At 43.3% G+C, this 72,089-nt stretch overlaps 1 protein-coding gene across 1 annotated transcript; it reads left to right on the top strand.

Annotated features, from left to right (window-relative positions):
* Positions 1 to 22,395: 22,395 nt before the first annotated feature.
* Positions 22,396 to 60,190, top strand: LOC311135575 (chondroitin sulfate N-acetylgalactosaminyltransferase 1-like; the record flags this gene model as incomplete). The annotated part of the gene is made up of 7 exons (XM_084169586.1): positions 22,396 to 23,146; positions 28,371 to 28,587; positions 33,022 to 33,123; positions 53,364 to 53,542; positions 53,707 to 53,801; positions 53,932 to 54,013; positions 59,895 to 60,190. Exons 1-7 carry the CDS (start codon positions 22,411 to 22,413, stop codon positions 60,188 to 60,190), a joined length of 1,707 nt encoding a protein of 568 aa, XP_084025712.1. The 5' UTR covers positions 22,396 to 22,410.
* Between the last annotated feature and the right edge of the window lie 11,899 nt (positions 60,191 to 72,089).

Below are 72,089 nucleotides of genomic sequence, written 5' to 3'. Positions count from 1 at the left end.
AAAAAGTTGGCCTAAAGTGCCTCACTGCTCAAATATTTGGCCATAATAGATCCAGTTGTTTTCTAAATCAGAAATTAATAAACTGGGATTGCTTGAAATGTGTTTTCTATGAATTATTTAGACATATATTGTAAGTATATTTTAAGCCAGTCAAAAATCTGTCATACTATTTTCCTTATAAAAAGCAGCGTCAGACCCTACGCTGTAACAGTGAAATGACTATTCACTAGCCAAACATATGTGCACCACTTGGTGCCAAGTATCCTTTCTGTTTAGGGGGATATGGTTTCCCTTAGTGAGACGTTCACTACAACAATACATTATGTGTCTGTGTGTGAGTCCAATGTCCATCTGTTAGATGTTCTTCTGTTTCCCTGTGTGGAATATTCACTAGTTAATCCTCTGCTGGCCTGCTGGTGGCTGGTGGTGCTAACGTGACATTTAGCTCGTGTTACACAGATCAGGTGTCAGTCATCCTCTCTCTGTCTGAAGTACAGTCGATCCAGAGACAAGGAGGTATGACTCTGAGTCCATCTAGCCATGGTCATTTTATCGCATGATGTGTTCATGATGATGATAAATGGCATATATTTTATTATATGTTATTATCATGTCTCAGTAGTAATGTGATCTCCACAGAGATATCTCTCCTTAATGACCAGACATCAGAGGATGAGTCATCCTTATCGATCGCAGCTCCACAAACACACACGCACACACACACTGATCACACAGCAGTCCTGGCCATTATTCCAACCCTACCTCTCAATGTATTACGTAGCCAGCAGTCCTGGCCATTATTCCAACCCTACCTCTCAATGTATTACGTAGCCAGCAGTCCTGGCCATATAAACCAACCTTACCTCTCAATGTATTACGTAGCCAGCAGTCCTGGCCATATAAACCAACCCTACCTCTCAATGTATTACGTAGCCAGCAGTCCTGGCCATATAAACCAACCCTACCTCTCAATGTATTACGTAGCCAGCAGTCCTGGCCATATAAACCAACCTTACCTCTCAATGTATTACGTAGCCAGCAGTCCTGGCCATATAAACCAACCCTACCTCTCAATGTATTACGTAGCCAGCAGTCCTGGCCATATAAACCAACCCTACCTCTCAATGTATTACGTAGCCAGCAGTCCTGGCCATATAAACCAACCCTACCTCTCAATGTATTACGTAGCCAGCAGTCCTGGCCATATAAACCAACCTTACCTCTCAATGTATTACGTAGCCAGCAGTCCTGGCCATATAAACCAACCCTACCTCTCAATGTATTACGTAGCCAGCAGTCCTGGCCATATAAACCAACCCTACCTCTCAATGTATTACGTAGCCAGCAGTCCTGGCCATATAAACCAACCCTACCTCTCAATGTATTACGTAGCCAGCAGTCCTGGCCATATAAACCAACCCTACCTCTCAATGTATTACGTAGTCAGCAGTCCTAGCTACCAGTCATGTCCACATGCATACAAACTGGCTCCATTCACTGATCCCATTTCAAAAACAGTACCCCTTCTAGTCTCCAGTGTGAGCCCACTGGTCTGTTGGATAGAGGGCTCCATTCTGTTGGACATCACACAGGAGGACAGAGGGCTCCAGTGTGTGGATCTAATAGGAGGCTGGTGCTGCTGGCCAAAGTCTTACACCATTTGTTGGACAAGGTCGCTGGATTGTGCACTCTAATTCGCCAGAAATCCGGTACATCATGTTTCTCACGGGAAGCCAGAAAACAGGGAAAGTGGTGTGTGTGCATGCCTGTGTGTGTGTGTGTGTGTGTGTGTGTGTTTGTGTGTGTATGGTGTGTGTGTGTGTGTATGGTGTGTGTGTGTGTGTGTGTGTGTGTGTGCGTGCGTGCATGCCAGTGTGTGTGTATGCAACCTTTGCGTGCGTGTCTGTATGTGTCACCCAGCCATGCCGTCCGTGCAGATGAGATGTAACCTGAGGCTAGAAGGTCATGCTGGATTAGTTCATGTGTTATCTGGCAGTCTTCAGACATGGTGGTGATACCAGGGCACTGAGGGCAGAACACACACTCTGTATATAAGCTCCTTCATCAGCAAGTGAAGCCCAAATGAGGGCACACTTAGTACTGATGTACTAATGGATTCATTATCAAAAGTCACTGAAGACTGCAGGAGTGGGATTGACATTGGGATTGTATAATATCTAATCTAGGTAAAGGGAATCCATAATCAAGATTATCCTGCTACACTAAGAACAAAACACTAACACTTTCCTAACACCTCTACAAGGTGCCGAAAGCATTCCACAGGGATGCTGGCCCATATCATGGAAAGAGCAGGTGTTCATAATGTTTTGTACCCTCAGTGTACTTGTCTGCACTCTTAGAAAAAAGGGTTCCAAAAGGGTTCTTTGGCTGTCCCCATAGGAGAACCCTTTTTGGTTCCAGGTAGAATGCTTTTTGGTTCCAGGTAGAACCCTCTTGGGTTTCATGTAAAACACTCTGTAGAAAGGGTTCTACATGGAACCCAAAATGGTTCTACCCACAACCAAAAAGGGTTCTTCAAAGGGTTGTCCTATGGGGACAGCCGAAGAACCCTTTAAGGTTCTAGATAGCTAATTTTTTCTAGGGGTTTGGATGATGGACGTAGGACGGATGTAAAGACATTTTAAGACACTAGTTTAACAAGAAACTATATAGATGAAGACAGCAGGATGTGGGGATTGTTTGAGGCCCAGAGATAACTAAATCAGGTCCAGCTATCCCTTACATTTACATTTACATTTTAGTCATTTAGCAGACGCTCTTATCCAGAGCGACTTACAGGAGCAATTAGGGTTAAGTGCCTTGCTCAAGGGCACATTAACGTCATTTAGCAGACGCTCTTAGCCAGAGCGACTCGCAAATTGATGCGTTCACCCTATAGCCAGTGGGATAACCACTTTACAATTTGGGGGGGGGGGGGGGGTTAGAAGGAACACTTTATCCTATCCCAGGTATTCCTTAAAGAGGTGGGGTTTCAAATGTCCCCGGAAGGTGGTGAGTGACTCCGCTGTCCTGGCGTCGTGAGGGAGCTTGTTCCACCATTGGGGTGCCAGAGCAGCGAACAGTTTTGACTGGGCTGAGCGGGAGCTATGCTTCCGCAGAGGAAGGGGAGCCAGCAGGCCAGAGGTGGATGAACGCAATGCCCTCGTTTGGGTGTAGGGACTGATCAGAGCCTGAAGGTACAGAGGTGCCGTTCCCCTCACTGCTCCATAGGCAAGCACCATGGTCTTGTAGCGGATGCGAGCTTCAACTGGAAGCCAGTGGAGTGTGCGGAGGAGGGGGGTGACGTGAGAGAACTTGGGAAGGTTGAACACCAGACGGGCTGCGGCATTCTGGATGAGTTGTAGGGGTTTAATGGCACAGGCAGGGAGGCCAGCCAACAGCGAGTTGCAGTAGTCCAGACGGGAGATGACAAGTGCCTGGATTAGGACCTGTGCCGCTTCCTGTGTAAGGCAGGGTCGTACTCTCCGAATGTTGTAGAGCATGAACCTGCAGGAGCGGGTCACCGCCTTGATGTTGGCGGAGAACGACAGGGTGTTGTCCAGGGTCACGCCTAGGCTCTTCGCACTCTGGGAGGAGGACACAGCGGAGTTGTCAACCGTGATGGCGAGATCATGGAACGGGCAGTCCTTCCCCGGGAGGAAGAGCAGCTCCGTCTTGCCAGGGTTCAGCTTGAGGTGGTGATCCGTCATCCATACTGATATGTCTGCCAGACATGCAGAGATGCGATTCGCCACCTGGTTATCAGAAGGGGGAAAGGAGAAGATTAGTTGTGTATCGTCAGCGTAGCAATGATAGGAAAGGCCATGTGAGGATATGACAGAGCCAAGTGACTTGGTGTATAGGGAGAAAAGGAGAGGGCCTAGAACTGAGCCCTGGGGGACACCAGTGATGAGAGCACGTGGTGCGGAGACAGCTTCTCGCCACGCCACTTGGTAGGAGCGACCGGTCAGGTAGGACGCAATCCAGGAGTGAGCCGCGCCGGAGATGCCCAGCTCGGAGAGGGTGGAGAGGAGGATCTGATGGTTCACAGTATCAAAGGCAGCAGACAGGTCTAGAAGGACAAGAGCAGAGCAGAGCCCTTCTCACCCACAGTTGTAATTATAGGGATGGATTGTATTGAAAGCATAGTGGCTTTCTATGTATTGTTTTAGGAAGAACACTTTCATTATAGTTCTGTAAGTTGTGTTTACTATAAGGTATAGGGCTACCTTTTGATACTTTGTGGCTTTGTGGTAAGTATGTCAATGTGACACTGTGTGCTTTTGTGTATAGATGAAGTGTTTAGTGTGTAGCAGAACAGAGGGTGTTTATAGGAACAGAAGTGTTTAGTGTGTAGCAGAACAGAGCGGGCCAGATGGCGGGTAGGGTAGGGTAGGGTAGTACCAGGCTCGGGCCTGGGACCGAGGAAAGTAGCTCAGAGGAACCCTAATTAAGAGGAGGGAGAATCACCTGAGGGCCAGAGAGACATCAAAGAGCCCTTTCTCTAACCCTCCCCCCCCCCCCCCCTCTCTCTCTCTCTCTCTCTCTCTCTCTCTCTCTCTCTCTCTCTCTCTCTCTTGCTCTCTCTCTCTCTCTCTCTCTCTCTCTCTCACTGTTGCTCTCTCTTCTTTCTCTCTCTATCCTTCGCTCTCTCTCTCTCTCTCTCTCTCTCTCTCTCTCTCTCTCTCTCTCTCTCTCTCTCTCTCTCTCTCTCTCTCTCTCTCTCTCTCTCTCTCTCTCTCTCTCTCTCTCTCTCTCTCTCTCTCTCTCTCTCTCTCTCTCTCTCTCTCTCTCTCTCTCTCTCTCTCTCTCTCTCTCTCTCTCTCTCTCTCTCTCTCTCCCCCATCTCTCCTTTTCCCTCTCTCTCTAAAGGACTGCTCTCCAGTAACACCTGGGACTGGTTTTGTGTTCTCTCCCCCTCTCCTCCTCCCTCTCAGGGATGGACCTGATGGTGGGGTTAGGGTTAGGGTTAGGCAGTGAAACCAGGGGGTCGACCCCACCTGGAGCTTTTATGTCACATTAGAACTTCCCCTTTTACAGATTCGCTGTAAAAGAAAATGACATGTCAGTGACCCAGACTAAACTGGAGGAATAACTGATATATAGAGATCACTGAGTTTGTCATAGGGTTAGTAGGGTCAGAACTGTGGCGTGTATTTATATGGTTTCATTATTACATTTACATTATCTTGTTTTTAGTCATTACAGACCGACCACTGCTTAGCGTGCATGAATGTAACCACTGCACCTTGCTCAGTGATCAGTATGGGAAATAGTTGTACATTCTAGCTTCATGCACAGCATGAAGCTTCTAGCTTCACAGACAGCATGGAGTAGCCTACAGACAACATGGAGTAGCCTACAGACAGCATGGAGTAGCCTACAGACAGCATGGAGTAGCCTACAGACAACATGAAGTAGCCTACAGACAACATGGAGTAGCCTACAGACAGCATGGAGTAGCCTACAGACAGCATGGAGTAGCCTACAGACAGCATGGAGTAGCCTACAGACAACATGGAGTAGCCTACAGACACATCTTAGCACACCAACAACACCTCAGAGCCACAGGTGAGACTGCCACAGAATCATACCTCAAATACTTCACACTTCACAAAGATACTCTCTTCTGCAGAGGAGAACATTAAGGTTGTCAGAAGCCCCCTCCCCCCCCCCACCCTACCCTCCCCACCCTCCCAACTCTCCCCACCCTCCCCACCCTCCACACCCACCCCACCCTCCCCACCCTCCCAACCCTCCACACCTTCCCAACCCTCCCCACCCTCCCCACCCTCCACACCCTCCCAACTCTCCCCACCCTCCCCACCCTCCACACCCTCCCCACCCTCCCCACCCTCCCAACCCTCCACACCTTCCCAACCCTCCCCACCCTCTACACCCTCTACACCCTCCACACCCTCCCCACCCTCCACACCCTCCCCACCTCCCCAACCTGTTCCTTCCCCTCTCATCTCTTTTGAGAAGGACATGTTATTTCTCCTGCATAACTGTGACTGCTGTCTGGGAATGGGCCAGAAATGCGTCAGTATTTAGAATAAATGGTACCCTGCGAACCCTCTGGAAGGCTTTCTAACAGGGGTAGTCGTTTCCGTGTCACAACCAGATGCTGCTCAGAGATTAACACAAGAGGTGTCCCCCTCTGATTATCGCCCGCCCGGCTCACCACCTCACCTCTCTCTCTTTTCTGTCGCTCCCTCTTCGCTCTTCGCTCTCTCGCTCTCTCGCTCTCTCTCGCTCTCTGGCTCTCTCTCTCTCTCTGTCTATCTGTCTCTCTATCTGTGGACCTCTGTTTCTGTCTTGCAGAGTGAATGCAAGTCCTCTGAAAGAAAAAGTACATCACTTATCTATCATAGCTCAGTCAGATCAGAATATGTTATAGCCGGTCGGTGCCCTTCTGGTCCTTTTTTTCGACATTTGTATACAAGCGTTTATAAACACTATTTGCGTAATGATCACGTAATGATTCCTATTTAGCAAATGCGTAAACAAAGATTCTGAAAAGAAATTTGAAAGGTAGGATGGATTAAATCCACCTCTACTGCTTCAAAGGAACAAACTAATCCCTCTTATAGTTATACGAACACAGGAAGAAAGTCAGAAACATTAGCCGAAGTAACAGCAGTAACTGCAAGACAGAACCCACCGTGGTACGTAACTATTTGTACACAACACCATTAATCAGAGGCGATAGGAACATGGCTAAACTCCTCTAAACTGTATCACCACAGTTTAATACTTCCCTCTGTATTGGACAGGTTATGACATCACTGCTGAGATGAGACCTGGCAGAAAGTAAAAAGGCACATCATTTCCTGACAGCAATACAATGCCAGTTTGTTTTACATCAGACAGAAAATTAAGACAAGACTTGAAGGTTAGCTCAGTTGCCAAGTTACCAGTTGCCAGGGCCCTTATTCATAAAGCGTCTCAGAGTAGGAGTGCTGATCTAGGGTCAGTTTTTCCCTTAAATTCATAATGAATAAGAGTGCATGGATAATGGGGAACTGATCCTAGGTCAGCAATCCTACGCTGAGACGCTTTATGAATATGGGCCCTGGTTTCAGAAGTAGGAATATATGTTATCTTAACATGTTACATTTTGTAATGTACTTTTCATTCAGTTTCACATCAGGGTTATATTGGGATCTGTGTACAGTACTAAATGTAGATAGAATCAGTATGATGAAGGTGCAATTTAATAATTAATCATAATGTAATTATGTATGTTAGAGAAGAACACATCATCCCATAATGTTTTGTAGAGGTTTTTTATATTGCGGTATGACAGCCCTCTCAGTTCCCCTGGGGAGTAAAATGGCAACTAGTGAATCAATCTATTGATACAGTCAGTGAGAGTCAGTGGTTTGGCTGTGAATCACCATTCATTCAGTCTCTCCTCCCAACCCCAGTCCCTGGCTCTGGCTCTGTGTGGAAGGGATCTCTGCTGCTGGGAGAAGGCCTGGTAGTTACAGGCTGTGGACTCATAGGGTACATCTAAATAGCGTAAAAGTGGCATCCTCTCCTTGTTTCCTATCCACTGCACTACCACATAAAAAAGAAAAGAAAAAAAAGAATATATGTACAGTGCATTCAGAAAGTATTCAGACTCCTTCCCTTTTACCACATTTTGTTACGTTACAGCCTTATTCTAAAATGGCTGTAACGTAACAATACCCCATAATGACAATAATGACAAAGCAAAAATAGTTTTGTAGAAATGTTTACTAATTTATTACAAATGAAAAACAGAAATATCTTATTTACATAAGTATTCAGACCCTTTGCTATGAGACTTGAAATTGAGCTCTGGTGCATCCTGTTTCCATTGATCATCCTTGAGATGTTTCTACAACTTGGAGTCCACCTGTGGTAAATTCAATTAATTGGACATGATTTGGAAAGTATTCAGACCCCTTGACTTTTTCCACATTTTGTTACGTTACAGACTTATTCTAAATTGGATTAAATAAATAAAAATCCTCAGCAATCAACACACAATACCCCATAATGACAAAGCGAAAACAGGTTTTTAGGAATTTTTGCAAAATGTACGTAAGTATTCAGACCTTTTGCTATGAGACTCAAAATTTAGCTAAAGTGCATCCTGTTTCCATTGATCATCCTTGAGATGTTTCTACAACTTGATTGGAGTCCACCTGTGGTAAATGCAATTGATTGGACCTGATTTGGTAAGGCACACACCTGTCTATATATGGTCCCACAGTTGACAGTACATGTCAGAGCAAAAACCAAACCATGGGGTCGAAGGAATTGTCTGTAGAGCTCCGAGACCGGATTGTGTCGAGGCACAGATCTGGGGATGGGTACCAAAAACCTTCTGCAGCATTGAAGGTCCCCAAGAACACAGTGGCATCCATCATTCTTAAATGGAAGAAGTTTGGAACCACTAAGACTCTTCCTAGAGCTTGCCAAACTGAGCAATCGGGAGAAGGGCCTTGGTCAGGGAGGTGACCAAGAACCCGATGGTCACTCTGACAGAGTTCCAGAGTTCCTCTGTGGAGATGGGAGAACCTTCCAGAAGGACAACCATCTCTGCAGCACTCCACCAATCAGGCCTTTATGGTAGAGTGGCCAGACGGAAGCCACTCCTCAGTAAAATGCACATGACAGCCCGCTTGGAGTTTGCCAAAAGGCACCTAAAGGACTCTCAGACCATGAGAAACAAGATTCTCTGGTCTGATGAAACCAAGATTGAACTCTTTGGTCTGAATGCCAAGCGTCACGTGTGGAGGAAACATGGCACCATTCCTACGGTGAAGCATGGTGGTGGCAGCATCATGCTGTGGGGATGGATTTCAGCAGCAGGGACTGGGAGACTAGTCAGGATCGAGGGAAAGATGAATGGAGCAAAGTACAGAGAGATCCTTGATGAAAACCTGCTCCAGAGTGCTCAGGACCTCAGACTGGGACGAAGGTTCACCTTCCAACAGGACAACGATCCTAAGCAGGAGTGGCTTCGGGACAAGTTTCTGATTGTCCTTGAGTGGCCCAGCCAGAGCCCGGACTTTAACCCGATCAAACATCTCTGGAGATACCTGAAAATAGCTGTGCAGCGACACTCCCCATCCAACCTGACAGAGTTTGAGAGGATATGCAGAGAAGAATGGGAGAAACTCCCCAAATACATTTGTGCCAAGCTTGTAGCGTCATACCCAAGAAGACTTGAGGCTGTAATCGCTGCCAAGGTGCTTCAACAAAATGTACTGAGTAAAGGGTCTGAAAACTTATGTAAATGTGATATTTTTTTATATATTATTTTTATAAATGTGCAAACATTTCTAAAAATCTGTTTTTGCTTTGTCATTATGGGGTTTTGTGTGTAGATTGAGGGGGATAAAAACAATTTAATCAATTTTAGAATAAGGCAGTAACATAACAAAATGTGGAAAAAGTCAAGGGGTTTGAATACTTTCCGAATGCACAGTATACAGTACCAGTCCAAAGTTTGGACAGACCTACTCATTCCAGGGTTTTTCTTTATTTTTACTATTTTCTACATTGTAGAATAATAGTGAAGACATCAAAACTATGAAATAACACATATGGAATCATGTAGTAACCAAAAAAGTGTTAAACAAATCAAAATATATTTTATATTTGAGAATCTTCAAAGTAGCCACCCTTTGCCTTGATCACAGCTTTGCACACTCTTGGCATTCTCTCAACCAGCTTCACCTGGAATGCTTTTCCAACAGTCTTGAAGGAGTTCCCACATATGCTGAGCACTTGTTGGCTGTTTTTCCTTCACTCTGTGGTCCAACTCATCCCAAACCATCTCAATTGGGTAGAGGTTAGGTGATTGTGGAGGCCAGGTCATCTGAGGCAGCACTCCATCACTCTCCTCCTTCATGCTTTTAGAAATTTCAGCAAATTTATTGAAAATGTGGTACAGAAAAATCTCATTTAAATAGGTATTCACACCCCTGAGTCAATAATTTGTAGGAACACCTTTGTGAGTCTTTCTGGGTAAGTCTCTAAGAGGTTTCCACACCTTGATTGTACAACATTTGCCCATTATTCTTTTCAAAGTTCTTCAAGCTCTGTCAAATTGGTTGTTGATCATTTCTAGATAACCATTTTCAGGTCTTGCCATATATTTTCAAGTAGATTTAAGTCAAAACTGTAACTCGGCCACTCAGGAACATTCACTGTCTTCTGGATTTGGCCTTGTGTTTTAGGTAATTGTCCTGCTAAAAGGTGAATTCATCTCCCTGTGGAAAGCAGACTGAACCAGGTTTTCCTCTAGGATTTTGCCTGTGCTTAGCTCCATTCCATTTATTTTTGATCCTGACAAACTCCCCATTCTTTAACAATTACAAGCATACCCATAACATGATGCATCCATCACTATACTTGAAAATATAGAGAGTGGTGCTCAGTGATGTGTTGTGTTGTATTTGCCCCAAACATAACCCTTTGTATTCAGGACATAAAGTTAATTTCATTGCCACATTTTTTGCAGTTTTACTTTAGTGCCTTATTGCAAACAGGATGCATGTTTTGGAATAGTTTTATTATGTACAGGCTTCCTTCTTTTCACTCTGTCATTTAGGTTAGTATTGTGGAGTAACTTTACTGAACAAAAATGTAAACGCAGCATGCAACAATTTCAAAGATTTTATTGAGTTACAGTTCATATAAGGAAATCAGTCAATTGAAATGAATTAATTAGGCACTAATCTATGGTTTTCAAATGACTGGGAATACAGAAATGCATATGTTGGTCCCAGATACTTTTTTTTAAAAGGTAGGGGCGTGGATCCGAAAACCAGACAGTATCTGGTGTAACCACCATTTGCCTCATGCAGTGCGACACATCTCCTTTACATAGAGTTGATCAGGCTGTTGATTGTGGCCTGTGGAATGTTGTCCCACTCCTCTTCAATGGCTAAGCGAAGTTGCTGGATTTTGGCAGAAACTGGAACACGCTGTCGAACACGTCGATCCAGAGCATCCCAAACATGCTCAATGGGTGACATGTCTGGAGAGTATGCAGGCCATGGAAGAACTGGGAAATGTTCAGCTTCCAGGAATTGTGTACAGATCCTTGCGACATGGGGCCGTGCATTATCATGCTGAAACATGAGGTGATGGCGGCGGATGAATGGCACGACAATAAGCCTCAGGATCTCATCATGGTATCTCTGTGCTTTCAAATTGCCATCAATAAAATGCAATTGTGTTCGTTGTCCGTAGCTTATGCTTTCCCATACCATAACCCCACCGCCACCATGGAGCACTCTGTTCACAATGTTGACATCAACAAACCGCTCGCCCACACGATGCCATACACACTGTCTGCCAACTACCCGGTACAGTTTTAACCGGGATTCATCCATGAAGAGCACACTTCTCTAGCGTGCCAGTGGCCATCAAAGGTGAGCATTTGCCCACTGAAGTCGGTTGCGATGCCAAACTGCAGTCAGGTCAAGACCCTGGTTAGGACGACGAGCATGCAGATGAGCTTCCCTGAGACGGTTTTTGACAGTTTGTGCAGAAGTTCTTAGGTTGTGCAAACCCACAGTTTCATCAGCTGTCCGGGTGGCTGGTCTCAGACGATGCCGCAGGTGAAGAAGCCAGATGTGGAGGTCCTGGGCTGGCATGGTTACACGTGGTCTGCGGTTGTGAGGCCGGTTGGACGTACTAACAAATTCTCTAAAACGACATTGGAATCGGCTTATGGTAGAGTTAACTTTCAATTCCCTGGTGGGCATTCCTGCAGTCAGCATGCCAATTACATGCTCCCTCAAAACGTAAGACATCTGTGCCATTGTGTTGTGTGACAAAACTGCACATTTTAGAGTGGCCTTTTATTGTCCACAGTACAAGTTGCACCTGTGTAATGATCATGCTGTTTAATAAGATTCTTGATATGCCACACCTGTCAGGTGGATGTATTATCTTGGCAAAGGAGAAATGCTCACTAACAGTGATGTAAAATGTTTTTTGTTTTAGTTTTTTTAAAAGAAATAAGCTTTGCATGCATATGGAACATTTCTGGGGGGGGGGGGGGTTCAGCTCATGAAACATACGACCAACACTTTACACGTTGCGTTTATATTTTTGTTCAGTGTACAATGTTGTTGATCCATCCTCAGTTTTCTATTATCACAGCCATTAAACTCTGTAACTGTTTTAAAGTCACCATTGTCCCCGTGGTGAAATCCCTGAGTCGGTTTCCTTCCTCTCTGGCAACTGAGTTAGGAAGCATGCCTGTATCTTTGAAGTGACTGGGAGTATTGATACACCATCCAAAGTGTAATTAATAACTTCACCATGCTCAAAGGTATATTCAATAGTCTGCTTTTTTAAATGTTTACCCATCTGCCAATAGGGGCCCTTCTTTGTGAGGCATTGGAAACCTCCCTGGTCTTTGTAGTTGAATCTGTGTTTGAAATTCACTTCTTGACTGAGGGGAAAACAAATCATGTTAAACACTATTATTGCACACAGAGTGAGTCCATACAACTTATTATGTGACTTGTTAAGCACATTTTTACTCCTGAATTTATTTAGGCTTGCCATAACAAAGGGGTTGAATACTTATTGACTCAAAACATTTCAGCTTTTCATTTGTAATTAATATATACAGTGCCTTCGGAAAGTATTCAGACCCCTTGACCTTTTCCACATTTTGTTACGTTACAGCTTTATTCTAAAATTGATTAAATGTTTTTTTTCCTCATCAATCTCCACACAATATCCCATAATGACAAAGCAAAAACAGCTTTTTAGAAATGTTTGTTAATTTATATATTTTAAAAAAATCATATTTACATAAGTATTCAGACCTTTTACTCAGTACTTTGTTGAAGCACCTTTAGCAGCGATTACAGCATCGAGTCTTCTTGGGTATGACGCTACAAGCTTGGCACACCTGTATTTGGGGAGTTTCTCCCATTATTCTCAGCAGATCCTCTCAAGCTCTGTCAGGTTGGATGGGGAGCGTTGCTGCACAGCTATTTTCAGGTCTCTCCAGAGATGTTCGATTGGGTTCGAGTGGCTGGGCCACTCAAGGACATTCAGAGACTTGTCCCGAAGCCACTCCTCCGTTGTCTGTGTGCTTAGGGTCGTTGTCCTGTTGGAAGGTGAACCTTCGCCCCAGTCTGAGGTCCTGAGCGCTCTGGAGCAGGTTTTCATCAAGGATCTCTCTGTACTTTGCTCCGTTCATCTTTTCCTTGATCCTGACTAGTCTCCCAGTCCCTGCCACTGAAAAACATCCCCACAGCATGATGCTGCCACCACTATGTTTCACCGTAGGGATGGTGCCAGGTTTCCTCCAGACGTGATGCTTGGCATTCAGGCCAATGTGTTCAATCTTGGTTTCATCAGACCAGAGAATCTGGTTTTTCATGGTCTGAGAGTCTTTAGGTAAATTTTGGCAAACTCCAAGCGGGCTGTCATCTGCCTTTTACTGAGGAGTGGCTTCTGTCTGGCCATTCTACCATAAAGGCCTGATTGGTGGAATGCTGCAAAGATGGTTGTCCTTCTGGAAGGTTCTCCCATCTCCACAGAGGAACTCTAGAGCTCTGTCAGAGTGACCATCAGGTTCTTGGTCACCTCCCTGACCAAGGCCCTTCTCCAGCGATTGCTTAGTTTGGCCGGGCGGCCAGCTCTAGGAAGGGTGTTGGTGGTTCCAAACTTCTTCAATTTAAGAGTGATGGAGGCCACTGTGTTCTTGGGGACCTTCAATGCTGCAGACATTTTTTGGTACCCTTCCCTAGATCTGTGCCTTGACATAATCCTGTCTCTGAGATCTACGGACAATTCCTTCAACCTCCTGGCTTGGTTTTTGCTCTGACATGCACTGTCAACTTTGGGATAGACAGGTGTGTGCCTTTTCAAATCATGTCCAATCAGTTGAATTTACCACAGGTAGACTCCAATCAAGTTGTAGAAACATCTCAAGGATGATCAATGGAAACAGGATGCACCTGAGCTCAATTTCGAGTCTCATAGCAAAAGGGTCTGAATACTTATGTAAATAAGGTATTTCTGTTTTTAATATTTAATACATTTGCAAAAAAAACAAAAACTGGTTTTGCTTTGTCATTATGGGGTATTGTGTGTAGATTGCTGAGGAAATATATATATCTATTTTTTTTTGTATATATATATATATTTTTTAACATAATTCCACTTCGACATTATTGGGTATTGGGTGTAGGCCAGTGACACATAATCTCAATTTAATCCATTTAAAATTCAGGCTGTAACCCAACAAAATGTGGAAAAAGTCAAGGGGTGTGTATACTTTCTGAAGGCACTGTATATAGTAGCCAAGTTATTGTTACTCATTGTGTATTTATTCATTGTTTTATTAGTTTTCTATTTATACCTCGTGTTCTTATTTTTATATTCTTTGCACTATTTCTAGTTTTTTGTCTCTGCGTTGTTGGTAATGGCCCGTAAGTAAGCATTTCCCTGTTAGTCCACACATGTTGTTTACGAAGCATGTGACAAATACAATTTGATTTGATTCGAAATGTGTTGCTTTACAGGGTCAGCCATAGAAGTATGACGCCCCTGGAGCAAATTAGGGTTAAGTGTCTTGCCAGGCAGGTGAAAGCTCATTCCTGTCCAGGCTCCCCCACATTGTTTTCATCTGTCCATCCAGTCAGTCTCAGACCATCAAAGATGAAGGATAGGAGACAAGAGGAGTTAGCCACTTTAGATTATTGAGATGCAGCCAATGGTTGTTACCGGAAGGCCAAAGTCGTCTAAAACTCTGAGTAATGATGATCTGATCAGACAGGAGCCTTTCCCTCCATAGGCTGTGACCTCATCATGTGTCTATTTAGTGATCACCTGCAGGGCATGGCCCCTCAGTTAACACTGGTAATAATGTATTTAAGGGTAGTTACGTAAGGACTACATACCACATTCATAATCCTTACATAATGCATTCATAATCAGTACATAATCATTTCGGAAACGCTTACGTGAACATCTGCAAGGGATCTTGTCATCATATTGACACATACTGTACATCTCTTGGAATAGTCATATACAGTATATAATAGTCATGTACAGTCTATAGTAGTCATGTACAGTATGTAAAAGTAATGTACAGTATATAGTAGTCATGTACTTATTGAGATCGAGATGTAGTTGTCCCTGATTGCACTGACTTTGCTCACAGCTGCTTGTTTGAAGAAGTGTACTTACTGTGATCAAGATGTGGTTGTCCCATTGGCTATCCTAAGTTGAATGCACCAATTTGTAAGTCGCTCTGGAAAAGAGCGCCTGCTAAATTACTTACATTTAAATGTACAGTATATAATAGTCAGATAAAGAATATAATAGTCATATAGTAGTCATGTACAGTATATAATAGTAATGTACAGTAAATAGTAGTAATGTACAGTATACAATAGTAATGTACAGTATATCATAGTCATATAGTAGCCATGTACAGTATACAATAGTCATGTACATTATGTAATAGTCATATAGTAGTCATGCACATTATACAATAGTCATTAACTGTGTATAATAGTCATTCATTTATATAATAGTCATCTGGTGGTCATGCACAGTATGTAATAGTCATGCACATTATATAATAGCCATATAGTAGTCATGCACAGTATATAATAGCCATGCACAGTATATAATAGTAATGTACATTATATAATAGTCGTATATTAGTCATGTAAGTATATATTAGTCATGCACAGTATATAACAGTCATGTACGGTATATAATAGTCCTATAGTAGTCATGTCCAGTATATGGTAGCCATGTACAGTATATAATAGCCATGTACAGTATGTAATAGTCATGTACTGTATGTAATATTCATGTACTAGTCACGAACTGTATATAATAGTCATGCACTGTATGTAATAGTCATGTACGGTATATAATGGTCATGAACTGTATCTAATAATAATATGATAGTTGTGAACAGTATATAATAATCATGTAAAGTATATAATAGTCAAAGTAGTCATGTACAGTATATAATAGTAATGTATGGTATATAATAGTCATATAATAGTCATGACCGGTATATAATAGTCGTGTGCTGTTTATAATAGTAATGTACGGTATATAATAGTTATATACGGTATATAATAGCCATGTACAGCAAATAATAGTCATATAGTAGTCATGTACAGTATATAATAGTCATATAAGGTATAAAATAGTCATATTGTAGTCATGAACCGTATATAATAGTCATGTGCAGTATATAATAGTTAGGCGCAGTATATAATAGCCATGTACAGTACATAATAGTCATATGGTAGTCATGAAACGTATATAATAGTCATGCACAGTATATAATAGTAATGTACTGTATATAATAGTAATGCACGGTATATAATAGTCATGCACGTATATAATAGTCGTATGTTTGTCATGAACCGTATATAATGACAATGCACAGTATATAATAGTCATGTACGTATATAATAGTCATAAAGTAGTCATGCACTGTATATAATAGTCATGTGCTGTATATAATATTCATATAATAGTCATGTCCGGTATATAATTGTCATGCACAGTATATAATAGTCATGTACAGTATATAATAGCCACATACAGTATATAATAGCCATGTACAGTATTTAATAGTCATATAGTATTCATGTGCAGTATATAATAGCCAGGTTCAGTATATAATAGTCATATAGTAGTCATGAACGGTATATAATAGACATGTACAGTATATAATAGTTGTGTACAGTATATAAGTCATGTATTGTATATAATAGTAATATAGTAGTCATGTACAGGGTATAATAGTCATGTGCAGCATATAATAGCCATTTACATTATATGTGGTCCTCTGTAGCTCAGCTGGTAGAGCACGGCGCTTGTAACGCCAAGGTAGTGGGTTCGATCCCCGGGACCACCCATACACTAAAATGTATGCACGCATGACTGTAAGTCGCTTTGGATAAAAGCGTCTGCTAAATGGCATATTATTATTATTATTACATTTACATTTACATTTTAGTCATTTAGCAGACACTCTTATCCAGAGCGACTTACAGTTAGCGCATACATTATTTTTATCGAACCCACAACCCTGGCGTTGCAAACGCCATGCTCTACCAACTGAGCTACATCCCCTGCCGGCCATTCCCTCCCCTACCCTGGACGACGCTGGGCCAATTGTGCGCCGCCCCATGGGTCTCCCGGTCGCGGCCGGCTACGACAGAGCCTGGATTCGAACCAGGGTCTCATTTACAGTATATAATAGTCATATAGTAGTCATGAACAGTATATAATAGTCATGTACGGTATAGAATAGTCATGTACGGTGTATAATTTAATTTACAGTATATAATAGCTGTATAGTAGTCATGTACAGTATATAATAGTCATATAAGGTATAAAATAGTCATATTGTAGTCATGAACCGTATATAATAGTCATGTGCAGTATATAATAGTTAGGCGCAGTATATAATAGCCATGTACAGTATATAATAGTCATATGGTAGTCATGAAACGTATATAATAGTCATGCACAGTATATAATAGTAATGTACTGTATATAATAGTAATGCACGGTATATAATAGTCATGCACGTATATAATAGTCGTATGTTTGTCACGAACCGTATATAATGACAATGCACAGTATATAATAGTCATAAAGTAGTCATGCACTGTATACAATAGTCATGTGCTGTATATAATATTCATATAATAGTCATGTCCGGTATATAATTGTCATGCACAGTATATAATAGTCATGTACAATATATAATAGCCACATACAGTATATAATAGCCATGTACAGTATTTAATAGTCATATAGTATTCATGTGCAGTATATAATAGCCAGGTTCAGTATATAATAGTCATATAGTAGTCATGAACGGTATATAATAGACATGTACAGTATATAATAGTTGTGTACAGTATATAAGTCATGTATTGTATATAATAGTAATATAGTAGTCATGTACAGGGTATAATAGTCATGTGCAGCATATAATAGCCATTTACATTTACATTTACATTTTAGTAATTTAGCAGACACTCTTATCCAGAGCGACTTACAGTTAGCGCATACATTATTTTTATCGAACCCACAACCCTGGCGTTGCAAACGCCATGCTCTACCAACTGAGCTACATCCCCTGCCGGCCATTCCCTCCCCTACCCTGGACGACGCTGGGCCAATTGTGCGCCGCCCCATGGGTCTCCCGGTCGCGGCCGGCTACGACAGAGCCTGGATTCGAACCAGGGTCTCATTTACAGTATATAATAGTCATATAGTAGTCATGAACAGTATATAATAGTCATGTACGGTATAGAATAGTCATGTACGGTGTATAATTTAATGTACAGTATATAATAGCTGTATAGTAGTAATGCACAGTATATAATAGTCCTGAATGGTCATACAATAGTCATATAATAGTCATGCACGGTTTATAATAGTAATACACTGTATATAATAGTAATGTATGGTATATAATAGTGATATAGTAATCATATTTTTTTTTTCACCTTTATTTAACCAGGTAAGCCAGTTGAGAACAAGTTCTCATTTACAACTGCGACCTGGCCAAGATAAAGCAAAGCAGTGCGATAAAAACAACAACACAGAGTTACATATGGGGTAAAAAAAACATAAAGTCAAAAAATACAACAGAAAATATATATACAGTGTGTGCAAATGTAGCAAGTTATGGAGGTAAGGCAATAAATAGGCTATAGTGCAAAATAATTACAATTAGTATTAACACTGGAATGCTAGATGTGCAAGAGATTATGTGCAAATAGAGATACTGGGGTGCAAAAGAGCAAAATAAATAACAATATAGGGATGAGGTAGTTGGGTGGGCTAATTTCAGATGGGCTGTGTACATGTGCAGTGATCGGTAAGGTGCTCTGACAACTGATGCTTAAAGTTAGTGAGGGAGATAAGAGTCTCCAGCTTCAGAGATTTTTGCAATTCGTTCCAGTCATTGGCAGCAGAGAACTGAAAGGAATGGCGGCCAAAGGAGGTGTTGGCTTTGGGAATGACCAGTGAGATATACCTGCTGGAGCGCAGACTACGGGTGGGTGCTGCTATGGTGACCAATGAGCTAAGATAAGGCGGGGATTTGCCTAGCAGTGATTTATAGATGGCCTGGAGCCAGTGGGTTTGACGACGAACATGTAGTGAGGACCAGCCAACAAGAGCGTACAGGTCACAGTGGTGGGTAGTGTATGGGGCTTTGGAGACAAAACGGATGGCACTGTGATAGACTACATCCAATTTGCTGAGTAGAGTGTTGGAGGCTATTTTGTAAATGACATTGCCGAAGTCAAGGATCTGTAGGATAGTCAGTTTTACGAGGGCATGTTTGGCAGCATGAGTGAAGGTACAGTATGTAATAGTTTTGTACGGTATATAACAGTCATCTAGTAGTCATGAAAAGTATATAATAGTAATGTGCTGTACATAATAGTCATGCACGGTATATAATAGCCATGCACAGTATATAATAGTCATATAGTAGATAATAGTCATATTGTAGTAATGTACAGTATATAATAATCATGCACAGTATAAAATAGTCGTGTGTTGTATATAATAGTAATGAACGGTATAAAATAGTAATGTACGGTATATAATAGTCATATAGTAGTCATGAACAGTATATAATAATCATGTACAGTATGTAATAGTCATATACGGTATATAATAGTCATATAGTAGTCATGTACGTATATGATAGTCATGTACGGTATATAATAATCATATAATAGTCATGTCCAGTATATAATAGTCATGCACAGTATATAATAGTCATGTATAGTATATAATAGTCATATGCAGTATATAACAGCCATGTACAGTATATAATAGTTATATAGTATTCATGTACAGTATATAATAGTCATGTACAATATATAATAGTCATGTACAGTATATAATAGCCATGTACAGTATATAATAGTCATATATCAGTCATGAACGGTATATAATAGTCATGTACAGTATATAATAGTCATGTACAATATATAATAGTCATGTACAGTATATAATAGTCATGCACAGTATATAATAGTCATGTATGGTATATAATAGTCCTATAGTAGTCATGCACAGTATATAATAGTCACATATGGCATATAATAGTCATATAGCAGTCATGAACAGTATATAATAGTAATGTACTGTGTATAATAGTCATGTGTGATATATAAATGTCATGTACAGTGTATATAATAGTCATATAGTAGTCATGTACAGTATATAACAGTCATGTATATTATATAATGGTCATATAATAGTCAGGTACAGTACATAATAGTCGTATATGGTATTTAATAGTCATGTAGTAGTCATGTACAGTATATAATAGTAATGTACAGTATACAATCTCACATGTGAGAAACATACTAAAAGCATATGGTACAACCTCGCAGGTAAATCTTGTACGTATCAAAGTCCCCAAATAAGGTATAACTGCCCTTTTTTGATTCCAGCCGTACATGCTTGTCTTTCCTCAGAGGTTGGTTTGAGCTAGCAGAGCAGCACAGCTCCTAAATACAGTCCAGTATTCAGTGCTCACAGAACTGATCCTTTCATTAGGAGCAGGCTGCACCAAGCCTATAAAAGAGCTAATTGTGTGGTGAGTTAACAGAGAGACACACATACAGACACACTAGCTAACACACTAACTACATGTACAAACACACGTGGATACTAGCGTCCATCGTGCACATCACACACAGGCATGGAAACATAGGCCTACAGACAAGCAGTCTTTTTCTGTCTCTATCCATACAGTCTTAATCTGATTAAGGAAATGTGCTTGTGAATGAGAAAGGGAGAGAACAGAAAGATCGGAGGGAGGAGAGTTTGTGTGGGTGAGTAAATACCCTATTTTCTTGCTTTTCTTGTTTTTGGTTTCTACTTCCACTGATCCTGTTCTTCCACAGTGCGAGGACAGGACAGACAGACATGTCCACAAACAGCTTCAAACCTTACTGTTTCCAGAATAGCCCCCATAGTGTCACACTGTCACCACTGACAACAATGTTCGAGAGGATCAAAACCGCAATGTATCGTAGGTAAATTGTGAGTGGCTGACTGATCTACAAATAATAATGAGTGGTTATTTATGATGCAAGGTGATTTGTAGATCAGTCAGTCGGCAGTCGTTTTGATGCTCTGGAACATGGCTGTTGTTATTCAGCAGTTAAAGGGGCTGGGAAATGCTTTGCTTGGCAATGTCGTCAGGTAGAAACCCACACTTTCAGCTCATATCAAAATAAACATTTGAAAATTGTGTGGCATGTTTTCTAATCTGAGTTAGATATTGAAACTATTTTCCTTCCCTATATCCTCATGCAATAGACTTCAGGTTTTATCCCTCCTCGTGCCCTCGCAGGTTCGGAAAACGTTTATCCTCTGTGCAAATAAGACCTCACAGATTTATACTACAGCAGGATGGAGAGATTTACCACAAAGTGAAGCTCTTCAGGCTATCTCACATACCAAGGCAAATATGTCTAGAGGAAAGAGATTGAGGAAATGTATAATGATGACTATGGGATGTAATTGATGGTGATATACTCAAAAACCTTTAACACCAACTGAGTTATAACTCTCTCTCTCTCCATCTCTCTCTCTCTTTCCCTTCTACTCTCCCCCCCCCCCCCCCTCTCTCTCGCTCTTTCCCTCCTACTCTCTCTCTCTCTCTCTCTCTCTCTCTCTCTCTCTCTCTCTCTCTCTCTCTCTCTCTCTCTCTCTCTCCAGAAGGTGACTCATGGAAGAAGTACACATCTAGAAAGAACTGCCAGTGAACATAGTTGTGAATTCACCTTATTCTAGAGAATGTGGTTTCCCCTCTCTGCAGTTTACTCAATTCCGACCATGACAAATCATGTGTAATCATCTCTAAACATGAGACCAGTGGAACATAAGACAATTCACAGACAGACAGACATTCTCTCAGGAGTCTGTAATGGAACCTCAGCATCAGACAGGAAGGAAAGAACAGGGTGAACAGAGAAAGTAGTGGGACCACGTGTGATGTGAGTCACTGATGAATGGCGTCTGCTACCAATGACTGGATCAGAAATAGAAATAGGCAGGTTCTGGACCTCATTGAGCATTCCTGGGCCCCATCCAGGGGAGAAGGAGGCATGGCCAATGGGCCTCACCCTTGACCACAGACATACGGATGAAGAACCCAGACGTTGGTATGAGCAATGTACAATGAGCCAAATAATGACCCAAATGATCATTCAGGCTGATCTTCTCTGGTTAGTCAGGCATTAATAACAATCACACATACAATCACATTCTAGTGGACGGTGAGACTGTATTCACCGCCGGAGGGTAAGGTGTGTCCAGGTGTGTGTGTGTGTATCCCTGGATCCTCTGGGTGATAGCGGGATGCTGCGGAGGGGTCTGCTGGCCTGGGTGTCCCGTGTGGGCGTTCTGCTGGTCCTAGTGTGCTGCTCTCTGTCCCTCCTCTATGTCATGACCTGCAGCCCCCACTCCGAGGACAACCTGGTGAGCCACGCCCTGCCACGCCCCGGGGTGGGGGTCGGGGTAGGAGGGGCAGTAGGGGGCACGGGAGCAGCTCAGAGCGGACCCACTGGGCGGAATGGATACCAAGGCATGCTTGCAGAGCGCGAGGAGCAACACAAGCTCCACATCGCTAGTTTAAAGAAACAGATTGCCCAGCTGAAGGAGGCGCTACAGGAGCGCAGCGAGCAGCTGAAAGGAGTTCAAGACTCCATGGAGCGGGCGGCAGGGGGAGGCCGGGATGGCCAGTCCCCAGGAGGAGGTATCCTCGGGGAGGGAGGCCAAGGGCCAGGAGCCGACAGGAGCCACGCTGACCTTCAGGAGTTCCTCCGCAGTCAGCTGGGCCGTTCGGAGGTCCACCAGGGGACTAGACTACCCAGTGAGTACGCCGTGGTGCCCTTCGAGAGCTTCACCCTGCAGAGGGTGTACCAGCTGGAGATGGGCCTGACGAGACACCCTGAGGAGAAGCCCGTGAGGAAGGACCGACGGGACGAGCTGAGTGAAGCGCTGGAGACAGCCCTGCAGAGTCTCAACACCCCCCGCAACGGAGCAGACAAGGGCCACACCACCAAGGTCTACTCACCATCAGACTTCATAGAAGGTGAGTCACTAAGCTCCATACCAGAGCCAAACATAGTATGTATACAGCCATATGCTATGCATAAATGTATGTAATATCTTCATGGTTGAGTGCCTGTTGAACTATTGGAATATTGACATGGTTTTAATAAAAATGGAATCAAGTTGAACTCTAGAAAATAAACAAACAGCACAACAATGCCTCATTTCCAACACATTTCAAACAGAGAAACCCTGTTATTTCTATGATTTTGTTGTTTGGTGGCCATAATGACGAATGCTGAGAATCAGAGCAAAACAACAGAGGATCCTGCTGCTAGTGCTGAAGAGCCAAAGCCAGGATATCCGGCTAGTCTAGCATGATTTGGAGCAGGAAATGAGCACAGCTGCTTTCCATTCCGTGTGAAGCATCACTACAAGCTCAGAGAGAGGGGGGCTGTTTCCTTTTAAAGGTTAACATCTTTACTGGGGCCACGTCTGACTAATACCTACAGTGGGGAGAACAAGTATTTGATACACTGCCGATTTTGCAGGTTTTCCTACTTACAAAGCATGTAGAGGTCTGTAATTTTTATCGTAGGTACACTTCAACTGTGAGAGACGGAATCTAAAACAAAAATCCAGAAAATCACATTGTATGATTTTTAAGTAATTAATTTGCTTTTTATTGCATGACATAAGTATTTGATCACCTACCAACCAGTAAGAATTCCGGCTCTCACAGACCTGTTAGTTTTTCTTTAAGAAGCCCTCCTGTTCTCCACTCATTACCTGTATTAACTGCACCTGTTTGAACTCGTTACCTGTATAAAAGACACCTGTCCACACACTCAATCAAACAGACTCCAACCTCTCCACAATGGCCAAGACCAGAGAGCTGTGTAAGGACATCAGGGATAAAATTGTAGACCTGCACAAGGCTGGGATGGGCTACAGGACAATAGGCAAGCAGCTTGGTGAGAAGGCAACAACTGTTGGCGCAATTATTAGAAAATGAAAGAAGTTCAAGATGACGGTCAATCACCCTCGGTCTGGGGCTCCATGCAAGATCTCACCTCGTGGGGCATCAATGATCAAGAGGAAGGTGAGGGATCAGCCCAGAACTACACGGCAGGACCTGGTCAATGACCTGAAGAGAGCTGGGACCACAGTCTCAAAGAAAACCATTAGTAACACACTGCGCCGTCATGGATTAAAATCCTGCAGCGCACACAAGGTCCCCCTGCTCAAGCCAACGCATGTCCAGGCCCGTCTGAAGTTGGCCAATGACCATCTGGATGATCAAGGGGAGGATTGGGAGAAGGTCACGTGGTCTGATGAGACAAAAATAGAGCTTTTTGATCTAAACTCCACTCGCCGTGTTTGGAGGAAGAAGAAGGATGAGTACAACCCCAAGAACACCATCCCAACCGTGAAGCATGGAGGTGGAAACATCATTCTTTGGGGATGCTTTTCTGCAAAGGGGACAGGACGACTGCACCGTATTGAGGGGAGGATGGATGGGGCCATGTATCGCGAGATCTTGGCCAACAACCTCCTTCCGTCAGTAAGAGCATTGAAGATGGGTCGTGGCTGGGTCTTCCAGCATGACAACGACCCAAAACACACAGCCAGGGCAAGTAAGGAGTGGCTCCGTAAGAAGCATCTCAAGGTCCTGGAGTGGCCTAGCCAGTCTCCAGACCTGAACCCAATAGAAAATCTTTGGAGGGAGCTGAAAGTCCGTATTGCCCAGCGACAGCCCCGAAACCTGAAGGATCTGGAGAAGGTCTGTATGGTGGAGTGGGCCAAAATCCCTGCTGCAGTGTGTGCAAACCTAGTCAAGACCTACAGGAAACTTATGATCTCTGTAATTGCAAACAAAGGTTTCTGTACCAAATATTAAGTTCTGCTTTTCTGATGTATCAAATACTTATGTCATGCAATAAAATGCAAATTAATTACTTAAAAATCATACAATGTGATTATCTGGATTTTTATTTTAGATTCCGTCTCTCACAGTTGAAGTGTACCTATGATAAAAATTACAGACCTCTACATGCTTTGTAAGTAGGAAAACCTGCAAAATCGGCAGTGTATCAAATACTTGTTCTCCCCACTGTATGTGTACCTGGGAGAGGGAAAGAGTTTGTTTGTGTGTGTGTGTGTGTGTGTGTGTGTGTGTGTGTGTGTGTGTGTGTGTGTGTGTGTGGCCTTACAGTCGACATGGGCATACCGAAAATATAGTGAAAACATCATGTCAGCCAGGAGTGTTTACGTAGCTCTTCCTTGAAAGACCTGTTCAGGTATCGCCTCTTAAAAACTCCCATAGGAAATATGCTTCCACCCTGTAGATAGCCAATTTGCTAATTAGTAATCCAAAAAGTGGTCTGTAGTTGGCTGTGTGTGTAGCAAGTAGCAAACAACGACTATTGTTCAACAACAAAGATGAAAGCGGCAGGTAGCTTAGTGGTTAAGGGCGTAGTGCCAGTAACCGAAATATTGCTGGTTCTAATCCCCGAGCCTACTAGGTGAAAAACCTTGAGCAAGGCACTTAACCCTAATTGCTCCTGTAAGTCACTCTGGATAAGAGCGTCTGCTAAATGACTAAAATGTAAAATGTAATGTAGGCTAGTTAATGAACCATGTAGGCTAGTTAATGAACCGTGTAGGCTAGTTAATTAACCATGTAGGCTAGTTAATGAGCCGTGCAGGCTAGTTAATTAACCATGTAGCCTAGTTAATGAGCCGTGCAGGCTAGTTAATGAACCGTGTAGGCTAGTTAATGAACCGTGTAGGCTAGTTAATGAACTGGCAACTGTCTTTAGCTCAGCAGTTCTACTTCACCTGTCTTTTTAACCTAATTGTACCAGTGGACAAGTACATTTTCATTCACTCAGACAACTTGAAGCTTGTTGAGATGCTAACGATTACAAAGGGAGCATTTTGAGCCCTGCCAATCCTCAGTTAGCGAGCCATGACTGAACACAATAAGTTAATACTGCCTGTTGGCTGTGCTGAATGGAGTTTTTCAGGAGCTGCTATGGGTGGATTTGCTCAGATGTCATACAGAAAGAATGAGAGCGGGGCAGCGAGACAACAAGGAATGAAAGAGAGAGAGCGAGAGATCAAGACAGGGAAATGAAGGAGAGAGAACGAGAGAGAGAGAGAGAGAGAGAGAGAGAGAGAGAGAGAGAGAGAGAGAGAGAGAGAGAGAGAGAGAGAGAGAGAGAGAGAGAGAGAGAGAGAGAGAGAGAGAGAGAGAGAGGATGAGAGTTAGAAAAAAACGATTGGTATGCTATGTGAGTGTGATAAACATGTTTATGTGGTACAGTGCATGGAGCTAGGCTGTGGAGCCTCAGCCCGCCCTGTCCCCAGAGTGAAGAGACGTGGAGCTAGGCTGTGGAGCCTCAGCCCGCCCTGTCCCCAGAGTGAAGAGACGTGGAGCTAGGCTGTGGAGCCTCAGCCCGCCCTGTCCCCAGAGTGAAGAGACGTGGAGCTAGGCTGTGGAGCCTCAGCCCACCTTGTCCCCAGAGTGAAGAGACGTGGAGCTAGGCTGTGGAGCCTCAGCCCACCTTGTCCCCAGAGTGAAGAGACGTGGAGCTAGGCTGTGGAGCCTCAGCCCGCCCTGTCCCCAGAGTGAAGAGACGTGGAGCTAGGCTGTGGAGCCTCAGCCCGCCCTGTCCCCAGAGTGAAGAGACGTGGAGCTAGGCTGTGGAGCCTCAGCCCACCTTGTCCCCAGAGTGAAGAGAAGAGGCTTCTATTTTATAAGGAAGTTAGTCTCACCACTATCAGACTGGGGATCACCAGCTATTCCTCTCTGCTTTTGCTGCTTCCTGTGTTTGTATCGATGTGGTTTGAGCAGGAGAGTACAGTAGCATACAGAATGAGGATTTTGATACTTTACTAGATTATACGGTTGTGTTGTTGCATGATTTCAAATATCCTGAGTTTATTCTTAAATGAAAAGTAGAATGTTTGAAATGGGAGCAAAGGACATAATTTTTCTTAGATAATTTTATTTTCATGATGATGAATCTCACACTTTAGTTTGTAGTTCTCTAGTCCAATAATGTCTGTTGAAACTTGTCTTTGGAACGTTTGATTTTGACTTCAGAAAACAAGACGTTTTGACTGACAGTGTGCAGCTGTGAAGTGGAGACCACAGGGACAACAGAGTCTAATGTATTGTTGTTTAGTGATATGTCTGGGTACATCTAACTACTATGAGAAGGTATAATCCAGTGTCAGTATGATCTCTATGCGTGACGGGTCTCCTTCAGCTGTCATAATGGCAGAGGGCCCAGGGCACTAGCCAGGAGCAGAGTGGGATGCGTGGGATGCTATCCCCTACAGAGACTTGAACTGCCCTGTCTGTCCTCTCTCCTTTGGCCTGAAATGCCCTGTCTGTCGCTTTCTCCCACGGCCACACAGCCAAGGCTATCCTTCTCTGTCAGAAAAAGCGTACAAATCCAGGCAGCAAAGTGGAGAAATGATTCTCCTGTTGACAGATTGTTGACAGTGCAAATGCAGTAGCGACGGACAGTCTGGCCGAGTTTGAGAGTGTTTGTGTACAAAGCAAGAAAGATTATCCCCACTGGACTACTGGATATCTATCCCATTATAACATTATTATTACAAACAAATAAACATATAGGCAAATAAACTGAATTGCAGTTCAACTGTGTCTACATGTATGTGTATTTACACTGAGTGGACAAAACATATTTCCATGACATAGACTGACCAGGTGAATTCAGGTGAAAGCTATGATCCCTTATTGATGTCACTTGTTAACTCCATTTCAATCAGTGTAGATGAAGGGGAGGAGACAGGTTAAAGAAGGATTTTAAAGCCTTGAGACAATTGAGACATGGATTGTGTATGTGTGCCATTCAGAGGGTGAATGGGAAAGACAAAAGATTGAAGTGCCTTTGAACGGGGTGTGGCAGTAGGTGCGAGGCGCAACGCTGCTGAGTGTTTCGCGCTCAACAGTTTCCCGTGTGTATCAAGAATGGTCCACCACCCAAAGGACATCCAGCCAACTTGACACAACTGTGGGAAGCATTGGAGTCAACATTGGCCAGCATCCTTGTGGAACGCTTTCGACACCTTGTAGAGTCCATGCCCCGACAAATTGAGGCTGTTCTGAGGGCAAAAGGGGGTGCAACTCAATATTAGGAAGGTGTGTGCATGCCTTTTCAAGTGTACGTGTGTGACACATGCCTACACGCATTTGTGGCCTAAACACACTCCTCTCCCTTCCCCAGGTATCACTCGGACAGAGAAAGACAAAGGTACTGTGTATGAGCTCACCTTCAAAGGGGACCAGAGACGTGAGTTCAGGAAGCTGGTTCTGTTCCGTCCCTTCGGGCCGCTGATGAAGGTGAAGAATGAGAGGGTGGACACGGCTAACGTCCCCATCAACATCATAGTGCCCCTCTCCCAACGGGCCGACAAGTTCAGACACTTCATGCACAACTTCAGGTACAGTGATAGCCACTCAGTTATTCATGCAGGTTATTGGCTCATTCGCCCCTCTCTCCTTCCTTGCAACTCTTCCCTGGGTTATTGCTGCAAATCAGTAGGTGTTCTCAGTCAACCATACTAAAGAATAAGGGTCAAACAAGGGTTAAGAAATAAAATGCATGTTCGATGTCCACTCGTATTAACTGTGATGCCATAACCGACAGCATATACTGTAGTTAACCATGTTTGACATGTCCAGTTTGTCACAGCAGCAAGGATTCAAACTAAAGGAAGTAATTGCTGTGTTTTTACTCTGATAGCGACAATATGTCTCTCTCTCTCTTTGCAAGAGACGTTGATGGACTTTTTAGTTCCTGTGATTTGTTACACTCCTGCACAGCTGCTTATCAAGGCTTTGAGGTTTTTTAATGGCAAATCCTGCTTAGTAGCAGTCTTAAAACCAGCACATAAAACTCAGCGGGAACCTGTGATATACTGCAGTGGTGCTGGTCATGCTGTCCAAAGGCTTCCTGAGTCGCTGAGCAAACGCTTTGGTCTCATCCATATTTAATGTAGAAGGAGGAGGAGGTGTGTGTGGGGGGTGGGGGGGGGGGGGGGGGGGGGGGTGTATGTGTGTGCAGTTTGTTCACGAAGAGAGGAGAGGAATGTTAGGAAGACTGACGTTCTTTCAGAAGCCGTGTGACACATTTACTGAGCACAGCGTATATAGGAATGACATGCACACAGATATGTGTACAGTGGGGAAAAAGTATTTAGTCAGCCACCAATTGTGCAAGTTCTCCCACTTAAAAAGATGAGAGAGGACTGTAATTTTCATCATAGGTACACGTCAACTATGACAGACAAAATGATTTTTTTTCTCCAGAAAATCACATTGTAGGATTTTTTATGAATGTATTTGCAAATTATGGTGGAAAATAAGTATTTGGTCAATAACAAACGTTTCTCAATACTTTGTTATATACCCTTTGTTGGCAATGACACAGGTCAAACGTTTTCTGTAAGTCTTCACAAGGTTTTCACACACTGTTGCTGGTATTTTGGCCCATTCCTCCATGCAGATCTCATCTAGAGCAGTGATGTTTTGGGGCTGTCACTGGGCAACACAGACTTTCAACTCCCTCCAAAGATTTTCTATGGGGTTGAGATCTGGAGACTGGCTAGGCCATTCCAGGACCTTGAAATGCTTCTTACGAAGCCACTCCTTCGTTGCCCGGGCGGTGTGTTTGGGATCATTGTCATGCTGAAAGACCCAGCCACGTTTAATCTTCAATGCCCTTGCTGATGGAAGGAGGTTTTCACTCAAAATCTCACGATTCATTCTTTCCTTTACACGGATCAGTCGTCCTGGTCCCTTTGCAGAAAAACAGCCCCAAAGCATGATGTTTCCACCCCCATGCTTCACAGTAGGTATGGTGTTCTTTGGATGCAACTCAGCATTCTTTGTCCTCCAAACACGACGAGTTGAGTTTTTACCAAAAAGTTATATTTTGGTTTCATCTGACCGTATGACATTCTCCCAATCCTCTTCTGGATCATCCAAATGCACTCTAGCAAACTTCAGACGGGCCTGGACATGTACTGGCTTAAGCAGGGGGACACGTCTGGCACTGCAGGATTTGAGTCTCTGGCGGCGTAGTGTGTTACTGATGGTAGGCTTTGTTACTTTGGTCCCAGCTCTCTGCAGGTCATTCACTAGGTCCCCCCGTGTGGTTCTGGGATTTTTGCTCACCGTTCTTGTGATAATTTTGACCCCACGGGGTGAGATCTTGCGTGGAGCCCCAGATCGAGGGAGATTATCAGTGGTCTTGTATGTCTTCCATTTCCTAATAATTGCTCCCACAGTTGATTTCTTCAAACCAAGCTGCTTACCTATTGCAGATTCAGTCTTCCCAGCCTGGTGCAGGTCTACAATTTTGTTTCTGGTGTCCTTTTGACAGCTCTTTGGTCTTGGCCATAGTGGAGTTTGGAGTGTGACTGTTTGAGGTTGTGGACAGGTGTCTTTTATACTGATAACAAGTTCAAACAGGTGCCATTAATACAGGTAACAAGTGGAGGACAGAGGAGCCTCTTAAAGAAGAAGTTACAGGTCTGTGAGAGACAGAAATCTTGCTTGTTTGTAGGTGACCAAATACTTATTTTCCACCATAATTTGCAAATAAATTCATTAAAAATCCCACAATGTGATTTTCTGGATTTTTTTTCTCAATTTGTCTGTCATAGTTGACGTGTACCTATGATGAAAATTACAGGCCTCTCTCATCTTTTTAAGTGGGAGAACTTGCACAATTGGTGGCTGACTAAATAATTTTTTTCCCCACTGTATGTCTACTGTATGCACATGCAAGCAAACACCACACACACACACACACACACACACACACACACACACACACACACACACACACACACAGACAGACATATTATGTATGACAGGCAATTAATCAAAGCTTCAATAGCTAAACTTTCCCAGCCATATATTCATAATAACTATTCATTTCAATATCAAGACCAGGCAACATACACTAAACAAAACAACAACACTTTATTCCAACAATCTCTGCATCTACTAACCTTCTTCTGTTTAAATGGCAAAGGAAGGCCAATCCGCAACATCTAAGACGACAAGGGTTGGTTTACATTATTCATGTCTGTCCAATATTGTCTGCTGCAGGTGTGATCAGATTAGACCTGGAGGGATTTAAGAGCAGTAATGGAGACAGGGAACTAACTACATGTAGTTCAACTAGTAATGTATTACATTTTGCTGTAGCTTGGTGGTAGTTGAACTACATTCAAATCTAGGTAGTTTTTAGCAGTTAATTCGTTATTTTGCCATGTTGTGGTGTAGCTAACTACTGGAACTACACACTACTTTTTTCCAAATAGAACTCGAAAAATAGTTTTTGTGATTAATAGGCTAAATTACACATTACGTTAACATCTGACTCTAGAGTGATCTATACTTGCAATTTGTAGTCTATGATATTTCAGATTTACATATGGTAATTTTTCACAAAGTAATTTGGATGTAGTGAACTACTTTTTCAAAGTAACTTTAGTTAAGTAAACTAGATGTTTATTCAGGGAAGCTTTAGTGTAGCTTAACTTCTTCCAGTGTGAAGTAATTGGTAGCTTGGTAAACTATATTTTCAGAGTAGCGTCCCCGAACACTGTTTGAGAGACTGAATGAGGATTAGTCTTCCTAATGTGTATGGTGAGAGGAGGTGAGGAGAGGAGAGGAGAGGAGGAGGAGAGGTGAGGAGGAGGAGACGAGGAGAGGTGAGGTGAGGAGAAGGAGAGGTGAGGAGGAGGAGGAGGAGGAAGAGGAGGAGATGAAGAGGTGAGGAGGAGAGATGAGGAGGAGGAGGAGGAGGAGGAGAGGTGAGGAGAGGAGGAGAGAGGAGAAGAGAGGAGAGGAGGAGGAGAGATGAAGTGAGGTCTGGAGAAGGAGATGAAAGGAAGAGGAGGAGGAGAGGTGAGGAGGAGGAGAGGAGGAGGAGAGGTGAGGCGGAGGAGGAGGAGGAGAGGAGGAGAGAGGAGGAGGAGGAGGAGAGGAGGAGGAGGAGAGGTGAGGAGGAGAAGGAGGAGGAGGACTAGGAGGAGGAAGAGAGGTGAGGAGAAGAGGTGAGGAGGAGGACTAGGAGGAGGAGAGGTGAGGAGGAGGAGGAGAGATGAGGAGGAGAGGTGAGGTGAGGAGAGGAGGAGAGAGGAGAAGAGAGGAGAGGAGGAGGAGGAGGAGAGATGAGGAGAGGTGAGGAGGAGGAGGAGGAGGAGAGATGAAGAGGAGGAGGAGCTGCCCTCCTGCTCCTCTGCATTAGTGTGGTACATTTGGCGTGTCTCCATCAGAATGTCTGGTGCTAGAGTTCTGGAATGTCACACCAGGGCTGGAGATGGATCACTCCTCGGGGATTCTGTCTGATACCATAGCAAATGTACATTATACATAACATAAAGTACATGTACCTGGCCTTAAGGGTACTCTCTGATTTGGCTGTAACCCCCTTTGAACTGACCTCTGTTACATTTTACATTACATTTTAGTCATTTAGCAGATGCTCTTATCCAGAGCGACTTACAGTTAGTGCATACATTTTCATACAGGCCCCCCGTGGGAAACGAACCCACAACCCTGGCGTTGCAAGCGCCATGCTCTACCAACTGAGCTACAGGGGACTCTGTTATAAAAACAATATAAGTTTTCTTTCGAATACTTTGAACATTTGGTTTCAGGCTACCTTCAGTGCCAAGTGGGCAGGGTTTGCACTTTGGGGATTATTCCATCGCGCCAGGCAGGCTTCATCAAACGCAGCTAAAGTCTCTGAAAGAAAACAGATGATATGAAACCTGTTACCCTCTCTGGGTTGTATAATAAGTCCTCCGCTTTGTGTGATGAATTGTTTCTTCATCTGTGTTTGTTTGTTGTTGCAGAGAGGTGTGTGTGCGGCAGGACGGGCGTGTCCACCTAACAGTTGTGTACTTTGGGAAGGACCAAATGAATGAAGTCAGGAGCACACTGGAGAACACATCTAGGTGGGTGGACACACACAAACACATGCACGTACTCTCTCTCTCTCTCTCTCTCTCTCTCTCTCTCTCTCTCTCTCTCGTCACGGTGAAATTAGTGTCACATTGACCTCTTGCCTGCATAGAAGATTACAGGTCCAGGGTCAGTTTGAGATGGTGTTGTCGGTGAGATTAGTTCACATGGTACTCTGGTACTGTGCTGATTGTCTGGCAGGTTGCCTTGGAGATGCTTTAGCCCAGGGGTGTCAAACTCATTTTAGCTCAGGGGCCACATGGAGGAAAATCTATTCCCAAGTGGGCCGGACCGGAAAAATCATGGTATATATAACTTAAAAACAACAACTTCAGATTGTTTTCTTTGTTTTAATACGATCAACATACAACATAAAGCTGGAGCCTGAGGACAGTGTATCCAAAATAGTACAAGCACAACATCACTATTAATCATAAAACACATCAAGTTTATTTGAAAATTCTAAAGAAAAAGAACACACAAACACACAATGCCTCAGTGATTAACAGAACTGTTTCACAGATCACAGAACTATATCAGGGTGTCATTTCTCAGGCAGAAATGTAGATAAAAATAATGAAATCCTGTTCCCCAAACAAGTGCAAGAACCACAGAGTCAAGAATAGGTTAAATATACAAATAAAATAAAAACAATTAAAAACAATAGCACATCAACATAAAAACATATAAACATAAAGCTGGAGCCTGAGGACAGTGTCCAAAAGCACAACATCACTATTAATCATAAAACACCTCAAGTTATTTGAAAGTTCTGAGGACAAAGAACACACAAACACACAATGTCTCAGTGATTCACAGAAGTATATCACAGATCACAGAACTATATCAGGGTGTCATTTCTCAGGCAGAAATGTAGATAAAAAGAATGAAATCCTGTTCCCCAAACAAGAACCACAGAGTCAAGAATTGGTTAAATATACAAATAAAATAAAAACAATTAAAAACAATAGCACATCAACATAAAAACATATAAACATAAATCTGAAAGCGTTGCTCAAACTCCCGTAACAGTCCCGTTATTTTATCTTTGAACCGCTTCATGTCTGCCATAATGTTGGGTCGCGCACACATTTTTCAGACAGGGGAAGTGAGCTGCATCACCACCGGCAAGTTGCATCTCCCACAATGACAGCTTCAACTTGAAAGAACGTATGCTGTCATAATACTGCGTGACAACTTTGTTGCGCCCTTGCAGCTGTTTGTTCAAGTTATTCAGATGCTCTGTAACATCCACCATAAATACAAGGTCCGGCATCCATTCTGCGGAATGAAATTCTAACACTGGTTTGCCCTTTTCTTCTCTTCCATGAACTGTTCAATTTCTTCTCGTAAATCAAAGAAACGCCTCAGCACAGCACCTCGGCTTAACCATCTTACCTCAGTGTGGTATGGCAGGCCATAGATGTGGTCTTTCTCTCTGAGAAGGCTGTCAAACTGACGGTGATTCAGGCTTCTGGATCGGATGAAATTAACAGTTTGGATGACCACCTTCATGACGTTATCCATCTTTAATGACTTGCAACACAAAGCCTCCTGGTGCAAAATACAGTGAAAAGTCAAAAAATCACGTCCTCCATTTGCAGATTGCACTTTCTCTCTGAACTTTGTCACAATGCCTGCTTTTTTCCCGATCATTGAGGGCGCACCATCTGTAGCCAGGCTGACAGCGCAGGACCAGTCCACTCCGACCCTGTCCAGCGCGCCGACGAGTGCGGTAAAAATATCAGCTGCTGTCGTTGTATCTGTCATCGGCACCAACTCCACTAACTCCTCGGTGACGGTCAATGTGTCATCAACTCCGCGGATGAAAAAATGGCCAGTTGTGCAACATCTGTAATGTCCGTGCTTTCATCAATTGCAACCGAAAACGCAATAAATGACTTTACTTTTTGCTTCAACTGGCTGTCCAAATCCACTGAAAGATCAGAAATCCTGTCTGCAACTGTGTTTCTTGTCAGGCTGATATTTGCAAAAGCCTGCCGCTTTTCAGGGCACACAATCTCCGCTGCCTTCATCATGCATGTTTTTACAAATTCACCCTCACTAAATGGTTTTGAAGCCACTGCGATTTCATTAGCAATGAGGTAGCTAGCTTTCACTGCAGCGTCACTGATGTCTCGGCTGTGAGTAAACACAGACTGCTGTTTCTTCAGACCCGTCAACAGTTCATTCACCTTCTCTCATCTCCGCTGTCCTTGAAAGTTGTCATATTTGTTGGCATGAAGACTCACATAGTGGCGACGAAGGTTATATTCTTTCAGCACTGCAACATGCTCTGAACACACCAAACATACAGCTTTCCCATTCAATTCCGTGATTAAATAGGATGACCATTTTTCTTGGAACACTCTGCACTCTGCGTCCACTTTTCTCTTTTTTGACAGAGACATATTGGGGCAATGAGGGTGCCAAAGCACATAATGTTAAAAGTAGAAGCCGTAATAAATATCGCGGGCAAAACAAAGTAGCTCATTGGCTGCACGTGCTTGACCTACTTGCTCTGCCCCGGTATAAACAGTTTGCTTGCTTAACACAATTGCTATTGCGCCATCCAGTGGACGCAATTGGAACAGCAGTTTATTTTATTGAAAAATTGCAGCGCATTTTTATACTTTACAATTATTATTATTATTTTTTATCATCTCGCGGGCCGGATTAAACCCGTTTGCGGGCCTGACACCCCTGCTTTAGCCTATGATACCCCTGGCCGGATGGTTTGCAGGGGTAGAAAGATAAAGAAGGAGAGAGAGAGGGGAATAAAGAGAGAGAGAGAGTTACAAACCTCATGCTGGGCTTTGAGCTGGTTTCAGATGTCACTCCACCGCTTTCTCTCTCTGGCTCTCTCTCATCTTTCACTCAAAGGCATCGCATTCTCAACAGCTCTGCTGTCTCTGGGAATGGCCTTGGCGGTTTGTTTGTGACGGTTTGAATAGCGAGAAAGAGAGAAATACAAGACAATGTCCTTGTACATTCAGTGACTTCCTCTAATAACCTGTCTCACTGTGCATGAGGTTGAAGCTGCAGCATTGGGAAGGAGCTGTGTTAGTCCTTGGATAATTTGTTTGCTTTGTTCCCAGCAAATACCTTAGACACAGTATATGCCTAGCAAGACATGTTTTGATATCTGTTCTCTAAACAGTCCCTTGTTCTTGCTAGCTTTTTGTACCACAATTACATTGCTAGTGATTATCCTAACAGTCCTGATCAGTCCCAAAGTTGAGCTTACTTTACATCAGACCAGGTTTCAAATAGTATTTGTTTACTTTAAGTGATTTAGCTGTGTTTGTGCATTTTTCCGGCATTCCAGGCATGCTCAATCAAATGCTCAAAGTAACACTATTTGAATCCAGGTCTGCTACAGTTCAGGATTGAGCTCATATGAAACCAAACATATCTATCAGTCATGGTCTGTCCTCATGTTACCTAAAACAGCTCAGTCTGAGTCAATGCATTCAATCCGCATGGTTACGTAACGCTTTATCTGACTCAGTATCAGCCACTTTAATAAAGCACTGATCTGCTAGAGAGTTACAATAATGGCACCGGAGGGGATGGCTGCCGTTTTACGGGCTCATAACCAACCGTGCTATTTTGTGTGTTTTTTTCGCATTGTTTGTAACTTATTTTGTACATAATGTTGCTGCTACTGTCTCTCATGACTGGAAAGAGCTTCTGGATATCAGAACAGCGATTACTCACCTCGAACTGGACAAATATTTTTTCTTTAATGAGTCCGACACAGAGGATATACTACCAACAGAACATAAAAAACTGTAATATCTTATGTTTCACGAGTCGTGGCTGAACGACAACACGGATAATATACAGTGCGCTGGGTTTTCCATGCATCGGCAGGACATAACAGCTACGTCTGGTAAGACGAGGGGCGGGGGTGTGTGTCTATTTGTCAATAACAGCTGGTGCACGATGTCTAATATGAAGGTAGTCTCGAGGTATTGCTCGCCTGAGGTAGAGTACCTCATGATAAACTGTAGACCACACTATCTACCAAGAGAGTTTTCATCTATATTTTTCGTAGCCGTCTATTTACCACCACAAACCGATGCTGGCACTAAGACTGCACTCAACGAGCTGTATAAGGCCATAAGCAAACAAGAAAATGCTCATCCAGAAGCGGCGCTCCTAGTGGCCGGGGACTTTAATGCAGGCAAACTTAAATCAGTTTGACCTCATTTCTACCAGCATGTCACATCTGCAACCGGAGGAGAAAAAACTCTAGACCACCTTTACTCCACACACAGAGACGCACGCATACAAAGCTATCCCTCGCCCTCCATTTGGCAAATCTGACCATAATTCTACCCTCCTGATTCTTACTTACAAGCAAAAACTAAAGCAGGAAGTACCAGTGACTCGCTCAATACGGAAGTGGTCAGATGATGCGGATGCTACGCTACATGACTGTTTTGCTAGCACAGACTGGAATATGTTCCGGGATTCATCCAATGGCATTGAGGAGTATGTCACCTCAGTCACCGGCTTCATCAATAAGTGCATCGACGACGTCGTCCCAACAGTGACTGTACGTACATATCCCAACCAGAAGCCATGGATTACAGGCAACATCCGCACCGAGCTAAAGGCTAGAGCTGCCGCTTTTAAGGAGCGGGACACTAATCCGGACGCTTATAAGAAATCCCGCTATGCCCTCAGATGAACCATCAAACAGGCAAAGCGTCAATACAGGACTAAGGTTGAATCCTACTACACCGGCTCTGACGCTCGTCGGATGTGTCAGGGCTTGCAAACTACCAGACGGGCTAAATGCCTTTTATGCTCTCTTCGAGACAAGCAACACCGAAGCATGCATGGGAGCACCAGCTGTTCCGGACGACTGTGAAACCACGCTCTCCGTAGCCGATGTGAGCAAGACCTTTAAACAGGTCAACATTCACAAGGTCGCGGGGCCAGACGGATTACCAGGATGTCTACTCAGAGCACGCGCGGACCAACTGGCAAGTGTCTTCACTGACATTTTCAACCTCTCCCTGACCAAGTCTGTAATACCTACATGTTTCAAGCAGACCACCATAGTCCCTGTGCCCAAGAAAGCAAAGGTAACCTGCCTAAATGACTACCGCCCCGTAGCACTCACATCGGTAGACATGAAGTGCTTTAAAAGGCTGGTCATGGCTCACATCAACACCATCATCCCGGAAACCCTAGACCCACTCCAATTCGCATACCGCCCCAACAGATCCACAGATGACGTAATCTCAATCGCACTCCACACTGCCCTTTCCCACCTGGACAAGAGAAACACCTATGTGAGAATGCTGTTCTACAGCTCAGCGTTCAACACCATAGTGCCCACAAAGCTCATCACTAAGCTAAGGACCCTGGGACTAAACACCTCCCTCTTCAATTGGATCCTGGACTTCCTGATGGGCCGCCCCCAGATGGTAAGGGTAGGTAACAACACATCCGCCACGTTGATCCTCAACACGGGGGCCTCTCAGGGATGCGTGCTTAGTCCCCACCTGCACTCCCTGTTCACCCATGACTGCATGGCCAGGCACGACTCCAACACCATCATTAAGTTTGCCGATGACACAACAGTGGTAGGCCTGATCACCGACAACAACGAGACAGCCTATAGGGAGGAGGTCAGAGACCTGGCCGTGTTGTGCCAGGACAACAACCTCTCCCTCAACGTGAGCAAGACAAAGGAGCTGATCGTGGACTACAGGAAAAGGAGGGCCAAACACGCCCCCATTCACATCGACGGGGCTGTAGTGGAGCGGGTCGAGAGTTTCAAGTTCCTTGGTGTCCACATCACCAACAAACTATCATGATCCAAACACACAAAAACAGTCGTGAAGAGGGCACGACAACACCTTTTCCCCTCAGAAGACTGAAAAGACTTGGCATGGGTCCCCAGATCCCCAAAAATGATACAGCTGCACCATCGAGAGCATACTGACCAGTTGCATCACCGCCTGGTATGGCAACTGCTCGGCATCCGACCGTAAGGCGCTATAGAGGGTAGTGTGTACGGCCCAGTACATCACTGGGGCCAAGCTTCCTGCCATCCAGGACCTATATACTAGGCGGTGTCAGAGGAAGGCCCAAAAAATGGTCAAAGACTCCAGTCACCCAAGTCATAGACTGTTCTCTCTGCTACCGCACGGCAAGCAGTACCGGAGCGCCAAGTCTAGGTCAAAAAGGCTTCTTAACATCTTCTACCCCCAAGCCATAAGACTGCTGAACAATGAATCAAATGGCCACCCAGATTATTTACATTGCCCCCCCCCCCCCCGTTGTTTTTACACTTCTGCTATTCACTTTGTATTATCTGTGCATAGTCACTTTACCCCTACCTACATGTACAAATTATCTCGACTAACCTGTACCCCCGCACATTGACTCGGCACCGGTACCCCCTGTATATAGCCTCGTTATTGTTATTTTATTGTGTTACTTTTTATTTTATTTTTAGCTTTATTTTATTTAGCAAATATTTTCTTAACTCTATTTATTTAACTGCATTGTTGGTTAAGGGCTTGTAAGTAAGCATTTCACGGTAAGGTTTCACCTGTTGTATTCGGCATATGTGACAAATAAAATGTGATTTGATTTGAAAGAGCACATCCAAACTCCAATCTTTTTCCTTTTTCTGTTGATTTGGTCTGAATGTTTATGGATTAATTTACGAGGGAGAAGGGGGGGTATGGGTAGAATTTTGCCATGGTCGATGACCTGAATCCTGAACCTGCCTGCCCTCATTTTAGCTCCACATAGACCTCTGCCAGCGTCAATATCTGTTTTAAACAGCAGACAGCATGTGGATAATTTGCTGCTACTGCCCTGACTAAATCAGAGTCATTCTCCCATATCCAAAGGCTGTTTACCCCTTTTGCACTGTATGTGTTCATATTCATAGAGCAAGCACTGTATCCAAGCCAGCAAAGTAGAGGGACGGGGCAAGTTGAAGTAAAGTTCAACTCCTTATGCTTTATCTTAGTCAGCTGTACCAGACAACGACACAAGCTTATCATCTCCAACACTCTTTAATCAGTAACTTGGCACTTTAGATGGACAGAGGCACACAGAGCTGTTTGAAGAGTGGGGAAATCGATAGACATGAATAATTAGTGTCCATGAAGGAGAGGAGAGGAGAGGAGAGGAGAGGAGAGGAGAAGAGAGGAGAAGAGAGGAGAAGAGAGGAGAAGAGAAGAGAAGAGAAGAGAAGAGAAGAGAAGAGAAGAGAAGAGAAGAGAAGAGAAGAGAAGAGAAGAGAAGAGAAGAGAAGAGAAGAGAAGAGAAGAGAAGAGAAGAGAAGAGAAGAGAAGAGAAGAGAAGAGAAGAGACCGTTTTGAGCCCAGGGTGATAGCTGAAAGCCAGTGATCTGCAGATGCCCTCAGAGCACAAACACTGTGTCCCGTGTTCTTTCAGTATTTCCATGATGCTGTATCTTTCACACACACATGCACACACGCACACAGTGACACACACACACAGTGACACACATACAGAAGTTAGCTGAACTTGAAAAACGCCACATTGACACGCACGGGACAGTGCGCCGGGTGATGAAGCCCGACCCCAACGGCCGGCCGTCCAGGCCCATGACCGGAACCGGCTCGGAGAGGGAGAGTAATGGAACAATACACCCTTGGGCCAGCCCCGCCTCCATCAGGTTTCCCGCGGCCCCAGAATCCACCAGTGCATGCGCCCGATACGCAGCGCGGGCCCATTGAACCCTGACGGGGAGAAAAGTCTGGGAGTCTCTGGAGTTGGGGTTTCGGTTCCGGCTCGCTAGCACCCCTCCCGATACTAGCGAGCCCTCCCGTTTCCCGGCTTCTCCGGGCATGAGTCGCAGTGGTGACCTGCCTGGCCACAGTACAGGCAACGTCCCATTGCGCAGACGCCTCTGCCTCTCCATCCTGGACAAGCGCTCCACCCCCAGCTGCATAGCCTCCTCCTGAGGCGTCTATTCCCTGAATCGGCGGAAAGCCTCCGGGTTGATGATTAATCCCGACTGTGAGTGAGGAGGTGCCTAAGGTTGTCGGAGGGTGACACCTTGTGGGTCACTCCGGAACTGCGACCCCCTCCTGTAACAGTCCTCTAAAACACTAGAGGTCTTAACTCTCCAGAGTCCTCCAAAACACTATAGGTCCTAACTCTCCAGAGTCCTCAAACACTATAGGTCCTAACTGTCCACAGGATATAAATGCACACACACTAAGGCAGAAAGTGAGACTCATCAGTGTATAAACAGTAGACAGATAGGGGTCTTGGGGTTTTGTTTGACATGGCGGCACTTCAGCCACAACGAGAGAGAGAGAGAGCGAGAGAGAGAGAGAGAGAGAGAGAGAGAGAGAGAGAGAGAGAGAGAGAGAGCTGTCCTGCACCAGATGGACCTTTAAAGCAAACCAGGATCACAAAAGGAAATACCAGAGTGTGTTCTGGTCTGAGGTTTGGGCCTTCTTGAATCACAGCCTGGATCTTCAACCAAACACACTCCTACCCACTCCTAATGTGATTGAAATAAAATCCTGTTTGCCTGCTTTTATCTACTCCAAATCCCACTGGATTTTTGTGTGCTTATTTTTGTGAGAATTTGTGGTTTGAAAGGTATTTATCCGATGTGAAACAACTCCCACAAGTCTTGGCAAACAATGTTTTCATGTCCCAAGATTTTGTGCACCTTGGAAAAACCACAGCTGGCGGGCTGAGAATTCTGGTGGCAGACTTTACATTTACGTCATTTAGCAGACGCTCTTATCCAGAGCGACTTACAGTTAGTGCATACATTATTCTTTTTAATTTTCATACCCCATGGGAATCAAACCCACAACCCTGGCGTTGCAAACGCCATGCTCTACCAACTGAGCTACCTCCCTGCCGGCCATTCCCTCCCCTACCCTGGACGACGCTGCTGGGCCAATTGTGCGCCGCCCCATTGGTCTCCCGGTTGCGGCCGGCTACAGCAGAGCCTGGATTCGAACCAGGATCTCTAGTGGCACAGCTAGCACTGCGATGCAGTGCCTTAGACCACTGCGCCACTCGGGAGTCCTTTACAAGGACATTCGGCTCTTTAACTGATACGCTTTAGTACTAGTGAATGGTAGAAGTGTGTGTGGGCGGTGGGCTTGCTTTTTGCGTTTGTGGGTGTCTGTGTTTCTGTCTGTCTGTATTTGTTGGCCAGTCTGTATTTCTTGGTGGGCGTTAATGTTTTGGCTGCACCAGCCAATGCATGGGTGTATCTGTGTCTAAACAAGATTAAGTGCAAGTACACTGGTCCTAAATCAATTTTCTTTCTGACAGCAGATATAAATTATGCTCCATACAGATTAATCAGAAATTAAACACACAGTTCATCGTTTCCAGAGCCAGAGTCCCCAGGGAGGCGAGAGGAAGCCCTTCCCTCTGGTTCAGCTGCTGCTAGGGAGATGGGGGGACTTTAATGGCTCAGCACTGGGAAGAAGCTACAGGCTCTAGAGTGTGAACGACAGCCAATGTCACCCTAGCCATAGCCTTATATTTATATATACACTACCAGTCAAAAGTTTGGACACACCTACTCATTCAAGGGTAGACATCAAAACTATGAAATAACACATATGGAATCATGTGGTAACAAAAAAGTGTTAAACAAATCAAAATATATTTTATATTTGAGATTCTTCAAAGTAGCCACCCTTTGCCTTGATGACAGCTTTGCATACTCTTGGCATTCTCTCAACCAGCTTCACTACTACATGATTCCATATGTGTTATTTCATAGTTTTGATGTCTTCACCATTATTCTACGATGTAAAAAATAGTAAAATGAGTAGGTGTTCTAAAACGTTTGACCGGTAGTGTGTATACATATATATATATATATATATATATATATATATATATATATATATATATATATATATATATATATATATATTAAATGAACATATACAGAAATTAAATACAAAAGTTTAAATAAAGGAATTAGGTCCAACACATGGAACGTACAATGTAATCCTGAGACAAGTAAACAACCACCATTCTAAGAAATTCCTTGTAGCATAATAGCTGATAAATCAGGTTCTAGGTCATTTAAATAAGGTTCCCATACTTTGTAGAACTGATCTGTTTTAGAATGTAATGTACATGTCAGATATTCCAATGGCACCCATTCAAATAGTATCTTATGCCAATCTTTAATAGAAGGGACCTTGTCACTAATCCACTGTAAGAGGATGTTTTTCCTCGCTGCAAAGGTAAGGATGTTGTAAAGCCTCCTCTTACCCACAGAAGTAACATGCCTACTAGGGAGACCTAACAGCAAAGAAACTGGGTCCAATTCTAGGTCAACCCTAGGATCTTTTCAATTTCTTGAAGAACATTAGACCAGTATCTTTGTAATTTGGAACATGACCATAAACAATGTGTTAGGGTGCCTGTATCAGTTGTACATTTAAGACACTGAGGAGAGGAGGGATTAAAAGCATGTCTGCAATTTGGGGATATATGCAATCTGTGTATTATTCTTAATTGGATTGCTCTAGTACGATTACAGATAGATAGTGTTTTTGCATACAGTGGCTTGCAAAAGTATTCACCCCCCTTGGCATTTTTCCTATTTTGTTGCCTTACAACCTAGAATTAAAATTGATTTTGGGGGGGGGGTTGAATCATTTGATTTACTCAACATGCCTACCACTTTGAAGATGCAAAATAGTTTTGGGGGTGAAACAAACAAGAAATAAGACAAAAAAAACAGAACTTGAGCGTGCATAACTATTCACCCCCCCCCCAAAGTCAATACTTTGTAGAGCCACCCTTTGCAGCAATTACAGCTGCAAGTCTCTTGGGGTATGTCTCTATAAGCTTGGCACATCTAGCCACTGGGATTTTTGCCCATTCTTCAAGGCAAAACTGCTCCAGCTTCTTCAAGTTGGATGGGTTCCGCTGGTGTACAGCAATCTTTAAGTCATACCACAGATTCTCAATTGGATTGAGGTCTGGGCTTTGACTAGGCCATTCCAAGACATTGAAATGTTTCCCCTTAAACCACTCGAGTGTTGCTTTAGCAGTATGCTTAGGGTCATTGTCCTGCTGGAAGGTGAACCTCCGTCCCAGTCTCAAAACTCTGGAAGACTGAAACAGGTTTCCTTCAAGAATTTCCCTGTATTTAGCGCCATCCATCATTCCTTAAATTCTGACCAGTTTCCCAGTCCCTGCTGATGAAAAACATCCCCACAGCATGATGCTGCCACCACCATGCTTCACTGTGGGGATGGTGTTCTCGGGGTGATGAGAGGTGTTGGGTTTGCGCCAGACATAGTGCTTTCTTGATGGCCAAAAAGCTAAATTTTAGTCTCATCTGACCAGAGTACCTTCTTCCATATGTTTGGGGAGTCTCTCACATGCCTTTTGGCGAACACCTAATGTGTTTGCTTATTTTTTTCTTTAAGCAATGGCTTTTTTCTGGCCACTCTTCCGTAAAGCCCAGCTCTGTGGAGTGTACGGCTTAAAGTGGTCCTATGGACAGATACTACAATCTCCGCTGTGGAGCTTTGCAGCTCCAGGGTTATCTTTGGTCTCTTTGTTGCCTCTCTGATTAATGCCCTCCTTGCCTGGTCCATGAGTTTTGGTGGGCGGCCCTCTCTTGGCAGGTTTGTTGTGGTGCCATATTCTTTCAATTTTTTTGTAATGGATTTAATGGTGCTCCGTGGGATGTTCAAAGTTTCAGATATTTTTTATAACCCAACCCTGATCTGTACTTCTCCACAACTGTGTCCCTGACCTGTTTGGAGAGCTCCTTGTTCTTCATGGTGCCGTTTGCTTGGTGGTACCCCTTGCTTAGTGGTGTTGCAGACTCTGGGGCCTTTCAGAACAGGTGTATATATACTGAGATCATGTGACACTTAGATTGCACACAGGTGGACTTTATTTAATTAATTATGTGGCTTCTGAAGGTAATTGGTTGCACCAGATCTTATTTAGGGGCTTCATAGCAAATGGGGTGAATACACTTTTCCGTTATTTCTTTTTTAGAATTTTTTCAAACAAGTTATCTTTTTCATTTCATTTCACCAATTTGGACTATTTTGTGTATGTCCATTACATGAAATCCAAATAAAAATCCATTTAAATTACAGGTTGTAATGCAACAAAATAGGAAAAATGCCAAGGGGGATTAATACTTTTGCAAGGCACTGTATCTCCAAATGTCCTCCCACATCTCCTCCTCAATAGTAACAGAGAATTATTTCTCCCACACTCGTATCACCCTCTGTGTGTCAACAGTAGAAAAGGACCATAAAGCATCATAAATCAAATTTAGAGACATTTTCCAATGTGAGAGAAAAAACATTATTTCAATGACAGACACATCAGGGTTGCCAGTCAAGATGGTGCTCTTTAAAATATAATGTCTTACTTGTAGAAAGCGGAAAAAGTCCTGCTTTGGGAGTCAATATTTCTCAACCATCTGCTCAAATTACAATAAAATATCATCAGCAAATAAATCATTTAGTCTGCAAATGCCCTTAATAAGCCAAATGTGAAAGCCAGCATCCAGCAATCCTGGTCCAAAATCGGGGTTGTTAAGAATCGGGGTAAGAGCAGAGGTTAGTTTGGACCTTCCCAAAAAAACGTTGAACTGACCTCCATGCTTTGAGTGTGTTAAGTGTAATGGGATTATTGCAGTGATCCTTTACAGACTTGAAACTTCTGAAAAATAAAAGATCCTGCAAGGGGTATTTTGAAAAAGAAGTCTCAATGTGTAACCAAATAGAGGAGTCATCATTTGTGATCCAGTCAGAAATATAACATAACTGGGCACACCACTGATAAAACCTAATATTGGGCAGATCCAAGCTGCCCATAGCACCTGGCAGCTGCAATATTGCCATCTTAAGTCTTGGCTTGCGTTTACTCCATATGAAGGAACTTAACCAGCCATTTAAATATTTTATTACCTTACTGGAAAGTAAGACTGGGATCATTTGGATTGAGTAAAGTAGTCTACGTTAAATGTTCATTTTCAAGAAAGATATTCTACCCAACAATGATATCGGAAGAGAGTTCCAGCGCTCCAGATCCTGTCTTATTGTATCAAACAAGGGAACAAAATTGGCTTTGTAAATTTGCTACGAATATACCCAGATACATAAAACCTGAGGGAGACCATTTAAAAGGAAAGGGGGGAGAGGTAGTAGGTACAGAGTGAAGACTACCAAGTGGCATAGCCTCTGATTTAGTTAAATTAATATTGTAGCCTGAGAATTCACTGAATAATTCAATAATATTAACAAGATATGTAATTGAAGTCTCGGGGCTAGAGATGAATATCAGAACATCATCAGCATACAAGCTTATTTTATGATGAACGTCACCAATGAGCAGACCCTGTATAGCAGGCGTTACTCTGATGGCCTCGGCCAGTGGTTCCATAGCGAGTGCAAATAGGAGAGGGGACAAAGGACAGCCCTGCCTGGTACCTCTGTGTGTGGAGAAGCTATTTGACCTTAGCCCATTAGTAAGGACAGCATCCTGAGGGTCATCATATAAAACCTTAACCCATTTTATAAAGTTGTCCCCTAGACCAAAGAATAGGTAGGACCCCTCCAGGTCAAATGCTTTCTCAGCATCTAGGGAGAGCACAAGACCATCCACAGCACTTTGTTGATAGGTTTGAGTAACATTAAGAAGCCGCCTGACATTGTTACATGACTTACGGCCCTTAATGAAGCCAGTTTGGTCCCCTTTCACAATGAGTGGCAATAAGTCCTCTAGTCGTGTGGCTAGGATTTTAAGCAATTTTCTATCCACAATCAGAAGGGCAATGGGTCTGTATGAGGAACAAGACTCTGGGCATTTTCTCTTTTTGAGAATAAGTGATATGTTGGCTTCCCTCAGCGTTTGAGGGAGGTGGTCATTTGAAAATGAGTGGTTAAACATATCAAGCAATGGCTCAAGGATCAGGCCATGGAACTCCTTATATAACTCACTACAAAATCCGTCTGGTCCTGGGGCCCTACCATTTTGCAGATTGTTAATTGCAAACATGATCTTTTCCTTGGTAATAGGGGCATTATGGAGAGACCTCTTAGGTAGTCGGGAGCTCAATCTTAGAAAATAAGTCCTCCATTAGTTTGGGTGCATCATTTGTCAGTTCTGAGGCATAAAGATTTGCATAACATTTCTTAAATGACTCATTTATCAATTTATTTTTATATAAATGGTTGCCATCAAAATCAGTAATAGTAGCAATTGACTGGGAGTCAGCTCTCTTTTTAGCTAGGTACGCCAAATATGTTCCTGGTTTATCGCCAAGCTTTTGCCTTACAAATCTCATTTTCTTTTCAGCGTCCTGTGTTAGGAGAGAGTCCAACGTTGATCTAAGGACTGATATTTCCTTTAATAGGGCAGGAGTGGGAATTTTAATGTAGTCCTTCTCTTTAGTTCCTAATTCACCCTCTAATGTTTTTTGCTTTTCACGTTTTTTTCCACCTCTTAGTGGCTGAGTATGACATAATCAGACCCCTGGTGTACGCTTTACAGGTTTCCAAAAGGAGTGAGGGGTTATCTGTTGATTGAGAGTTAATAGAGAAAAATGCTTTAAACTCTGTAATAAAATGTGATGTAAATGTATGGTCTTTAAGAATGGTTGTATTCAATCTCCAATGTCTTGATGGATTAGGTGTTCCTTTGAGTTTTAGGTCCAGGATCACCTTAGTATGATCAGATATGACTATGCTTACTATATTAGCAGATACGACAGACTACAAAGACATTTTGGGCATAAAGAAGTAATCTATTCTAGTCTGACATCCATGAGGTGCAGAGAAAAAGGTGAACTCTCTGTTGGAGGGATGAAAGGTTCTCCAGACATCAGCATACCCCAGATCATCACAAATAGCTTTAAGCGACCTAGCTTGAGGAGAGGGTGAAGCTATGCGGCTGGGAAACTTGTCAATAAGGGGGTTCAACAAACATTTAAAATCTCCTCCAACCACTGCAGTGTCTGAATTTAATTCTGAGAAGTCTAGAAATACCTTAGTGAGGAAATCTGGTGGGTGGGCAGGGAGAAAGAAAATATTCATTATGGAAATGTTCGGTCCTTGAGAGCGTTTGTTAATAATGCATTAGCAATTTTATAGTGTTCACATCTCAAACAATTAATTACAATGTTTTTTTGAGATTCTAGCTAATTCCCCCTAGTGCAAGGCCCAAGGTTAGGAATGAATGTATAATTTATCCTGCTGGATCCTGAAGTGTATGTGCGTGTGTGTGGCAGACCTCAATCTCTCCATGCGTCTCTCTCTCTCTCTGTTGGTCTTGTACAGTTAGCAGGCTTGTGTTTGAGTTGAGCCCCCAAAGTGCCACTCAGTCCCTGCCACTATCCACACTATCCAGCAGGACAGTAATCCCTCACTAATACAGGAACATCAGTCAGTGGATGTTTACCGTGGGTGGAGGAGGATAATGCCTAAAGGAGGCTGAAATGTTAAAACACATTTGTCACGTTGACAGAGTGAGCAGCATATTAACGAACCTTACTTCTCATCACAGACACCAGGGCTACGTCCCGACTGGCACCCTAATCCCTATATAGTGCACTACTTTTGACCAGAGCCCTAAGTAAGTGCCCTGGTCAAAAGTTGTGCATTATGTAGGGAATAGGTTGCCATTTGGGACACAACCATCATGTAGCCACATTACAACCTGATCTTATTAGTCCTGCTGCTGTCAGAAGGGAAATTAGGTTCACTACAGTATGCTGGATTGTGTGTGTACTGTAGTTAAGGGCACAGTACAAAGACTGTTACAGACCTTTATCCATCCTGCCCTGCCTTTCGAAAGTTTTTGAAAGCCAAGTTAACAAACAGATCACCGACCATTTCGAATCCCACCGTACCTTCTCCGCTATGCAATCCGGTTTCCGAGCTGGTCATGGGTGTACCTCAGCCACGCTCAAGGTCCTAAACGATATTATAACCGCGATCGATAATAGACAGTACTGTGCAGCCGTCTTCATCGACCTGGCCAAGGCTTTCGACTCTGTCAACCACCGCATTCTTATTGGCAGACTAAATAGCCTTGGTTTCTCAAATGACTGCCAACCCTGGTTCACCAACTACTTCTCAGATAGAGTTCAATGTGTCAAATCGGAGGGCCTGTTGTCTGGACCTATGGCAGTCTCTATGGGGGTGCCACAGGGTTCAATTCTTGGGCCGACTCTTTTCTCCGTGTATATCAATGATGTCGCTCTTGCTGCTGGTGACTCTCAGATCCACCTCTACGCAGACGACACCATTTTGTATACATCTGGCCCTTCATTGGACACTGTGTTAACAAACCTCCAAACAAGGTTCAATGCCATACAACACTCCTTCAGTAGCCTCCAACTGCTCTTAAACACTAGTAAAACTAAATGCATGCTCTTCAATCGAACGCTGCTGGCACCCGCCCACCCGACTAGAATCACTACTCTCGACGGGTCTGACCTAGAGTATGTGGACAACTACAAATACCTAGGTGTCTGGTTAGACTGTAAACTCTCCTTCCAGACTCACATTAAGAATCTCCAATCCAAAGTTAAATCTAGAATTGGCTTCCTATTTCGTAACAAAGCCTCCTTCACTCATGCTGCCAAACATGCCCTCATAAAACTGACTATCCTACCGATCCTTGACTTCGGCAATGTCATTTACAAAATAGCCTCCAACACTCAACTCAGCAAATTGGATGTAGTCTATCACAGTGCCATCCGTTTTGTCACCAAAGCCCCATATACTACCCACCACTGTGACCTGTACGCTCTTGTTGGCTGGTCCTCACTACATATTCGTCGCCAAACCCACTGGCTCCAGGCCATCTATAAATCACTGCTAGGCAAATCCCCGCCTTATCTTAGCTCATTGGTCACCATAGCAACACCCACCCGTAGTCTGCGCTCCAGCAGGTATATCTCACTGGTCATTCCCAAAGCCAACACCTCCTTTGGCCGCCATTCCTTCCAGTTCTCTGCTGCCAATGATTGGAACGAATTGCAAAACCTCTGAAGCTGGAGACTCTTATCTCCCTCACTAACTTTAAGCATCAGTTGTCAGAGCACCTTACCGATCACTGCACCTGTACACAGCCCATCTGAAATTAGCCCACCCAACTACCTCATCCCCATATTGTTATTTATTTTGCTCATTTGCACCCCAGTATCTCTATTTGCACATCTCTTGCACATCTATCATTCCAGTGTTAATACTAATTGTAATTATTTTGCACTATAGCCTATTTATTGCCTTACCGCCATAACTTGCTACATTTGCACACACTGTATATATATTTTCTGTTGTATTTTTGACTTTATGTTTTGTTTTACCCCATACTGTGTTGTTGTTTTTATCGCACTGCTTTGCTTTATCTTGGCCAGGTCGCAGTTGTAAATGAGAACTGGTTAAATAAAGGTGAGAAAAAAAAGAAGAAAAAAAAAAGACAGAGCTATGTGCATTGTATGCAGTGCCTGTATCCAGGCTCAGCTGGGTCCTCTGCCCTCTCTGCTCTCATAACACCCATTAGACACTGCTCAATTAAGCCTGTCCCATTCCCTCTACTAAGGTAACTTTGAATCAATTAAGCTAATTCACTTTTTGAGCAATTTTTGGAGGAGCCATGCGGTTTCCCTCTGTCTGGTATCCAATGGGTTGGGTTTCCTTTTTCTCCTCTCTTGTCCTCTCCCTCTCCTTTCTTCTCTCTATCTCTCCTTCCTCTCCTCAGAGGACCACAGCGGCAATACGTTCTTAAAGGCCCAGTGCAGTCAAAAATGTGATTTTCCTGTGTTTTATATATTTCCACACTATGAGGTTGGAATAATACTGTGAAAATGATGATAATGCCCTTTTAGTGTAAGAGCTGTTTGAAAAGATCGCCTGAAATTTCATCCTGTTTTGGTGGGATGGAGTTTTGGCCTTCCATGGTCAATCTTATCAATCAATCAAATTGTATTTATAAAGCCCTTTTTACATCAGCAGATGTCACAAAGTGCTATACAGAAACCCAGCCTAAAACCCCAAACAGCAAGCAATGCAGATGGAGAAGCACGGTGGTTAGGAAAAACTCCCTAGAAAGGCAGAAACCTTGGAAGAAACCTAGAGAGGAACCAGGCTCTGAGGGGTGGCCAGTCCCCTTATGGCTGTGCCAGAAGTTGCAACAGGTCAGTACATCAGGAGTAAACGTCACTTGGCTTTTCATAGCCGGGCATTTAGAGGTTGAAATAGCAGGTGCGGTAGAGAGAGAGAGTTGAAAACAGCAGGTCTGGGACAAGGTAGCACGTCCGGTGAACAGGTCAGGGTTCCATAGCCGCAGGCAGAACAGTTCAAACTGGAGCAGCAGCACGACCAGGTGGACTGTGGACAGCAAGGAGTCATCAGGCCAGGTAATCCTGAGGCATGGTCCTAGGGCTCAGGTCCTCCGGGATGGGAGGGAGAGAGGGAGAGAGAGAGAATTAGAGGGAGCATACTTAAATTCACACAGGACACCGGATAAGACAGGAGAATAACACCAGATATAACAGACTGACCTAGCCCCCCGGCACAAAGACTATTGCAGCATAGATACTGGAGGCTGAGAAAGGGGGTGTCGGGAGACACTGTGGCCCCGTCCGACGATACCCCCAGACAGGGCCAACCAGGCAGGATATAACCCCACCCACTTTGCCAAAGCACAGGCCCCACACTACCAGAGGGATATCAACAGACCACCAACCTACTACCCTGAGGTTGGTGGCTGAGTATAGCCCACAAAGATCTCCTCCACTGCACGAGCCCGAGGGAGCGACAAACCGGACAGGAAAATCACGTCAGTGACTCAACCCACTCAAGTGATGCACCCCTCCTAGGGACGGCATGGAAAGCACCAGTAAGCCAGTGACTCAGCCCCCGTAATAGGGTCAGAGGCAGAGAATCCTAATGGAGAGACAGGAACCGGCCAGGCAGAGACAGCAAGGGCAGTTTGTCACTCCAGTGCCTTTCCGTTCACCTTTGCACCCCTGGGCCAGACTACACTCAATCATAGGACCTACTGAAGAGATGAGTCTTCAGTAAAGACTTAAAGGTCGAGCCGAGTCTGCGTCTCTCACATGGATAGGCAGAACATTCCATAAAAATGGAGCTCTATAGGAGAAAGCCCTGCCTCCAGCTGTTTGCTTAGAAATTCTAGGGACAATAAAGTGGCCTGCATTTTGTGACCATAGCGTACGTGTAGGTATGTACGGCAGGACCAAATTGGAGAGATAGGTAGGAGCAAGCCCATGTAATGCTTTGTAAGTTAGCAGTAAAACCTTGAAATCAGCCCTAGCCTTAACAGGAAGCAAGTGTAGAGAGGCTAGCACTGGAGTCCTCTGTAGCTCAGCTGGTAGAGCACGGGGCTTGTAACGCCAAGGTAGTGGGTTCGATCCCCGGGACCACCCATACACAAAAATGTATGCACGCACGACTGTAAGTCGCTTTGGATAAAAGCGTCTGCTAAATGGCATATTATTATTATTATTAGAGTAATATGATCAAATTTTTTGTTACTTAGCTTCGGCTGGTGGAGGTCCTGTAGAACCATGTCCAGATAAAGCGTCCGGGGTGAAAAAGTTGAATGAAAAAGATTGAGCAAGTAAAAAATATAAAAATAACTAAGACGTTGGTAAAATGTGTTAAATGAAGATAGATTAAACTTTGTTTTTTAAAGTAAAAAACGTCAAGTTTGGCAGGTAGCCAAGCAGCAACAAACAGCGTAGCACGGAGACAAGTGACGCGCTCAAAACGGAAGGGACAAACCCCGTGTTCACTGTAAACGTGCTACGGTGACATCACCAGGCAATAAATGAGTTAATAGACTGATAAAAAAGAAGGTTAATCTTTTCCAGAGGGTCTCTGTGTTCCAAACCTCTCTTCCAATAACAGCTAGTTTTCAGTTTTCCCCTCCCCACTCAGAACACTCCCTGACAGTCCTAGTAACATTCTTGCTTTAGAAATGTATCTTTGCTAAGAAGCTATTTTTATTTTATTTTAGACTATTTTAATTGAAAACAATCATAGTAAGGTACTTAATTATTACCCAGAAATGATTTGACATTGAAATAATAACGGCTGCATTGGATTTTTAAATGTTATTGTGTTATCCTTGATGACTTTAAATACAGCTGAATTGTGTTTTTAAATTGTCCACAAATCTAATGAATAAACTCTTTCCCTTTCCCACCTCACAGGGAGATCAACTTTAAGAACTTCACTCTGCTCCAGCTGAATGAGGAGTTCTCCCGGGGGCGTGGACTGGATGTGGGTGCCAGGGCGTGGAAGGGAGGGAACGTTCTCCTTTTCTTCTGTGATGTCGACATCTACTTCACCGCTGACTTCCTCAACACCTGCCGACTCAACACTCAACCTGGTGAGTGAGGTTACTACACTTGACTGAACAAACCAACATCAGTGCTGTGTTCAGAGCGGGATGCTATATTTTACTATGGTTTTCTAACAACATGTTCAACTTCAAGTTTATTTAACATTGGTAATAAATACATTGGGAATCTTTTGCATATCTTTCTTCCTTAGGTAAGAAGGTGTTCTATCCCGTTCTGTTCAGCCAGTACAACCCAACCCTGATATACGGTAACCACGACCACATCCCTCCAGTGGAGCAGCAACTGGTAAGAAATCTGTTTTCACTGATGTCCTCTAAATGATTCTTCAGAAAGGTTAAGAGATACCACACACATGGTACAACAGCATGTTTTCTCACATTAAATTGGCCTGTTCTTTATTGCTCTGGTTTAATAGGTGATTAAAAAGGACACAGGATTCTGGAGAGACTTTGGCTTCGGAATGACATGCCAATACAAATCAGATTTCATCAACATAGGTAAATATCATGTTACCTCATCGCTGGTCAATTATGCCTTCATATTAATGGTAATGCAATGCAAATTGTGCTAAGAGAAACATATACAGTGCATTCGGAAAGTATTCAGACCCCTTTACTTTTTCCACATTCTTTATGTTACAGCCTTATTCTAAAATGGATTAAATAGTTTTTGTCCCCCTCAACAATCTACACACAATACCCCATAATGACAAAGCAAAAACAGGTTTTTAGAATTTAAAGAAAATTAAAATATAAAATAAAATTATGAAATATTACATTTACATAAGTATTCAGACTCTTTACTCAGTACTTTGTTGAAGCAGCGATTACAGCCTCGTCTTCTTGGGTATGACGTTACAAGCTTGGCACACCTGTATTTGGGGAGTTTCTCCCATTCTTCTCTGCAGATCCTCTCGGATGGATGGGGCGCATCGCTGCACAGCTATTTCCAGGTCTCTCCAGAGATGCTCGATCGGGTTCAAGTCCGGGCTCTGGCTGGGCCACTCAAGGGCATTCAGAGACTTGTCTCGAAGCCACTCCTGCGTTGTCTTGGCTGTGTGCTTAGGGTCATTGTCCTGTTGGAAGGTGAACCTTCATCCCAGTCTGAGGTCCTGAGCGCTCTGGAGCAGGTTTTCATCAAGGGTCTCTCTGTACTTTGCTCTGTTCATCTTTCCCTCGATCCTGACTAGTCTCCCAGTCCCTGCCGCTGAAAACATCCCCACAGCATGATGCTGCCACCACCATGCTTCCTCCAGATGTGAAGCTTGGCATTCAGGCCAAAGAGTTCAATCTTGGTTTCATCAGACCAGAGAATCTTGTTTCTCATGGTCTGAGAGTCCTTTAGGTGCCTTTTGGCAAACTCCAAGCGGGCTGTCATGTACAATTTACTGAGGAGTGGCTTCCGTCTGGCCACTCTACCATAAAGGCCTGATTGGTGGAGTGCTGCAGAGATGGTTGTACTTCTGGAAGGTTCTCCCATCTCCACAGAAGAACTCTGGAGCTCTGTCAGAGTGACTATCGGGTTCTTGGTCACCTCCCTGACCAAGGCCCTTCTCCCCCGATTGCTCAATTTGGCCGGGCGGCCAGCTCTAGGAAGAGTCTTGGTGGTTCCAAACTTCTTCCATTTAAGAATGATGGAGGCCACTGTGTTCTTGGGGACCTTCAATGCTGCAGACATTTTTGGGTACCCTTCTCCAGATCTGTACCTCGACACAATCCTGTCTCAGAGCTCTACGGACAATTCCTTCGACCTCATGGATTGGTTTTTGCTCTGACATGCACTGTCAACTCTGTGTGCCTTTCCAAATCATGTCCAATCAATTGAATTTACCACAGGTGGACTCCAATCAAGTTGTAGAAACATCTCATGGATGATCAATGGAAACAGGATGCACCGGAACTCAATTTCGAGTCTCATAGCAAACGGTCTGAATACTTATGTAAATAAGGTATTTCTGTTTTATATTTTTTATAAATGAGCAAAAAATATAAAAACCTGTTTTTGCTTTGTCATTATGGGGTATTGTGTGATGTGGATTATTATTATTTTTTAAATCCATTTTAGAATAAGGCGGTAATGTAACAAAAAGTGGGAAAAGGGAAGGGGTCTGAATAATTTCCGAATGCACCGTATTTTCATTCATATCCAAACCATCTGCAATATCATTATGGATTCAGGCATATTGGCTCTCAGGACAGGTTTTGCCTGAATACCATTTTCCACCTCAGTCGAGGCCATTAGATGAAATCAGAGGCTATAAATTATGGTGGGAATAAGGACCGTCTCTGGACAGTGTCTACGTCCCAAATGGCAGAGAGAGAGAGAGAGAGAGAGAGAGAGACGAGAGACAGAGAGACAGAGAGAGAGAGAGAGAGAGAGAGAGAGAGAGAGAGAGAGAGAGAAAATAAACAATGTGCTTCTCCCAGTGAGATGAAGAGAAGAGACAGAATGAGTTCAAACAGAGAGGATATTTTTAGGCCCCAGCACACAAACAATCGCTGATCATCGTTCTCAAAACAGAGAGGATATTTTTAGGCCCCAGCGCACAAACAATCGCTGATCATCGTTCTCAAAACAGAGAGGATATTTTTAGGCCCCAGCGCACAAACAATCGCTGATCATCGTTCTCAAAACAGAGAGGATATTTTTAGGCCCCAGCGCACAAACAATCGCTGATCATCGTTTTCAAAACAGAGAGAATATTTTTAGGCCCCAGCGCACAAACAATCGCTGATCATCGTTCTCAAAACAGAGAGGATATTTTTTGGCCCCAGCGCACAAACAATCGCTGATCATCGTTCTCAAAACAGAGAGAATATTTTTAGGCCCCAGCGCACAAACAATCGCTGATCATCGTTCTCAAAACAGAGATGATATTTTTAGGCCCCAGCGCACAAACAATCGCTGATCATCGTTCTCAAAACAGAGAGAATATTTTTAGGCCCCAGCGCACAAACAATCGCTGATCATCGTTCTCAAAACAGAGAGGATATTTTTAGGCCCCAGCTCACAAACAATCGCTGTTCATCGTTCTCAAAACTTGTCGTTGCACATCTCACATTTCAAGTGCATTGCAGATTTTGTGCCGATAAAATCAAACCTGTTTCAAAATATCGGAACGTCTGGGACTGCTCAAAGACGGGATCGGTAGCCCTCAGATTGCGTCTCTGACCCGCTCACATTATACAAGCCTCGGGAACAGCCACGCACCCCGAGTAGGCAATGACATGGGAATTTTGTCTCCGATCTCAAAAACTTGTCTGGGACAGCTAAATCGGGGCCAAAATTGTGTAGTGTACGCCAGGCTTTAGTTGTTTATTTTCTGTCAATCTTATTTTTCTGAGGACAAAGACTAGATTCGATGTCTTCAGTGTCTGAAACTGTCATTACTAAAACCTAGTGAAAGTGACAAACTGACACATTTTCATTTTCATCAAAAACTATTTTATATCAAAGGAGTGCATTTGATTTTACAGTCTGCACATACGCAGTTCGGCGCTACACAACCGTTAGACCCGATGACGTGTTTCTGCACATGCGCTTAGCTAGCTAACATCGCATAAAAGTGTGATTGGGGACCCAATGACGTGTCTCTGCGCATGAGCTTAGCTAGCTAACGTCGCCATGACATCGCCTAAAAGTGTGATCGGGGATTTCTATTGGAGAAGCAGTTTCTGTCTATGGTTGAGCACTGAGCAGTCTGCAGTCAAAGAGAGAAAAAGGAAGAAAAAGCTAAACATGATTACCAGTGTCACCTAGGAGGATGTAGCCCAGATAGTTTGAAAGAACTGACGTCAGCATCTTACTTCCTCTGAAAGCCATGTTAGGCAGAGATACTCTATAATGACGGGATGGTCTTGTCTCTGCCCTAACAATGGGAGTTGTTGTCACAAATGTGGAAAGGCAGGCGGGAGGAGGTGAGATCAGGTGGGAACGTTCTAGCCAATGAAAGGGCAGATATGCGTGTGAACAACAGACACAACTCTTGAGATAAAATAGTTGTTCTCAAAGTTGCAGAGATGCCACGTGCGTCCACTTATATCAGTACATTCGTAACAACCTAAACATTACAAAACTTCTATTAGATAAAATAAGCCTCACTTTGCAAATTAGCAACAAAAAAATGTTGTTTACCAAATCCGACCCTCTCTCATTGAACTCCGTACAAAAAATCTTAACTTGGTCTGCTTATGGCTGTATTCTGGCATGGACAGATTTTGACGGGAGTGGAGCCTCTCGCTTTGCCTCTTCCTGTCTGAGTTTGTGCATATTCTGAGGTTCTATCCCAACAGCTCATCACTCCACTGCTGTCATAGCAACATACCCCAGACATTATGCATGTAGAGAAAACTGGTAGAACTCATCACAACAAACCGGATATGTTTTTGCATTAACATATGAATTTAACAAGTTGTCATCATGACAAAAACAGAACCCTGCCATCAGGATTTGACCTCTGACCCCTGTTTGACCTGATCAATCAATCAGGGGCATAGTTCAGTGGGCAAATGTTGTGCAATGTCGCAAATAGAAATGTAATGAATAGAGCTGGCATGCTATTTTTTTTTACATTCTACATTTAAGAGAGGCTTAATTGATTTTCCACATTACATATTTCTATATGAACGCTCCACAACGTCCTACTGAACCCACCCCTGATCTCTGTTGGCCCTCCTCTGTTATACAGTGAGCTCCATAATTCACTGGACAGTGACCATTCTTTTGTTATGTTGGTTCTGTACTCTAGCACTTTGAGTTTGAAAGGATACAATGACAATGAGGGTGAAGTGCAGACTGTCAGCTTTAATTTGAGGGTATTTTCATACATATCGGATGAACCGTTTACGAATTATAGAAGCTTTTGTACATGCTCCCCCCCATTTTCGGGCATCAAAAATCATTGGACAGTTTAACATAATGTAGAATAAAGTAATCATTGTTAATATTTGGTCGCATATCCTTTGCATGCAATGACTGCTTGAAGTCTGCGATGCATCGCCATCACCAGACGCTGGGTATCTTCCCTGGTGATGCTCTGCCAGGCCTGTACTGCAGCCATCTTCAGTTCCTGCTTGTTTCGGGGACTTATTGCCTTAAGTCTCCTCTTCAGCATGTAAAATGCATGTTCAATTGGATTCAGATCTGGTGATTGACTCGGCCAGTCAAGGTTTTTCCACTTTTTGGCCATCAAAAACCCCTTTGTTGCTCTAGCAGTATGTTTAGGGTCATTGTCTTGTTGCGTGATTAAGTGCCGTCCAATGAGTTTGGAGGCATTTGGTTTTATCTGAGCAGATAAAATATTTCTGTAGACTTCAGAATTCATTGTTCTACTTCTGTCTGCAGTCACATCATCGATGAAGACAAGTGAGCCTGTTCCACTGGCAGCCATACAGGCCCAAGCCATAACACCCCCTCCACCATGTTTCATGGATGAGGTGGTATGCTTTGGATCATGGGCATTTCTTTTTTTCTCCACACTTTTGTCTTTCCATCACTCTGGTACATGTTAATCTTTGTCTCATCTGTCCACAATGTTTTTTTCCAGAACTCTTGGGGTTCTTTTAGGTGCTTTTTAGCAAACTGTAATCTTGCCTTTCTGTTCTTCAGGCTTATCAGTGGTTTGCATCTTGTAGTGTACCCTCTGTAGTCCTGCTGGTGTAGTCTTCTGCGTATGGTAGACTTTGACACATCTACACCTGCATCCAGGAGAGTGTTTTTGATCTGTTGGGCTGTTATCAGGGGTTTTTTCTTCACCATAGAGAGTATTCTCCGGTCATCCACTACAGTGGTCTTCCTCTGTCTACCGGGTCTTTTGACATAATTGAGTTCACCGGTTGTTTTTTTCTTGTTAATGATGAACAAAACTGTTGACTTGGGCATGGCCAGGGTTTTTGCAATGTTCCTGAATGATTGATTTTCATTTCTGAGCCTTATGACGGCCAACTTCATTTGCATCGACACTGCTGTCTTCCTCATGTTGTCACACCCCAATAACAACCTCCAAAGGCAATAGCAACGTCTAGAATCATTACTATTCATCAACAGCTCTCCTGCATTCACTAACGACACAAATGAATACACCTGCCTAACGACACACATCTGTGAAGCCAATTTAACAAATACTTGTAGTACCTTAAAATGGGGGGACCATGTACAAAAGGTGCTGTCATTTCTAAACGGTTCATCCGATATGTATGAAAATACCCTCAAATTAAAGCTGACAGTCTGCACTTCACGCTCATTGTCATTGTATCCTTTCAAACTCAAAGTGCTAGAGTACAGAACCAAAATAACAAAACAATGGTCACTGTCCAATGAATTATGGAGCTCACTGTATATGTGCAGTGAGTTGATGAGTTCATGTTGTCCCTCCTCCAGGTGGTTTCGACGTGGACATCAAAGGCTGGGGCGGCGAGGACGTGCACCTTTACAGGAAATACCTTCACAGCAACCTGCTGGTGGTGCGGTCCCCGTCTAGGGGCCTCTTCCACCTGTGGCACGAAAAGCACTGCGCGGACGAGCTGCCCCCGGAACAGTACAGGATGTGCATGCAGTCCAAGGCCATGAACGAGGCCTCGCATGGCCAGCTGGGGATGCTCTTCTTCCGACACGAGATTGAGGCACACCTGCGCAAGCAGAAACCCCAGAGGCCAAACCCTGCCAAGAAGACATGATGAAGACATGATGAGGGAGTCACACAGGACTCTAGACTACAGGAGGAGGGCATGACAGAATGACAGTCAGAGACAGTGAGGGGGAAACAACAACAGAACAGAGATCTATTGTTATGAACTGATGACATAACAATACTGACTCACTATGGAGAAAAAACACTCCAATATGTCCTCCGATGCCAAAACAGACATAAAAAAGACACCTGTCGTAACTTGAAGAAGTGCAAGCACTGTAAAGACAACAGTGAGAGTCAAAAGGAGCAGCAGAAAGACTTGACTGCTCCGCTGTGTTTTGGTTTAAAATCATGTTGACTGACTGACAGCTGGTTTTGAGAATCATGATGAGGCATCTGCTGATATTTCTTGAAGGCTAGATAAAGACTATAACTAGATTTTCCTGTAGCCTATTAGAGACACCTTGTGGACTGGAAGAGAACAGCATGACTGTGAATGGAATGAGGACACTCTAAAGCTGAAGTCATGTAAACAGGTCACTTGACTCTACTCAGTACTGATGGTCAATCAATAAATTAAAACAGGCATTACTGAGGGTTATGTAGAGACACAATGACAACAATGGAGGGACATGGAAGCTGTTAGATATTAATTATTTCTCAAGCTCCACAGAATCATTATACAGATGTAGTATCCTAATTTGATCACTCCTTTGTTGCTGAGAATTTTCCTGCACTGCAGCAAATGCAGATGAGCTTTGTGAGTTACATAAATTCACTGAAAACCCAAACTCTAGCCCTGTTTATACCTGGTGCTAACATGGGTCCTTTGTGCACAATCAGAATGTGGACAAGATCAGGACAAAGGACGCAAGTTAGAACCAGGTATAAACGGGGTTAATACACGGTTATATTAACAGTATTGCACTTTTCATGTAGCCTACTTTTGGCCAGCTGATAGCCAAACCACTGATCAAGCAACATTATGGACTAAACGTTGCTGCAGGATTCTTTTGCTGTGACAACACAGGTCAAATGAATATCCTACATCTATAGTGCTCTGCTTTTTCATGAGTTTAACTAATCCTACAAGTGCTTGTATGTGCTTTTTTTATATATATCATCAATAAACAAAACAGTGTCGTTTGAAGGGTGTCGTTTGAAGGTTCAAAATAAATATACTGAATTTTTTGCCCAGTATTATTATGGTTTGCTGTTTGAACAGGAAGCTATGAGGCATAGGGAAGATGTTATGGTCCTAAGAGAAAACATCGATACAGTGTCCAAGATGTTTCTCAATGTTGTGATATTAAGAGATCATTTGACTATTCTAGATAGTCTTTGTTTTGTGTATGGGCTAACATTGTGCAAATAATATATTATAATAGATAGATTACACTTCTATTCCATAATTAAGTTATAAACACAGTGTTAAAATGGTAGAACGGTCTTCACTTTCTATCAGAACTTTTAATGTTGGAGAAAAAAAATTGCTCCAAAAATGCTTATTTATTATTTAACAATGTTGTTAGCTGTACCTACTCTTCCTTAGAAGCTTAAATGACGATGGCTTGACACAAGTCTAAATGAGCCAAATGAAGTTTAGAGGTAGTAGAACGCTTCCATGTCTATAGAGCGGTATAAGCTAGGAATGGGCCAGTATAGGCAGTCCATCCACAGAGCAATATAGGCCAGGGGATGGGAAGGTTAAGAAAAGGCCAGTATGAAAGTGCAAATGAAGACAATCTGAAATGGTTAGAAAAGGAAAGTTAGTGGCCTCTGATATTTGAAAGTGACACATTGTTTTTATGTTATCCAGGTGGATTTCAACTGAGAGTATTTCTTAGAGATGTAGCCTATCGATGGTTAAGTGCAGTATTATAGATGAATACATTTTCAGTGAGTGACAATGACCTTATGCCATTTCACTTATTTGTCTTAAATGTCAGCTCTCCAAATTGAGTTTTAACTATATATTGAGGTGTTTGATTACATTCCTCATGAGTATTTCACATGGAAGAACTCATATTAACCTACATTTGTGTTGGATCCCCAAAGCCTGTAAAAAGAGTAATGAGCACACTCTTTTTAATTAATGTTTTATTGTTTGTTTTTATTGTTTCATGAAAGGATACTTATTTCTGTTAATAATAAATATAACTTTCCTGATGATGTTCTTGATTGATTCTCAATGCATACCTTTTTTTCCCTTTAAATTATTCTGTTTAAAGTTTTGCCTTCAATTGAAATAAACTTTTATTCATTTTGAGACCCTTGTAATAGTTTAAAATAAAGAAAAAAAAAAATTTTCTGGTCTGATGCTTCTTCCCAGATGTTATTTGACTCTTGCAAAAAATGCAGTAGTCTCTAATCTACTTTATTCTACTTTGTTCTAGTCTGTACTCATAGAAAAAAGGGTTATTTGGGGTTCTATATAGAACCTTTTGGTTCTTTGGAAGAGATTAAAGCTGCAATAAGTAACTTTTTTAGGCGATCCTACCAAATTCATATAGAAATATTAGTTATTATTACGAATTCCCTGCCGGTGACTGTTATTAGCACCTCACAACCCAAAGCTGCACATTCCACTCCCCATCCCTCACTACCGGAGCCTGAGAGTCTAGGGGGTACCATAAACCTGCCTCTCAAACTCTCACTGACCTATGCCCTGATAGGTTGCTAGGGAGGTTACTAGGGGGCCGGACATCTGCCCATCCTCTTGACTCTGCAGGTCACACAATACTTACAGTCTCCCTCAAGCAGTGGCAGAGAGCAACATCTCTGTCTCTGCCCATCAACAACTGGACTCAATCATATATCTCTGGACTTGTGGGAAGGAGTGCGTGGCCAAAGTGTGTTGTGTAACATTTGTATATTGTTCTTCATAGTTAGTTACTACTATTGCAGATGGTATGTTGCCCCTCTGAGTTTACTGTGTTGTGTAATGCTCTGCAGGTGGCATATACAATCTATACAGTTCCTTGACATTTATTACTGCTATATTCTGTAAGATTCTGTATCTGTGCCCTGGTGTATTCATTGGGTATGTGTGTATTCTTTACCTCTGTTTCTGTCCATTACAGAACCACTACCATTCCACTACTATTCCACTACCATTCCACTACTATTCCACTACCATTCCACTACTATTCCACTACTATTCCACTACCATTCCACTACTATTCCACTACTATTCCACTACCATTCCACTACTATTCCACTACCATTCCACTACTATTCCACTACCATTCCACTACCATTCCACCACCATTGCACTACCATTCCACTACCATTCCACTACTATTCCACTACCATTCCACTACTATTCCACTACCATTCCACTACTATTCCACTACCATTCCACTACTATTCCACTAACATTCCACTACCATTCCACTACCATTCCACTACTATTCCACTACCATTCCACTACCATTCCACTACTATTCCACTACCATTCCACTACCATTCCACCACCATTGCACTACCATTCCACTACCATTCCACTACTATTCCACTACCTTTCCCACTTTTCATCCCCATGTTCTTCTTCCTCAGAGTGTTTAAATAAAGTTCTTGTGTGTGTTAACTCTTGGGCTGTTTTATTCCCTTCTAACCGGGGGCGGTGTCAGTGGGTCACAAACCAGTAAAATATGTAGAGCCGGGTCGCTCGCTTTCAGTTATAGATCTGTCATTGTCATTGAAAGCAAGTCTAAGAAGCGGTAGATCTGTTCTATGTGTGTTATTTCTATGCTTCCCGTTCTTAAGTTTTGTTTTTGCGTCTTTTACTTTCGGTTTTATACACCAGTTTCAAACAGCTGAAAATACAATATTTTTGGTTATGGAAAATATATTTCCAAGCGGTTCAGATGGTACAATGGTTCTCTACACTATCCATGCTTATTTTGTCACATAAACAGAAATTGGGCGAACTATTAGAATTTTAGCAACCAGGAAATGGCGGAGGGATTTCTGCATAGTGCATCTTTAATGAACCCTTTATTTAAAAGATGTTATACCCAGTGAAGGCATTGAGGGTTCAAGCCCTATCCCAGAGTGTAATGGGGATTTTAGAAATCAACAGCTAACAAAAGCTAACCCAGTCACGTCAAACTCTGAAATGGCAGATAACATTCCCTTTTAATTTGTTTTAGCTCTTTTCCATTGACATTTACAGTGAGGGAAAAAAAGTATTTGATCCCCTGCTGATTTTGTATGTTTGCCCACTGACAAAGAAATGATCAGTCTATAATTTTAATGGTAGGTTTATTTGAACAGCGAGAGACAGAATAACAAAAGAAAAAAAAAAAAAAAAAAGCATTAAAAAAAGTATATATAAATTGATTTGCATTTTAATGAGGGAAATAAGTATTTGACCCCCTCTCAATCAGAAAGATTTCTGGCTCCCAGGTGTCTTTTATACAGGTAACGAGCTGAGATTAGGAGCACACTCTTAAAGGGAGTGCTCCTAATCTCAGCCTGTTACCTGTATAAAATATACCTGTCCACAGAAGCAATCAATCAATCAGATTCCAAACTCTCCACCATGGCCAAGACCAAAGAGCTCTCCAAGGATGTCAGGGACAAGATTGTAGACCTACACAAGGCTGGAATGGGCTACAAGACCATCGCCAAGCAGCTTGGTGAGAAGGTGACAACAGTTGGTGCGATTATTCGCAAATGGAAGAAACACAAAATAACTGTAAATCTCCCTTGGCCTGGGGCTCCATGCAAGATCTCACCTCATGGAGTTGCAATGATCATGAAAACGGTGAGGAATCAGCCCCAAACTACATGGGAGGATTTTGTCAATGATCTCAAGGCAGCTGGGACCATAGTCACCAAGAAAACAATTGGTAACACACTACGCCGTGAAGGACTGAAATCCTGCAGCGCCCGCAAGGTCCCCCTGCTCAAGAAAGCACATATACAGGGACGTCTGAAGTTTGCCAATGAACATCTGAATGATTCAGAGGAGAACTGGGTGAAAGTGTTGTGGTCAGATGAGACCAAAATTGAGCTCTTTGGCATCAACTCAACTCGCCGTGTTTGGAGGAGGAGGAATACTGCCTATGACCCCAAGAACACCATCCCCACCGTCAAACATGGAGGTGGAAACATTATGCTTTGGGGGTGTTTTTCTGCTAAGGGGACAGGACAACTTCACTGCATCAAAGGGACGATGGACGGGGCCATATACTGTCAAATCTTGGGTGAGAACCTCCTTCCCTCAGCCAGGGCATTGAAAATGGGTCGTGGATGGGTATTCCAGCATGACAATGACCCAAAACACATGGCCAAGGCAACAAAGGAGTGGCTCAAGAAGAAGCACATTAAGGTCCTGGAGTGGCCTAGCCAGTCTCCAGACCTTAATCCCATAGAAAATCTGTGGAGGGAGCTGAAGGTTCGAGTTGCCAAACGTCACCCTCGAAACCTTACTGACTTGGAGAAGATCTGCAAAGAGGAGTGGAGCAAAATCCCTCCTGAAATGTGTGCAAACCTGGTGGCCAACTACAAGAAACGTCTGACCTCTGTGATTGCCAACAAGGGTTTTGCTACCAAGTACTAAGTCATGTTTTGCAGAGGGGTCAAATACTTATTTCCCTCATTAAAATTGAAATACATTTATAACATTTTTGACATGCATTATTCTGGATTTTTGTTGTTGTTATTCTGTCTCTCACTGTTCAAATAAACCTACCATTAAAATTATAGACTGATCATGTCTTTGTCAGTGGGCAAACGTACAAAATCAGCAGGGGATCAAATACTTCCCTCACTATATATCCATATTAATGATGCTGCCTCATGATTTCGCCTGGTCAGAAAAATGGCTAGCTGATGTCCGACACATTAGCTCTCTATGGCAAGGGGAAGACCGAATTCATATTTTGCAACATTGTTGCCGAGGTCTGAGTGGCAAACAGCAAGTTCATACGAACCTGTGCTGTTGCAAACTAAATGCTAGCTAGAAGCAAGAGGAAATCATGTGTTTAATATAAGCATACAATATATTTTTTAAAGGGGTTCTATATTGAGCCCCACAGTGGACACGTCAAAATACCCATAAAACCTAGCGGTCAAACATAGAAATGGTTCCTATAGTTATTTTACCGTTCATTTTATCCATTGTGGATTTTAGAAGCACTTCAAATAACGGCTGTTTTGTGTAGACTAACCCTGAAGTGACGTTTTGATAACTGTGTAAATCTCTCTTGGACAAGGTGACTTTTTTTTAAATCTATACAGTGGGGGAAAAAAGTATTTAGTCAGCCACCAATTGTGCAAGTTCTCCCACTTAAAAAGATGAGAGAGGCCTGTAATTTTCATCATAGGTACACGTCAACTATGACAGACAAAATGAGGGAAAAAAATCCAGAAAATCACATTGTAGGATTTTTTATGAATTTATTTGCAAATTATGGTGGAAAATAAGTATTTGGTCAATAACAAAAGTTTCTCAATACTTTGTTATATACCCTTTGTTGGCAATGACACAGGTCAAACGTTTTCTGTAAGTCTTCACAAGGTTTTCACACACTGTTGCTGGTATTTTGGCCCATTCCTCCATGCAGATCTCCTCTAGAGCAGTGATGTTTTGGGGCTGTCACTGGGCAACACGGACTTTCAACTCCCTCCAAAGATTTCCTATGGGGTTGAGATCTGGAGACTGGCTAGGCCACTCCAGGACCTTGAAATGCTTCTTACGAAGCCACTCCTTCGTTGCCCGGGCGGTGTGTTTGGGATCATTGTCATGCTGAAAGACCCAGCCACGTTTCATCTTCAATGCCCTTGCTGATGAAAGGAGGTTTTCACTCAAAATCTCACGATACATGGCCCCATTCATTCTTTCCTTTACACGGATCAGTCGTCCTGGTCCCTTTGCAGAAAAACAGCCCCAAAGCATGATGTTTCCACCCCCATGCTTCACAGTAGGTATGGTGTTCTTTGGATGCAACTCAGCATTCTTTGTCCTCCAAACACGACGAGTTGAGTTTTTACCAAAAAGTTCTATTTTGGTTTCATCTGACAATATGACATTCTCCCAATCCTCTTCTGGATCATCCAAATGCACTCTAGCAAACTTCAGACGGGCCTGGACATGTACTGGCTTAAGCAGGGGGACACGTCTGGCACTGCAGGATTTGAGTCCCTGGCGGCGTAGTGTGTTACTGATGGTAGGCTTTGTTACTTTGGTCCCAGCTCTCTGCAGGTCATTCACTAGGTCCCCCCGTGTGGTTCTGGGATTTTTGCTCACCGTTCTTGTGATCATTTTGACCCCACGGGGTGAGATCTTGCGTGGAGCCCCAGATCGAGGGAGATTATCAGTGGTCTTGTATGTCTTCCATTTCCTAATAATTGCTCCCACAGTTGAATTCTTCAAACCAAGCTGCTTACCTATTGCAGATTCAGTCTTCCCAGCCTGGTGCAGGTCTACAATTTTGTTTCTGGTGTCCTTTGACAGCTCTTTGGTCTTGGCCATAGTGGAGTTTGGAGTGTGACTGTTTGAGGTTGTGGACAGGTGTCTTTTATACTGATAACGTTCAAACAGGTGCCATTAATACAGGTAATGAGTGGAGGACAGAGGAGCCTCTTAAAGAAGAAGTTACAGGTCTGTGAGAGCCAGAAATCTTGCTTGTTTGTAGGTGACCAAATACTTATTTTCCACCATAATTTGCAAATAAATTCATTAAAAATCCTACAATGTGATTTTCTGGATTTTTTAAAATCAATTTGTCTGTCATAGTTGACGTGTACCTATGATGAAAATTACAGGCCTCTCTCATCTTTTTAAGTGGGAGAACTTGCACAATTGGTGGCTGACTAAATACTTGTTTTACCCCACTGTATATTCGGCTCTATTTACTCTCAGATTCGAAAATGCTAATTAGCATCAACGTACAAATCTCTGCAAGCTCCTGCACATCATCTCTAGCTGACACCTTCGCTGTCAGATAGCTAGCTACTAGCTACCTTGATCCAAAACGAAATATATATTGAACTGTATATTGCTGTTCCATATTTTATTAAACTAATATTTGTCTTATTTATGCATTTGGTATTGTGTATTGTACAGAATACTATCCTAGTAGCAGTCAGATATGTATAATGTGCCATTAATTCTAGGCTAGTTTTTTGCAAATACGCTATATAGCTAACTACCTACCTAGATGATATTAGCAACATACTTTACCCTTATTTTACCAGATCCTCTTCTCCTTCAGCCAGTGGTCTTTATTTAATCCCTTATCATTTCTGCCAACTGTATGAACAAGGTGAAATCTATTTCAATTATGGTGTCAGAATGCACTGCTGTATTAGTGAGTTACAAATGGAAAAAAAATTGATGTAAGGTAGATTTGATTTAAAATACTTTGTCAACTCCAGTAGAATGAGAAACACACTTAAGACTCAAAACAAGGAAGCCATGCCTAAACGCAGCTCTATCAACACCCTTCTTGTCAGTTTAACAGGTCCATGTTGCTGCTGTCAATTGTGAGCAGCACATTTACCACTGCATTCAGTCTAAACCCCAGAATAAGCAGGAGGACAGCTTTACACAGGTGAAAAAAAGGGTAGCAAAAACAGTACACCACAACACCTTTAAACGTGTTACTGAGTCTAGATGTTATCAAATCAGGAGAAGAACAAGTGAAGGAAGCAGCATAGGGAAGATGGGTGAAGGTAGGGTGGGTTTATAGAGAAAAGATGGAGAGTTCCAAAGTGTCCAAAAGCTAAGGGACCATTGGGTATAAAAGGCATAGTGTGGAATAAGGGGTAGCTAAAGAGATGGTTGGCCATGGAATAAACATAAAATGGGGTGCTGGTGTGCTTCTGCACCCCTTTTAGGTTGTGGTCACAAATATCCGGCCCATGTCCAGTCATACTCGGGGTCTCAGCGTGTCCCTCAACGTCATTCCGTCTCAGTTGCAGCATTAAAATAATGGTCATTGTGTGTCTGAATCACAACATTAAAGACAATGAGTGATCACAGCATTTCCACAAATTGAGCCATAGACAATAAAACTTAGCATTGAGGACAGCATTTAGTTGACAACGTGGTGGTTAACATTATGGCTACCTTGTGTGATGATGGAAGAATCTTACCCCAGCTGTAGGTTCATTTGAGTGTGTGTGGTCACTTAGGCCTGCACATCAACCAGGACTGGGACCATTGGAGACTTGGGATGCCTGCACATCAACCAGTACTGGGACCATTGGAGACTTGGGATGCCTGCACATCGACCAGTACTGGGACCATTGGAGACCTCACCTGCCAAAGCTAGCAAGGCTACCCCTAAGGGCAAGGCTGCTGCAGCAGCAGCCATCATCCAGGTGGAGGATGAGAATACAGGTGCCATAGAGAACATCATAGTGAAGAATGAGCCAGAGGCTGAGCAGGCTGCCATAGAGGTGGTGGTTGAGCAGTCAGAGGAGGCAGAGGCAGGGGTGGCGCTGCCTGTAGCAGAGGTTGCGTCCAACGGAGATCTCACCCCTGAGATGATCCTCAGCATGATGGACCGGTGATCTAGCCCACACAGGCAGCTCAAGGACTTCCCCCTTCTCTCAACATTTCCCTTCAAGTCCACCCTCTTCATATGATCTGCCATATTACAAACCACTCCGCTTTACTCTTTATTTTCATAATTTGTTTTTAACAAATCTGTGTTTCTTTTCACTCTCAAACCCACATCCTTCCATGCATTCACTGTAACAGTTTAAGTTCCAATTGCTTTGGTCTGGGGCGGCAGGTAGCTTAGTGGGTAAGAGCGTTGTGCCAGTAACCGAAAGGTCGCTGGTTCTAATCCCCGAGCCGACTAGGTGAAAAATCTGTCGATGTGCCCTTAAGGCACTTAACCCTAATTGCTCCTGTAAGTCGCTCTGGATAAGAGCGTCTGCTAAATGACTAAAATGTAAATGTAAAAATGAGACATGGGATGCCTGAACATCAACCAGTACTGGGACCATTGGAGACTTGGGATGCCTGCACATCAACCAGTACTGGGACCATTGGAGACTTGGGATGCCTGAACATCAACCAGTACTGGGACCATTGGAGACTTGGGATGCCTGAACATCAACCAGTACTGGGACCATTGGAGACTTGGGATGCCTGCACATCAACCAGTACTGGGACCATTGGAGACTTGGGATGCCTGCACATTAACCAGTACTGGGACCATTGGAGACTTGGGATGCCTGCACATCAACCAGTACTGGGACCATTGGAGACTTGGGATGCCTGCACATCAACCAGTACTGGGACCATTGGAGACTTGGGATGCCTGCACATTAACCAGTACTGGGACCATTGGAGACTTGGGATGCCTGCACATCAACCAGTACTGGGACCATTGGAGACTTGGGATGCCTGCACATCAACCAGTACTGGGACCATTGGAGACTTGGGATGCCTGCACATCAACCAGTACTGGGACCATTGGAGACTTGGGATGCCTGCACATCAACCAGTACTGGGACCATTGGAGACTTGGGATGCCTGCACATCAACCAGTACTGGGACCATTGGAGACTTGGGATGCCTGCACATCAACCAGTACTGGGACCATTGGAGACTTGGGATGCCTGCACATCAACCAGTACTGGGACCATTGGAGACTTGGGATGCTTGCTCTCAAAGTGCTGCTTGAGTGTCTTCAGGTCTGCATCTATAAAGGTCAAGTACAAAATGGAAGAAGTTAACAATCTGTGGCTTAGATTGAATTCAAAGTTGACAAATGATAAACTAAGCAATACGATGCAACAAACTACTACACATATGAAAGACTGTACCGCACAGGCCAGTACAATAGCCTACACAAGGAGAGGAACCTAATGACACATACAGTACCTAACCAATACTACTCACCCGACAGACAGTGCAGGTGTGAACCAGTGCTGCAGTCTTCTGGTTCTCAGCTGCTTCCTTCTTCTTAGCAGCCACCATGGCATCAGTCAACAAGTTCAACTTGAGAGTGGAGCATGCGTTATATATCAATACCCCCATCTCCAATTGTACTCAGAGTACAGAATTATGACTTAAACAGGTGCACAGCTCCAGATCTGAATGGCAGGAGTGTGTATAAGCTTTTGTTCCAGCCCAGCCCACAACTGATTACAAATCATAGCCTATCGCCGTTAACATTAACATTGAGTGATTCGAATATTGAGAGTTCCAATATATTTCAGGTAACTTGCACCTTCCCACCTGCCACAGCAGACACTGCCAGTACTCAGTTCCAGTTGGTACCGTGGGTCTCTCTACTCTCTACTCTGGCACACGTACATCTACAGTGTGAACCACTCAACAAATTCAAACATAGAAAACAGGATGCACCTGAGCTCAATTTAGAGTCTCATAGCAAAGGGTCTGAATACTTATGTAAATAAGGTATTTCTGTTTTTTATTTTTTAATAAATTTACAAAAATGTCTAAAAACCTGTTTTCACTTTGTCAATATTGGATATTGTGTGTAGATTGATGAGGATTTATTTATTTTTTAATCTATTTTAGAATAAGGCTGTAACGTAACAAAATGTGGAAAAAGTCAAGGGGTCTGAATATTTTCCGAATGCACTGTATGGTGTTTATAGACAGTATATGAATAGGAAAGGTGTGTACAGCAGTAGTTATATAGGATGAGCCATGACTAGAATACAGGGAAAGGGGATACTTAGTCAGCTGCACAACTGAATGCATTCAACCGAAATGTGTCTTCCGCATTTAACCCAACCCCTCTGAATCAGAGAGGTGCGTGGGGCTGCCTTAATCAACATCCACAGATCAGTTGTTGGAGGTTAACTGCCTTGTTCAAGGGCAGAACGGCAGATTTTTCCACCTTGCTGGCTCAAGGATTCAAACCAGCAACCACTAGGCCGCCCCAGTACAGTATATACATATAAAGTGGGTAAAACAGTATGGAAACATTATTGTCTCAGGTTCT

The sequence above is a fragment of the Coregonus lavaretus genome (genome assembly GCF_964263955.1).
Source record: "Coregonus lavaretus genome assembly, chromosome: 10".
NCBI lineage: Eukaryota > Metazoa > Chordata > Actinopteri > Salmoniformes > Salmonidae > Coregonus > Coregonus lavaretus.
The sequence above is the reverse complement of the archived record's forward strand: the minus strand, read 5'-3'. Positions and strand labels throughout refer to the sequence as shown.